The sequence below is a fragment of the Rhinopithecus roxellana genome, chromosome 2, assembly GCF_007565055.1.
Source record: "Rhinopithecus roxellana isolate Shanxi Qingling chromosome 2, ASM756505v1, whole genome shotgun sequence".
Taxonomy (NCBI): domain Eukaryota; kingdom Metazoa; phylum Chordata; class Mammalia; order Primates; family Cercopithecidae; genus Rhinopithecus; species Rhinopithecus roxellana.
The window spans coordinates 34,063,320-34,135,408 of record NC_044550.1 but is presented as its reverse complement, the minus strand read 5'-3'; the positions used below and the strand labels follow the sequence as shown (position 1 = coordinate 34,135,408).

Here is a 72,089-nt window from a genome sequence, read left to right as displayed (position 1 = left end):
GGCTTGCTGCCTGTCAGGATGTTGATAAGATGTTCCCATGATGAGATGGTTCTGGCCCTTGTTCCATCGGAATGTGGTGTTCCTTGCACTTTCTCCCAGCGGAATATGATAGGGATGTTTCTTTAGTTGGGCCTTTGCCTTTAGCTGGGCCTTTGCCTGCCTTGTGGTCAGGGCATTAGGCAAGCTGTTTCTCATGGCCTGAACCCCCATGAAATGTTTCACTTTGACCAAGATCTGCAAAAAATCAGGGAGCTTACATAATGATGCAGTTTGGACTGACTAATGGTAACATCCCCTTGTCACTTCTAATCATGTTTATTTGGATCATTTTTTCTTTCTTAGTCCAGCTAGCAGTCTATCAAGCTTATTTATTCTTTAACATAACCAAGTTTTGGTTTTGTTGATTTTTTTTTTTTTTTTTTTTTTTTGACACAGGGTCTCACTTTGTCACCTAGGCTGGAGTTCAGTGACATGATCTCAGTTCACCACAACCTCTGTCTCCTGGGCTCAAGAAGTCCTCCCACCTCAGTGTCACTAATAGGTGGGACTACAAGTGGATCCTACCACAACTGACTAATTTTTTTGCATTTTTTTTAGAGACGGGGTTTTACCATGTTGCCTAGGCTGGTCTTGAACTCCGAGCCCAAACAATCCACCCACCTCGGCCTTCCGAAGTGCTGGGATTATAAGTGTGAGTCACTGCACCGAGCTCATTGATCTTTTACATCGTTTTTTACATCTCAATTTCATTCCATGCAGCTCTGATTTGGGTTATTTATTTTCTTCTGCTAGCTTTGGGTTTGGTTTACTCTTGTTTTTTCTAGTTCTTCTGGGTGTGATGTCAGGTTGTCAAATGGAGATGTTTCTAACTTTTCGATGTGGCCATTTAGCCCTATAAACTTCCATGTTAACACTGCTTTAGCAGTTTCCCAGAGATTCTAGTATATTGTATCTTTGTTTTCATTAGTTTCAAAGAATTTCTTCCTTTTTCTTTAATTTCTTTGTTTACCCAAAATCGATTCAGGAGCAGGCTGTTTAATTTCCATGTAATTTTGTGGTTATGAGATCATCTTTCTATTGACTTCTTCACCCAGGAGTGGGATTGCTGGGTCAAATGGTAATTCTACTTTTAGTTCTCTAAGGAATCTCCACTGTTTTCCACAGTGGTTGTACTAGTTTACATTCCTACCAGCAGTGTAAAAGTGTTACCTTTTCAATTCATCCACACCAACATCTATTATTTTTGGATTTTTTGATTATGACCATTCTTGCAGGAGTGAGGTGGTGTCATGCCGTGGTTTTGATTTGCACTTCCCTAATCATTAATGATGTTGAGCATTTTTTCATGAGTTTGTTGGCCATTTGAATATCTTATTTTGAGAATTGTCTGTTCATGTTCTTAGCCCACTTTTTAATGGGATTATGTGTTTTTTCTTATTGCTGATTAGTTTGAGTTTCTTGTAGATTCTGGATATTAGTCTTTTGCCAGTTATATAGATTGCAAAGATTTTCTCCCACTCTGTGGTTTGTCTGTTTACTCTGATGATTGTTTCTTTTGCTGTGCAGAAGCTTTTTAGTTTAATTCTCATATATTTATCTTTGTTTTGGTGGCATTTGCTTTTGGATTCTTGGTCATGAAGTCTTTGCTTAAGCCAATGTCTAGAGGGTTTTTTTCTGATGTTATCTTCTAGAATTTTTATGGTTTCAGGTCTTATATTTAAGTCTTTGATTTATCTTGAGTTGATTTTTGTGTAAGGTGAGAGATGAGGATCCAGTTTCATTCTTCTACATGTGGCTGGTTAGTTATCCCAGCACCATTTGTTGAATAAAGTGTCCTTTCCCCACTTTATGTTTTTGTTTGCTTTGTTGAAAATCAGTTGGCTGTAAATATTTGACTTTATTTGTGAGTTTTCTACGTGCCTGTTTTTATACCAGTGTCCCACTGGTCTACATGCCTATTTTTATACCCTTACCATGCTCTTTTGGTAACTATAGCCTTGTAGTATAGTCTGAAGGCAGGTAATGTGATGCCTCCAGATTTATTCTTTTTGCTTAGCCTTTCTTTGTCTATGTGGGCTCTTTTTTGGTTCCGTATGAATTTTAGGGTTGTTTTTTCTAATTCTGTGAAGAATGGTGGTGGTATTTTTATGGGAATTGCATTGAATTTGTAGATTGCTTTTGATGGTATAATCATTTTCACAATATTGAGTCTACCCATCCATGAGCATGGGATGTGTTTCATTTGTTTGCATCATCTCCAGTTTCTTGCAGCAGTGTTTTGTAATTTTCCTTGTAGAGGTCTTTCAACTCATTCGTTAGACATATTTCTTTTTTTTTAATTTTTTTTTTATTTTATTTTTTCTTTTTCTTGTTTTTTTTTTTTTTTTTTTTTATTATACTTTAAGTTCTAGGGTACATGTGCATAACGTGCAGGTTTGTTACATATGTATACTTATGCCATGTTGGTGTGCTGCACCCATCAACTCGTCAGCACCCATCAATTCATCATTTATATCATGTATAACTCCCCAATGCAATCCCTCCCTCCTCCTCCCTCCCCATGATACGCCCCAGTGCGTGATGTTCCCCTTCCCGAGTCCAAGTGATCTCATTGTTCAGTTCCCACCTATGAGTGAGAACATGCGGTGTTTGGTTTTCTGTTCTTGTGATAGTTTGCTAAGAATGATGGTTTCCAGCTGCATCCATGTCCCTACAATGGACGCAAACTCATCCTTTTTTATGGCTGCATAGTATTCCATGGTGTATATGTGCCACATTTTCTTAATCCAGTCTGTCACAGATGGACATTTGGGTTGATTCCAAGTCTTTGCTATTGTGAATAGTGCCGCAATAAACATATGTGTACATGTGTCTTTCTAGTAGAATAATTTATAATCCTTTGGGTATATACCCAGTAGTGGGATGGCTGGGTCATATGGTACATCTAGTTCTAGATCCTTGAGGAATTGCCATACTGTTTTCCATAATGGTTGAACTAGTTTACAATCCCACCAACAGTGTAAAAGTGTTCCTATTTCTCCACATCCTCTCCAACACCTGTTGTTTCCTGACTTCTTAATGATTGCCATTCTAACTGGTGTGAGATGGTATCTCATTGTGGTTTTGATTTGCATTTCTCTGATGGCCAGTGATGATGAGCATTTTTTCATGTGTCTGTTGGCTGTATGAATATCTTCTTTTGAGAAATGTCTGTTCATATCCTTTCCCCACTTTTTGATGGGGTTGTTTGTTTTTTTCTCGTATATTTGTTTGAGTTCTTTGTAGATTCTGGATATTAGCCCTTTGTCAGATGAGTAGGTTGCAAAAATTTTCTCCCATTCTGTAGGTTGCCTGTTCACTCTGATGGTAGTTTCTTTTGCTGTGCAAAAGCTCTTTAGTTTAATTAGATCCCATTTGTCAATTTTTGCTTTTGCTGCCGTTGCTTTTGGTGTTTTAGACATGAAGTCCTTGCCCATGCCTATGTCCTGAATGGTACTACCTAGATTTTCTTCTAGGGTTTTTATGGTATTAGGTCTAACATTTAAGTCTCTAATCCATCTTGAATTAATCTTCGTATAAGGGGTAAGGAAAGGATCCAGTTTCAGCTTTCTACTTGTGGCTAGCCAATTTTCCCAGCACCATTTATTAAATAGGGAATCCTTTCCCCATTTCTTGTTTCTCTCAGGTTTGTCAAAGATCAGATGGCTGTAGATGTGCGGTATTATTTCTGAGGACTCTGTTCTGTTCCATTGGTCTATATCTCTGTTTTGGTACCAGTACCATGCTGTTTTGGTTACTGTAGCCTTGTAGTATAGTTTGAAGTCAGGTAGCGTGACGCCTCCAGCTTTGTCCTTTTGACTTAGGATTGTCTTGGCAATGGCTCTTTTTTGGTTCCATATGAACTTTAAAGCAGTTTTTTCCAATTCTGTGAAGAAACTCATTGGTAGCTTGATGGGGATGGCATTGAATCTATAAATAACCTTGGGGAGTATGGCCATTTTCACGATATTGATTCTTCCTATCCATGAGCATGGTATGTTCTTCCATTTGTTTGTGTCCTCTTTTATTTCACTGAGCAGTGGTTTGTAGTTCTCCTTGAAGAGGTCCTTTACATCCCTTGTAAGCTGGATTCCTAGGTATTTTATTCTCTTTGAAGCAATTGTGAATGGAAGTTCATTCCTGATTTGGCTCTCTGTTTGTCTGTTACTGGTGTATAAGAATGCTTGTGATTTTTGCACATTAATTTTGTATCCTGAGACTTTGCTGAAGTTGCTTATCAGCTTAAGGAGATTTTGGGCTGAGACGATGGGGTTTTCTAAATATACAATCATGAGTTAGACATATTTCTAAGTATTTTATTTTATTATTTTTTTGGCAGCTATCGTAAAGGGGGTTGAGTTCTTAATTTGATTCTCAGCTTGGTCGCTGTTGGTGTATAGCAGAGCTACTGATTGGTGTACATTAATTTTGTATCCTGAAACTTTGCTGAATTCATGTATCAGATCTAGGAGCTTTTTGGAGGAATTTTTAGGGGTTTCTAGGTATATGAACAAATTATCAGCAAACTGCAACACTTTGACTTCCTCTTTACCAGTTCGGATGCCCTTTATTTTTTTTCTCTTGTGTGATTGCTCTAGCTAGGACTTCCAGTAGTATGTTGAATAGAAGTGGTGAGAGTGGGCATCCTTGTCTTGTTCCAGTTCTCAGGGGGAATTCCTTCAACTTTTCTCTGTTCAGTATAATGTTGGTTGTGGGTTTGTTATAAATGGCTTTTATTACCTAAAGGTGTGTCCCTTAACTGCTGATTTTGCTGAGGGTTTTAATTATAAAGTGATGCTAGATCTTGTCAAATCCTTTTTCTGTGTCCTTTGAGATGGTCATGTGGTTTTTGTTTTAAATTCTGTTTATGTGATATATCACATTTATTGACTTGCAGATGTTAAATCATCCCTGCATCCTTGGTATGAAACCTACTTGATCATTGTGTATTATCTTTTTGATATCCTGTTGGATTCAGTTAGCTAGTATTTTGTTAAGGATTTTTGCATCTATATTCATCAGGGGTATTTCTCTGTAGTTTTCTTTTTGCTTTTTTTTTGTTATATCCTTTCTTGTTTTTGGTATTAAAGTGATACTGGCTTTATAGAATGAATTAGGGAAGATTCCTCCTTGCTCTATCTTGTGGAATAGTGTCAATAGGATTGATACTAATTCTTTGAATGTCCGATAGAATTCAGCTGCGAATCCATCTGGTCCTGGACCTTTTTTTGTTGGTAACTTTTAAAATACCATTTCAATCTTTCTGCTTGTTATTGGTCTATTCTGAGTTTTGATTTCTTCCTATTTTAATTTAGGAGGGTTGAATATTTCCAGGAATTTATCCATCTCTTCTAGGTTTTCTAGTTTATGTGTAAAGGTGTTCATAGTAGCCTTGAATGATCTTTTGTATTTCTGTGGTATCTGTTGTAATATCTCCTGTTTCTTTTCTAATTGAGCTTATTTGGACCTTCTCTCTTCTTTTCTTGATTAATCCTACTAATGGTCTACCAATTTTATTTATTTTTTTTTCAAAGAACCAGCTTTTTGTTTAATTTATCTTTTGTACTTTTTTTTGTTTGTTTCAATTTCATTCAGTTCTGCTCTGATCTTCGTTATTTCTTTTCTTTTGCTGGGTTTGGGTGTGGTTTATTCTTGTTTCTCTAGTTCTTGAGGTGTGTACTTAGATTGTCTATTTGTGCTCTTCTAGACTTTTTGATGTAGGCATTTAATGTTATGAACTTTCCTCTTAGCATTGCCTTTGCTGTATCCCAGAGATTTTGATATGTTGTGTAACTATTGTTCAGTTCAAATAATTTTTAAATTCCCATCTTGATTTCATTGTTGACCCAGTGATTATTCAGGAACAGGTGTTTAATTTCCATGTGTTTGCCTGGTTTTGAGGGTTCTTTTTGGAGTTGATTTCCAATTTCATTCCACTGTGGTCTGAGTGAGTACTTGCTATAATTTCAATGTTCTTAAATTTGTTGAGACTTACTTTGTGGCCTTGGAAAATATTCTATGTGCTGATAACTAGGATGTATATTCTGCAGCTTTTGGGTATAATCTTCTATAAATATCTGTTGAGTCCATTTGTTCCATGGCATAGTTTAAATCCATTGTTTCTTTGTTGACTTTCTGTCTTGATTATCTATCTAGTGCTGTCTGTGGAGTATTGAGGTCTCACTATTATTCTGTTGCTATCTATATCATTTCTTAGGTCTAGTAGTAATTGTCTTAAAAACTTTGGAGGTCCAGTGTTAGGTGCAAATATATTTAGGATTTTGATATTTTCCAGTTGGACAAGTACTTTTTATCATTATATAATGTATCTCTTTATTAACTGCTGTTCTTTCAAATTTAATTTTGTCTGATATAATAATAGCTACTCCTACTCGCTTTTGGTGTCCATTTGCATGGAATATCTTTTTCCACCTCTTTACTTTAAATTTGTATGAGTCAAATACCTAGGAATACAGCTAACTGGTGAGGTGAAAGATGTCTACAAAGATAATTTTAAAACACTGCTCAAAGAAATCAGACAATACACAAACAAATGGAAAAACATCCCATGCTGTTAGATAAGAAGAATCAGTATCATTAAAATGGCCATACTGCCTAAAGCAATTGACAGATTCAATGCTGTTCCTTCCAAAGACATTCTTCATAGAACTATAAAAATTTATTTTAAAATTTATATGAAACCAAAAAAGAGCCGGAACAGCCAAGGCAATCCTAAGCAAAAAGAACAAATCTGGAGGAATCATATTACCTGACTTCAAACTATACTACAAGGCTGCAGTGACCGAAACAGCATGGTACTTACTGGTATAAAAACTGGCACATAGACCAACGGAACAGAATAGAGAGCCCAGAAATAAGGATGCATGTCTACAACCATCTGATCTTTGACAGAGCTGACAAAAACAAGCAGTTGGAGAAAAGACTCCCTATTTGATAAATGGTGCTGGGAGAACTGGTTAACCATATGCAGAAGACTGAAGCTAGACCTCTTCCTTGCAGCATATATAAAAATCCACTCAGGATGGATTAAAGACTTAAATGTAAAATATAAAAACCCTGAAAGACAACCTAGGTAATGCCATCCTGGACATAGGAACAGGCAGAGATTTCATGACGAAGACAACAAAAGCAATTGCAACAAAAGCAAAAATTGATAACTGGGAGCTAATTAACTTAAAGGCATCTCTACAGCAAAAGAAACTATCAACAGAGTAGACAACCTACAGAATGAGAGAAAGTATTTGCAAACTGTGTGTCTGAGAAAGGTCTAATCTAGCATCTATAAGAAATGTAAGCACGTTTACAAGAGAAAAACAAACAAGTCTACTAAAAATTGGGCAAAGTACATGAACAGATACTTCTTAAAAGAAGACATACATGCAGCCTACAAGGATATGAAAAAAGCTCAATATCACTGATCATTAGAAAAATGCAAATCAAAACCAAAATGAGATATCAAATCACACCAGTCAGACTGGTTACTAAAATGTCAAAAATAGCAGATGATGGCGAGGTTATGGAGAAAAGGGAACTCTTATACACTGTTGGTGGAGTGTAAATTAGTTAAACCATTGTGGAAAGCAGTATGACAATTTCTTGAAGAGCTAAAAGCAGAACTACCATTTGACCCAGCAATCCCATTACAGGGTATATACCCAGAGGAATATAAAGCATTCTACCATAAAGACACATGCACACAAATGTTCATTAAAGCACTGTTCACAATAGTAGAGATATGGAATCAACCTAAATGCCCATCAGTGACAAAGTGGATAAGGAAAACATGGTACATGTACACGATGGAATATTATGCAGCCATAAAAAAGAACGAGATCATGTCTTTTGTGGAAACATGGATGGAGCTGGAGGCTCTCATCCTTAGCAAACTAATGAAGGAAGAGAAAATCAAATATCACATGTTCTTACTTATAAGTGGGAGCAAAATAACATAAACAGAAAGAGGGAAACAACAGACACTGGGGTCAACTTGAGGCTGGAGGGCTGGAGGAGGGAGAGGAAGAGAAAAGATAACTACTGGGTACTGAGCTTAATACATAGGTGATGGAATAATATGTATAACAAACCACTGTGACATGTGTTTATCTATGTAGCAAACCTTCACATGTACCCCCAAACCTAAAATAAAAATTAAAAAAAAGAGTTTTTGTTATAGAAAGCCTGCAGTTGGGTCTTGTCCTTTCTAATCTACTAATTTCTGCCTTTGTGGTATTTAGGCCATTTACATTGTGTGTGTGTGTGTGTGTGTGTGTGTGTGTTTAAACTTTTATTTTAGATTCAGTGGTACACGTGCAGGTTATATAGGTAAACTGCATGTCGGAGAGGCTTGATGTATGGACTATTTAGTCAGCCAGGTAATAAGCAAACCGTGTATCTGAGTTTTTCGATCGTCACCCTCCTCCTACCTTCCACCCTCACGTAGGCCGTGGTGTCTGTTTTTTACTTCTTTGCATCCATATGTAGTCAGTGTTTATCTCCTACTTATAAGTGAGCACATGTGGTATTTGGTTTTCTGTTCCTGTGTCAGTTTGCTTGGGATAATGGCTTCCAGCTCCATCCACGTCATTGCAAAGGACATGATCTCATTCTTTTTATATCTATGTAGAATTCCATGCTGTATATGTACAACATTTTCTTTATCCAGTCTACCATTGATGGGCATTTAGGTTTAATCCATGACTTTCCTATTTATTTACATTGATTTGATTGGGTATAATTAGAGCATCTTTCCTGTTTGTTCCCTCTATTATTTCCTCCCCTTTCTCTCTTGTGCTTTCTTTTGCATTAATAGAGATGTTTTAATGATTCAATTGTATCTTTTTTGTTTTATTATTACTTATAACTACTTGTTTTGTAATTTTAGTAGTTGCATTGGAATTTAAAGTATATGTCATTAATGTATCACAGTCTATCTTCAAGAGATATCATATAGATATTATATACTTTATGTATATTACATGTAGTATGTTATGTATATTACTACTTTTGGATACCTTTTTTTTTGGCTGTCTTTTGGCTTACTAATCTTTTCTTGTGCAATCTCTATTAGTTACATTTATGGTATGTTTTGTTTCATATGTTTTCAACTCTAGAAATTCAATTTGAGTCCTTTTTATGAATATATCTTTCATGTCTCAATATGTTTATTTTTTCTCTAGCTTATTGAGCACATTGAATATAGCTATAGTAACTTTTTATTATATGTGTATATTCTATAATCTGTGTCATATTTATTTTAGATTCAACTTACTTTTTTTTCTTCATTATGATCTTTTTTTGCACACCTTTTGATTTTTAATTTGATGTCAAATATTGTGAATTTTAGCTTGATGTGTTCTTGGTATGTTGCATTCCAATAAATATTCTTGAATATTTATTCATTTGGGTTGTGATTAAGTTTCTTAAAAATAGCTTGATTCTTATAGTTCTTGATGTTAAATTTTTGGTCATGACTATATGTTATTTTGGCTATTTTTTTCCTGAAACCTGAGAGAATGCTCTTCTGAATACGTAAGTATCTCATGAAGAATAAGGTTGTACACTCTGCCTGGTGAAAACAGGAATTAATTCTGGCTCTGTGTAGGCCCCAAGGATTGTTCCTTCTAATGCTTTGTGGTGTTTGTTTGTTTGTTTGTTTGTTTCTCCAGTATTTGCTGGATCATTGTCATAAATTCTGAATACTCAGGGTGCACCTTCTTCAGATCTCTGGAGTTTTCTGTTTTTGCAGTTCTTCTTTATTTATTTATTTTTAAATTACTCTACCCTACAAATTGTAGTTGCCTCGGACTCCTCAAACTTCCAAATTTTTCTTCAACCCATGGAGTCTTCTGCATTTTCTTTGATTCCCCCTCCATGCACATGTCCTAGAATTTTTCACCAGGTGGTATATTAAAGCTATTGCAGGGCTCATCTTGTTAGATTAGCTAATCTCTCATTGCCTGATTTCTGAATTCTTGAAGACCATTGTTTCAGAAATTGGTTCAGAATTTTTAGTTGTTCAGACATGACAAAATAATCTTTCCTCTGTAACTTTATCTTGGCCAGAAGTATAAGTTTTGTTGAACGTCTGTTCATGTCCTTATTGGCCATTCATATATTTACTTTATGGAATATCTTGTCAATTTTTTTGCCCATTTAAGAATTGGGTTGTCTTTTTATTATGTTGTGAGAATTATTTTTATATTTTGGAAAACTTTTGATGCCAAAAATTGTAATATCGATGAAATCCAATTTATCAAGTTTTTCTTTAAAGGCACTTTTGTATCCTATCTAAGAAATTCCTGACATAAAGGTTATGAAGATTTTATAACCTTTTATAATCTCTTAGAAGTTACGCCCCTGATGTCTATTGTTCCTTTCTTTGTGTCCATGTGTACTCAATGTTTAGCTCCCAATTAGAAGTTTTTTAAATAACAGCCACTCTAACAAGAGTGAGGTTATATCTCTGTAGTTTTGATTAGCATTTCTCTAATGATTAGTAATATTGATCATCTTTCTGTATACCTGTTAGCTAGTTGTAGGTTTTCTTCAGATAAACATCTGTTTAGGTCTCTTGCCCATTTTAAAATCACATTGTTTGTTTTTTTGTTATTGAGTTGTATGAGTTCCTTATATATTTGAATATTAACCCCTTATTAGATATATAGTCTACAAATATTTTCTCCCATGCTGTAGTTGACTTTTAATTTTGTTCATTGTTTCTTTTGCTATGCAGAAGCTTTTTTTTCCCCCCATGGAATTTTTCTCCTATGCATTTTTCTAGTAGTTTTATGGTTTCAGGTCTTGTGTTTAAGTCTTTAATCCATTTTGAATTGATTTTTGTGTATGGTGTAAGAGAATGATTTAAAGTGGCCTTTTATTTTTTTTTTTTTTGAATTCAAATTTCAGTTTTATTTTATACTGCTTACAGGATTTATAGTAACTTACTAATCTGTTGAAAATTTTTTTATCTTTCAAATGAAATACAAATATTCTAGTTGTATGGATTCAACAAGATGTTACATGTAACGTGTTTACAACATCAAAGCCAGTTAAAAGCTAGTTATCCTCTTTCACTTTCCTTCACCTTTTCACTTTTACACAGAGAAGAGTGATATTTCATGGCAAAGCTAAAGTTGCCAAAACTCCCCTTGGATTGTGAAGTTCATTGTTTTGTAGCTCACGGACATTACTGTGAGTCACAGTGTGCTCACAGCTTCATGATAGAACCAGCAGTGTGTTTCATGAAATAAAGAAGATGTTAGACTATTTCTAGTGAATGCCGAAGTTTACTCAAGACTGGGTCCTGTCTTTGTTGCTATCAATCATAGAATCATTTTATGTACTGCCCAAACTAAACTCTTGTTAAATTTCTTTTATAGTGTCACATGATTTGAGAGAATGAAGCAAAAAAAATGATTAGGAGGTAGTTAAAATCAGAATTAAATCCTTATTCTACCTCTCTGAACCCTACCATCACCATGGGGCTGCCAAACTTTCATAGTTCTAAGAATAAGCTATTATCCCCATGGTTATTGGAAAACAGTTCTTAGCAGAAAGCAAATGGATAGAATGCAGAATATGTCTAAACAATTTAAAAATAAGTCTTTAAAAATTTCTTTTTTGAGGGAGTTAAATACAGACTGTAACTTAGTAGGTAAGGGAGTTGATATTCAACGGGAGGTGGAAAAGAATTCAACTATGGTGATAAATGAAATTGCCAAGAGCAAGAGAGAAGGATGGCTGATTCAGTCAGTGGGGGCACACATAACAACTACTTCTATCCAGAGGCCCTAATGATTCAAGGTTATCTGAAGTGACAACTCTTTGGGGATTTGGAGATTGAGTTCCCTGCCATTGGACAATTAAGAAAAATCCCCTCTTCCCATCCACTTAGTCCTCTATCTTAAAACTAAGTAATCCCTGGCAGCTCACTTCCAATGGCAAGATTCAGTCATGAGGTGTTGTACTGAGATTTTTTTTTTTTTCTTTCTGTTCTTTCTTTTTCTTTCTTTTTTTTTTTTTTAATTATACTTTAAGTTCTAGGGTACATGTGCATAACGTGCAGGTTTGTTACATATGTATACTTGTGCCATGTTGGTGTGCTGCACCCCTCAACTCGTCAGCACCCATCAAGTCATCATTTATATCATGTATAACTCCCCAATGCAATTCCTCCCCCCTCCCCCCTCCCCATGATAGGCCCCATTGTGTGATGTTCCCCTTCCTGAGTCCAAGTTTCCTCATTGTTCAGTTCCCACCTATGAGTGAGAACATGCGGTGTTTGGTTTTCTCTTCTTGTGATAGTTTGCTAAGAATGATGGTTTCCAGTTGCATCCATGTCCCTACAAAGGACGCAAACTCATCCTTTTTTATGGCTGCATAGTATTCCATGGTGTATATGTGTAAAGTGGCCTTTTAGAATGAGTTCGGAAGTGTTTCCTTTTCTATTTTCTCAGATACTTTCTGTAGCATTAGAATAATTTCTTTCTCAATCTTTCACTAGATTTTAGCCAGTAAAATTATTTAATCTTGTAGTTTTCTTTGTGGGAAAGTTTTTGTTGAAAACTTCAATCTCTGTTTTAGATATAGTGCTGACCAGTGTTGATAATTTCTGTCCTTCGGGAATTTGTTCTTTCATATAAGTTATTGAGTTTAACTGTGTATTCTTTCCTTTTTTCTTTATCAGTCTGGCTGAAGGTTTTAAGATTTATTTTTCAGAAAACTAGTTTTAGTTTTTGTTGCTTTATTCTTTTTTTTTCCTGCGATGGAGTCTCGCTCTGTCACGCAGGCTAGAATTTAGTGGCACATTTTAGACTCACTGCAACCTCCACTTCCCAGGTTCAAGCAATTCTCCAACCTCAGCCTCCCAAGTAGCTGGGACTACAGGTGTGCACACCACGTCTGGCTAATTTTTTTGAATTTTTAGTAGAGATGGGGTTTCACCATATTGGCCAGGCTGGTCTCGAACTCCTGACCTCAGGTGATCCACCTGCCTTGCCCTCTCAAAGTGCTGTGATTACAGGTGTCAGCCACGGTGCCTGGTAGCTTTCTTCATTGTTTTAAAGTTATCTTGATATACTCATGAGATATATACTTATTAGATTTATCATCTCATAAATATTTCATTTTTTTCTGCTTTTTATAGTCAATATGCCTAAAAGGGAACTTCAGATCATTTAGTCTAGACTCTTCTTTTTCAACATAAGTATTTAAGCCAATAAATTTCCTTTAAGCACTGTGAGTCACTGGCAAAACTCAAACAACTTTTTCTCTGTTCTCACATCACAACAATCAGCACAGAATACTTCTGTGAGCGAGTCTATGAGATTGTTTTCCTTGCACACCAAGCAAGCAATCAGTTCTGCAGTGAACACCAGCTAGATGTACTCCAATTTAATTCTGACACTATTTACCTGAAAATAACATTAATCATAAGCCCTCAGCCCCTGCAACTCCTGATCAACCAGCTTCAAGTTGTCATTTCCGCTTTGGGTTAAATGCCTTTGCTTGGAAAGCTCACAGAACTCAAGGAAACTTATGTTTGCTGGTTTATTATAAAAGATATTCCAAACGATACAGATGAAGAGATGCATAGGGTGAGGCATGTGGGAAGAGGCATAGAGTTTCCATGCCCTTTCTGGGTACACCATCTTCCAGGAACCTCCATGTGTTCAGCATTCCAGACACTCTCCCAACCCTGTCTTCTTGGGCCTTTTTACAGAGACTTCTTTAGATAGGCTTGATTGACAACCATGTAGAAATGTGATTAGACAAAAACGGTATAATCTTATGGTAATAAACTGAGTGGGGAAACCCAGCAAGGTTTGCATGTTCAGATTTTTCTTGGCCTCTCTGTGCAACATTCCTTCCTCCAGGGTATGGGGCAGAATTTGTTCTGAAATGTGAAACTTAGGACCTACAATCAGAAAGACAGGGGAAGATTAGTGTCCTGCCTTGGGCTGGTGAAAGGAGGCCAGGGGAAGGTCAGAGAGAGGGAGAGATTTTGTCTTCTGAGGTCTGCTTTTTAGGCCTAAAGTGCACCATTATAAAAAGACTGTAACAAGGGCTATAGAGGCTATGAGCCAGGGATTGTGGACAAAACCATATATATAAAATATCACACATTGCTTTAGTTGCATACCACAAATTTTGATGTCTGTGTTTACATTTCTATTAAAGCCAAATTTTTTTACTAGTATTTTTAAAAAAAATTAATTGATTATTATTTGAGCATTTTAAAAAACTTTTATTATAGGTTCAGGGGTACATGTGCAGGTTTGTTATATAGGTAAACTTGTGTCACAGGGGTTTGTTGTATAGATTATTTCATCACTCAAGTACTAGGCCTACTACCCAATAGTTATTTCTTTTCTGATCCTCTCCCTCTTCCCACGCTCCACCCTTGGGTAGGTCCCCGTGTCTGTTGTTCCCCTCTTTGTGTCCATGTGTTCTCATCATTTAGCTCCCACTTGTAAGTGAGAACATGCAGTATTTGGTTTTCTGTTTCTGTATTAGTTTGCTAAGGATAATGGCCATTAGCTCAATTCATGTTCCTGAAAATGACATGATCTTATTGTTTTTTATGAATGCCAAATATTTTATAATTTTCCTTTTTAACTTCTCATTTCATCCACAAGTTATTCGGAAGAGTGTTGTTTAATTTGCAAATATTATGGCATTTTCAGATTGCTATCATTAATTTCTAATTCAATTACATTATAGTCAGAGTACACTGTATAATTTTAATACTTTTAAGTTTATTTAGGCTTGCTTTGTTGAGTTGAGTATTCTACAATGTCAGTCATGTCAAGATGGTTGATTGTGTTGTTTAAGGCTTGTATACTCATTATTTTGTGTCTACTTAAGCTATTAATTTATTAAAATGAAATGTTGAAATCTGCAACTATAATTGTGGATTTGTGTCCTTATGGTTTTTTTCAGCTTTGCTTTATGTGTTTTGAATCCCTGTTATTCAGAGCATATATAATTAGGATTACTCTGTCTTAATTAATTGTCACATTTGACATCTTGAAATATTTATTTTAAATTCTGTAATATCCCTTTTTCTGAAGGGTATCTTTCCCGATATAAATATAGCTACTTCAGTTTCCTTTTGACTAGTATATGAATTTTTTTCTAATTTTTAAAATCTTTTATTTTTAATCTGAATCTTTGTATTTTAAGTGAATTTCTTGTGAACAGTATATGGTTTAGTCATGTTTTTATTCAGTTAAAAAATGTTTGCTTTTTATTGGAAACGTTAGATAATTTACATGTAATATGATTATTAGTATGGTTCAAGCTAGGTTTACCATTTTCTTATTTGTTTTATTTTTGGCCTATATTTTCTCTTCTTCTCTTTACTCTTTTTCTGCTTCTATTTGAGTTAGTTTGAATATTTTACAATTTTTGTCTTTAGCAATACTTCTGAATTTTTAACAAAATTTCTGTCTTATTTCATTCAGTGTATGTGTTTACCTTATTATAATATACATTCTTATAAATTACATACTTCCATTTCCCTCTTCTAATCTTTTGTTCTATTGTTAGCACACACTTTTTCTTACATGTTATAAACCTTGAAATACTATCACTTATCTTTTTAAAGAAAATTTTAAAATGACAAAAATATCTGTTATGTTTACCACATATTTACCATTTTGACACTCTTAAATTTCTTTGTGTGCATTGAAATTTCCAGATGGGTTTATTTTCCTTCAGCCAGAATAATTACTTTTAATATTTCTTTAATGGAAGTCTGATGCCAAAAAGTTGAAGGTTTAATAAAAAAAAAAAAATACTTCCTTTGCCTTCATTTTTGAAGATTATTTTTCCAGATGTAAAAGTTTAGTTTTATCATTTTTTTCTTTCATTACTTTAAAGAGGTCATTGCATTGTCTTTCCAAGTGCATGGCTGTTGGTGTTTGGGGTTATTCTTATCTTTGTTTCCCTGTTGTATGTAACTTGTTTTTTTCCACCACTGGCTGGTTTTTCAAGTTTCTCTGTATTACTAGTTTGAGCAATCAGATTATGATGCTCCTTAGTATAGTTTCATTTGTGTTTGTACTGTTTTTATTTAAAATCTTAACATTGAAAGTATATAATTTTCATCAAATTTTGAAAAATTTTGACAATTATGTTTTTAAATATTTTGTTTCCTCTATTCTGATAGTTGCTACCTGAGATAGAAAGTGATAGACACAAAGAAATATATATAATATGCTGTGATATACTATTTGTTTTCAGAAATAAAAATAGTAAAAAAGCAATAATTTTGATACTGCAGTATGATTCTTGCAATTTTTTTTTACCTATGTTTAATATATTACTTAAAGAAATTGTAAAAATAAGTCCATTTACTCTATTAGTTCATAATCTAATTGAGGGTGATTGACACAAAAGAAATAGCAATAATATGTTGTGATAAATTCTTCAATGGAGGTTTTCATTGTGCACCATGTAGCAAAAACGAAACTAAAGGTCGTGTATTGGGGTGGCTGGTCAGAGAAGGGTGGTGACATTTCAGCTGGGTATTAAAGTGTGAAAGTAAGTGTACTAGTTAGAGAAATGGGGAAGAGAGATATGTCATATGGAGAGAAGAGCATTTTTCTAATGCTCAGAGGTTTAAACAAGCCTTATTTTTTTGAGGAAATGATGAGCCATTTACTGTTGCAGAAGCTGAAAAGCAAGAGTTTGTGAAGAAAGAAGTGTTAATTAAGTAGGTTTGCTCCAGATTGTGAAGGTCCTTGAGTGCTATGTTAACAAATTTGGATTTTGAAATAAAAGTAGTATATTTTGGTTCCTTTATATGGTGATTTATTTTATATGATATTAGCAGAATGGTGACTCAAGCTAAGTAGCAAGTAATAGTGGCATTTTTAGCAACTTTGATACTGAAGTAGTTACAGGGGTACTCTCTTGTTTCCAATTTTCCAAATCTGTCTTAATTTTATACAAGCAAATACGTGTGCAGTAGGCTTTCATTTACATACTTTTATGGTCGCCTAAGTAAGGAACTGTGACAGATAAGCTCAGAGAACTGCCTTAGTCTTACTCACATGGGACAGAATTCTGTCTTGGCCTTTTGAGTTTGAGATGTTTGGAATGTTGGTGATGTTTTTTAGTTCAATGATTTAATTTACTGAGCTAGGAAGGAAATATCTGAAACTGGTGTGAATTCTTGCCAGAAGATTACCTAGGGAAATATTAGATTTCCTGAATCCAGTCTCTATCCCTTTAAAACAGATAATTTAGAGGAGAATAAAAAATGTTGAAAATTAATGGCAATTTTGAAATAGAATATTTTGTCAAAATCAAATTCATTTCATTAAATGCTTGAGAAGAATACAATGAGTAAATGAGGTATGAATAACTGTAAGATGGGACAATTATCACCTCAGAAACAATATATTTGTAAAGTTAATTCCTCTCGAACATGAACAATCCCCTTACACTTGACCCCTTTCTATTGCCTCTTCCATGCTTGAACTCTCCTTGAACTTTGAAGATCCATCTTGAGAGTATGATACGGCCATCTCTTTTGCATCTGGTTATTTTAGCTGCAATTTGCAGCCCTAAAATGGCAATTATGGTGATATATTGCTCAAGTCACCCGACATGGATTAGTATCGGGATCAGCACATTTACGCACAGGAGTAGTGAATGGAGACTGCAGCTATGATTTTAAATGACTTGATTAATTCTGAAACAACATTTCAGAGTCCATTAGGTCTAGCAGGTGTTGGGGTGCAGACTATGCTTTTCCCCTAAGCAGCATATTTGATTAAAGTGTAAAGTATTTTGGATTCATACATTATCTTTCCCAGAATAGTTTCCTTTCACTCTGTTAAATTTCCTTAACACCCACCACTCCTCCTGAAAGAGATCCTCTTTCTGTTTTGTCTCTACTCAAGTTCCCTTGTGTCAGTTACTGACTGCCAGCTCTGTTTGAGCAACCTGAACAATGTGTTCTGTTCTTGTTCAAGAGGGCATTTACATGACAGAACACCAAATACCCCACCGCTAAAAGCTCCTGCTGACCCAGGTCAAAATAAGGCCAATTGTGCTGTTTATCCTAAGGGCCATTTTATCAGCAAATTGTGTCAAGGTTAGAAATGTGTCTGGTTAATGCCTTGGCTTAATACTTTCTTTAACTACTAAATATACATGTATATGACATTGGCATCTCCCCTCCTCCCTCCATCCCATCTGGGTGTCCCTGCTCTAATAAAATGTGTAGGGCTGGGTTTTTTATTTAAGTTCTTTAGGGTTTTAAATTCCTAGATTCTTTGTTGATTTCAATGTATTCTAAAGTGACTTCTTTAAAAAATTCTTACAATGAGCCATGCATGCTTCATTACGCTCTGTTCTTTTCTTTACAACATAAAGAACATAACAATGGGGCTACAGCACAACATTTATAGAGAGATCTTAAAATGTGGTATACCATGAATTGTTCTGTCATCTGTTCCCCTGATATAATGTACCTGTCTCTATTATAGTACAAATCAGCATGTATTCTAGATATTTGTGTGTCACTATGTTTGTCCTCCTTAGGAGTCACATCTTAATTCTTCTATCTTTATGCATATTGTATATTTATTCATCTATCCCTTCATCCATCCATCCACCATTCTATCCACTCACCTACTTATCTATTCATCTATTTAACATATTTAAAGCCTCCTGTTATTATTATTACTGTTATTATTATTTAGATACTCAATCAATATTTTAAATTACATTGAATTAGTATGCTCTTGGAAGCCAAAGAACAATAAAATATTTTGTCCCTTCTGTCCTGATAGTTGTAGACAGAAAATGATAGATATAAAGAAATATCTATAATATGCTGCAGATAATACTGCCTTTAGTCACATGCAAGTAATGCTGCCATTATAAATATATAATGTAATGAGAATATACAAAGTATATAAAAATTTTGCAGAAATAGGAGGCACGGCTAGGCATGGTGGCTCATGCCTGTAATCCCAGCACTTTGGGAGGAGGAGGTAGGTGGATCACTTGAGCTCAGGAGTTAGAGACCAGTCTAGGAAACATGGCAAAACCCTTTCTCTACAAAAATTAGATATTTATGGTGGCATGTCTCTCTAGGAGTGTAGTTCCAGCTGCTCTAGAGGCTGGGGTGGAGGGATGACTGGAGCCCAGGAGGCAGAGGTTGCATGCAGTGATCCAAGTTCATGTCACTGCACTGCAGCCTGTGTGGGAGGGAGGTAGGGAGGAAGGGAGAAGGAAGGAAGGAAGGAAGGAAGGAAGGAAGGAAGGAAGGAAGGAAGGAAGGAAGGAGGGAGGGAGGGAGGGAGGGAGGGAGGGAGGGAGGGAGGGAGGGAGGGAGGGAGGGAGGGAAAGAAAAAGGAAAAGGAAAGAGAGAAAGAAAGGAAAAGAAATAGGAGGCTGGACACTTGGGCACTATTATCACTACTGACTGAGTAACTTGAGGAGTCACATAATTTCTCTTTGTGAGCTTTTTCATCATTAAAACATAGATGAAACTACTTATTCCATCTAATTGCTGGGGATGTTTAAAGACTGAATAAAAGAATATAAATGAAAATATTTTGAAAACCATACAATGATATGTATTGAGATGATGGTGAAGATGATAGTTCAAAGTATATGGTTATGTTTCAGATGTGGTGTGCCTGGGAATAATGTCACCAGTAGCATGAGAATTAATGTCTATTATGATGCTGAAATAAATAAACTGTTAAAACTACTCTGCTGTCTAAATCCCCAAGTAACAAATTTACATGTACATTTAATATACTAACTGATACCAATTTCCTTTGCAAGAAATAGTATCAAGTTTAGCAGTAACAGCTCAAGTTTTTCTGCTTTTTGTTTTTTTTTTTCTTTGACAGAGTCTTGTTCTGTCACCCAGGCTGAAGTACAATGGTGCAATCTCGGCTCACTGCAACCTCTGCCTCCTGGGTTCAAGCTATTCTCCTGCCTCAGCCTCCCAAGTAGTTGGGATTATAGGCACCCATCACAACGCCTGGCTAATTTTGGTATTTTTAGTAGAAATGGGGCTTCACCATGTTGGTCCGGCTGGTCTCGAACTCCTGACCTCAGGTGTTCCACCCACCTCGGCCTCCCAAAATGCTGGGATTACAGTTGTGAGCCACTGTTCCTGGCCCAAATTTTTCCGCTTTAATAAATGGAGTATATTATAAAAATAGAATACAGATTATTTTAATGTTGAATGAACCTAAGTTACCTAATGATTTTTGATATTGGTTTAAAAATTGATATAATTTTATAGAACTGCTCATATTACAGTTATTTAATATACAAGCTTAGAAATGGAAAATTTCTCTATTCCTTTCATCTCTTTCTCCTTGCAAATTTTGAAACAACTGAGATAGGATACAGGGATCAGACAAATAGAAATCCTTATTACTCACAACAGCTTGAATTAGTGAATATTGCTTTAAATTTATGGCCAGAGAGGGCTTGCTAATATATCACTTAACATGAGCCTTTCCTATCTCCCAGAGCTGCAGCCTTCTTGAAGGAATAGGAGTAGACCTGCTAAACTATCACATGAGAGAAGAGCCCCCAAAGCTTGCATACTACAGTCAAGCTGACCCTTAAATAGATGGACCTAGAAGATGCTGAGCCAATGTACTCAATTACTTCTCCCAAATTCATCAATTACATAAGACACTCTTCCCATGAAAGGAGGTAACTGGGGGAGAGTCTGAAGTAATCCTTCCATGCTTTGTTTCCTAGGGAACAGAGGGGAAATTTCCTGCTCAAGGTGGAAAATTGTGTAGTAATAAATGTCCTCAATACATCATTATCATCTATTACCCAGTGGGCAAGTTCCACCACTGCAGAGACCCAGACTGCAGTACTAGAGGTAGCCAATGTCTGCTCAACTCTCTGAGGAAGACAAAAGGGCCTTGCTCTTCTATATTTCTCCTGTAACCCCTATGGTACTCATAGCAGACCGGAAAGAGTGCCAATGTAAGAAAATCGTGAAGTTGCTTAAAAATCAATCATACTCTTTTGGTCAGGCTTTTTTCTTCTTTCTTCTTACATTCTGAAAAACCAAGATTATTGATTTTAAATGACAGATGATCAGGTACTTTCAATGTGTTAATAGATATCAGTAGTAAATTGATCAATCACTGTTGAAACAGATGAAGAATAACAAAAATTTTAGTACATGATATTTTGTAAATGTCATCATTTTGGCCTTGTGTTACTTTTCTAGGTAACACTTGAGTTGAAAAAATGGCTTATTGAATTTTATAAACCTTGGTTTAACATCTGTTGTGTTCAAGCCATTATGACAAGTGCTGTGAAAAATGCAAAAAGACTAAGACATACATAGTTCCTACATATCATATATGAGCAATTTCATCCATAGGCATTTATATTCTGGTAGAAATATACTGAAGAAAATTCCAGTACTGGGAAAGCAAAGATATAATACAAAGCCCAAAGTAAAACAGAACAAATCCTGAACTGCCTAGATTAAAAATAATGGAAAGGAGACCGTAGTGCTAAAGACATGTATTCCAGCTGGTGGGAGGTATATCTGAACAGATTGAACCACAGAATCCACCAAAGTATTATACAGCTGAACAATAGCACAAAGCCCTAAGAGCCAGAGAGGGAGCTTTGAATAGCTTAGCCCGTCTTTCACTTTGAATGGATAGCATTGAGCAGAAGCTTCTTGGGCCTTGGCAGAGTGTGGGAGGGAAGAGGATATATTATTAATATCTTATCCCTGAACTTTAAAATGGGAACAATGCGCTGTTTATTCAAACTGAGTTGAGATGACTAACCTGTTCCAAATAGGCAAGAAACTCTTAACTTTAAACCTAACCATGTTAATGCCACAGTTTCCACAAATGGAATTACTTTGCAGAATAGCACACTGTCATTTCTTAATTTTTAAAGAAGTTTCTTTAAACAAAACTAAAGCTCATGTCATTGCTCAGTTTAGAAGAGAGACTTATGTCCTAGTGAAATTGCCAAACAGGACTCAAGCCTCCCTTGAAGATGACAATAGAGAAATAAATATGTGCTAATTAAATTTCTTATTTGTGCACTTTGCAAAGCGTCTTAGCTCCTATCTCATCATAGAATTATTTAATTTTTAAAGTTAGAAATGTTTTTTCAAATCATCTAAGAATAATCTGCCCCTTATTTCGGTAATGTCTTCTCCTAAGGCATCCCTCATAGTCATAGGAAGCACATTTACCTCCTGAGGAAGCCACAGTTTAGCACTTTTTATGATTACAAAGTTCTTTTTTTAATGGTGAGACAAAATCTACTACCTTACAACTTCTATCACTAATCCTGCTCCTGACCTTTAGACAAAGTCAGACCAAATCTACATTTATTCTTCACATGACATATTTTTCAGGAGGATATCTTAGAAATAATGTTTCTCTGTGTTTTATTTAATTACCAGTGATATCCCATCCTAGTCCCACACACTCTTTTGAATCTTTTCCACATCTCCCTTCCCATACAACATTGCTGCAAGGTGACTAGGGGGTATAAACAAGTGTTGGGCATTGCATGAACAGATGGATACATAGAGTTTTAAGGTCTGAGAGATGTTCAGAGGAAAAGCTATTTGTGGCAAATTGGGATGCACTGCAGACCACTACTGTATGCAATTTGCCCGCTAAACAATTTCTGAGTGGGCAAGAAAACCTGGGAGCCCATTTTCTTAGCATTGAATGGTGAATTGCCACAAAACAACTGGTCTATCAGCTTTTATGTGGTTATATGTGTGTATCTTGGGCCTTATCTTTATAGATTGAAGCAGGAAAAACATATTTCTCTGTAGAAAGGTGTTTTATTCCGGGGTTAATTTAACTAAATTTTGTGTGTTTATTCATTGTGCAGGGTAATTTCTCATTTGTCCATTGTTCTTATTTTTCTTGAATTGGTATTGCCTAAGGCACTATCAATTGTTGAGGTGCAAATACCAATTATTACTCAGAAATGACCACCTAGTTATCTTCAAGAAACCTAAGCTTTGACTTGAATTATTTTATCATTTGAAACTCTATTTCCCTATGTGTTTTAAGTGGTAGCAGGGTTATTCAGGCAAAAAAATTAAGGATTTCCTTAACGTCTAATTTTAAGAAAGAGAATTATAAAAGAAAGTGAATGGTTGTTCTAATTAGTTAGGAAAACTTATGCATTGTAGGTTAATATAGGAGTGATACCAGGGATATGGAGTGAAGTGCTGCATCTATGTGAGGACCCTAAGCAGGTGGTGCATGGGGCACTGTGTTTTAAGTGGACTATCCTTCATTAGATCTTCTGCAACTCCCATTTTCCTCAAACACCAATGACTTGTTAACATGTTTTGCCTGAGAAAATGAGTAACCAAATATTCACACCCTTTAAAGACTGGAGACTAGGCAGACTTCATGCCTCGATGCACCACAGAGGGACCCTATTTTCAAGTTTGCATAGAACTCTTCTGGTGCCTCCGCCACCATTCTTTCCAACCTCCAGCCCTTTGAGACACCAGCCTGACACTAGTTGTGTCTATAATGAATGAGGAGGAGTGGCAACACTCCATTCCCTGTCACAGACTTGAAAAATTCCATTGAAATATTTTCTCTGAAGCAGAATCTGACCTCAGGCATACAATATCCTTTGTTCACATTTCTCACTCTTTTCACCACTGAAATGGTGAATTTTAACACAAGAAGCTCACGAAAGATGTGCAAAATAGGGCACAAGGATATACAAATCCTTATTTTATTAACACTGTAAATTCCACTTCCTCAGAATTTCCAATTTTTCCCTGCCTAGCAGCATAAAGACAGTTAAAGGGACTTTTGGTGACATTCCCCTTGTTTAATGAAGCTTGGAGTTATGGGCAAGTGCCTTGAACTGCTGTTATTATCTGCATGAGTGAATAAGGGCTGAGGGTCCAGATCTGTGCAAAGAGTTTTATTGCAAATAGGCACATTGATCATTCATAATCAGACCTACTAGGTCAGCAGTGCTGCAGTGCCAGCAGGCTCTGAAAAAGCTGACCAAGGGAGCAGTAGTGCTCATAGGTTAATGTAATATTCAGGCAGAATAAGATCTTTCTTATATACTCATATCTTTGCTTTTTTTCTGGCATAGTGGGAGTGAGAGCTAGAACACACTCGAACTATATCTCACATAACCAATCGCAGAGCCATCCTCTGTTCATCTGAGGGTTCTACCTGTTTCCAGAGCCTTACTTCTTTTAGAAGTGCATTTCTTCTGTGCAAAGGTTTGTGCTTTAGATCTCCCATTGCCATATTATTTAGGGTATTATGAAACTGCTTTGTTGTAAATATATTATATTCTGATTCCCAATGTTATCTCACATGAAAGGTCACATTTAGAAGACAGCAGTTATAAGACATCACTATTTGAAGCTTCAGAGAGAATGCCATACTAAATGTTTGTTTCTTCATTATTCCCTGGGCTAATAAGTTTTAAAATATTTATTTGAATACATCAACATCTTATTTAAAAATTTAGCTTTGTGTAAATTACTATATGAATAAAAACCTGATGATAATATTACTATCGTGATCCATTAGAGTGGTATTCACTTCACATCAGCATCTTCGTGTGTATCGTATTGTTGATGCAATCACTTGGGGACAATTGAAAAGGTGAGTGCCTTCTTCTAGGTGTACAAATTTTGCAGAACTAGAAATATATATGTTTTAGGTTTTCTGCTTCCCAATTCTTCTCAAAAGAGTCACAAAAGTAAGGAGATATTAATCACCGAAGGGCACAGTGATACTTGTAGGGATGTAAAATTTTAGCAGAGTCTCAAATCTAAGAGGAGGATTTTGAGATTAATAGCATATGCTGAGAGCACCAGAAACCTAATTTGATATCCTGTGTTCGTACAGCAAAATGGTGTTGCTAGCCCATTGTGAATTGGATGTGCTTTGTGAATTATTTTCCTATTGGTGATGAATTTGCAGTGATATATCCGCATACAATCATTCAATTGACCTTGTTACCAATGACAAGCATATGTCAGATGGTTGGCAAGGGTGGGAGTTTACTGTCGTTTGAATGATGACTCCATGAGCTTGTTAGTATGATCTTCTAATCAGCTATGCTAAGTGAGCACAGGGTACATCAAAGGGTTAAGAAGAAAAATGTGACCAGTTCGTTAATCACTTCTTCAGAGACCTGATTCAGGAAATCGTTGGAATTCAACTGAGAAATGAGACAGATTCTTTGCCACGTTGTCAAATAAACTTTACGATCATCCTAAAATCATCAAATCCCAACAGCCTTTGATTATTGATTTGTAATAGCTAAATACTTAGTCAATATTTAAGGTCATGGTAATTTGATTTAAACTATTACTTGGGAAAATTTGAATCCTGGAGTTTTATAAATTAAAGGGACTTAATGATTTAATAACTCAATAGCTAAGTTATCTTGAGGTTCAGGAAAGTTAAATGACAGTCCTGAGGCCATTCTGCTGGAGATCTGAGATTTAAGCCTTGGGACTCCTAGTTTTTAGCTCAGTGTTCCTCACTTTATGCTCTGTAATAATTTGCATCCTTCAGTTTTGCACACATGAATATGTGTTTCTGATGCCAAAAAATCTGAAGAATAAAAACCATTCTGGTAACCATGGTAATTTTACTTGAAACTTCTATTCTTTTTTATTGTCTCTTCATTTGTTTGGCTAGTAAGCTTTTAAAAAACATTTTCCAATACATTCAACACAAACTGCACTTTTAAAAATATTGTATTTGAGAATGATTTTATACTTATAGAAAAGTTACAAGAATAACACAACTAATTCCCACATACTCTTTACCCAGCTTCTCCAATATTAATGTTTTATCATATTTGCTTCATTCTTTCTCTATTGTATGAATATACTCTTATTTACTTTTTAAACCATTTGAAATTATTGCAGATACTGAAGCTTAATATTTCAGTGTGTATTTCCTTAAAACAAGGACATTGTCCTATATAACAACAGTACAACCATCAAAATCCAGGTATTAGCACTGATAGATCCACCATGAAATCCACAGTCTCCATTCAAATTCTACCTTTTATTCCAATTATATCTTTTAAAGGTCCAGGATTCAACAGAGAATCATTTGCTGTATTAAATGTCATGTCTCTTAAATGTCCTTCAGTCTGGAAAATTTCTCAGTCTTCTCTCGTCTTTCATGATCTTGATAATTTTGAAGAATATGAGCCAGTGGCTTTGTGGAATGTCCCTCAGTTGGGGATGGTCTGAGGTTTCCACATAACTAAATTTAGGTTATGCATATTTGGCAGGAATGCAACAGAAATAATGTTGTATCATTTTCTGTGTGTAACAATAGGTACCCTCTGACAAATTTTCCCCTGTTTGGTAGCTACACTTGGATCACTTGATTAAAGTGTTGTCTGCCAGGCTTCTCCACTGTTCAAGTATTTCGTACTTATTAAAAAATAATTATTAAGTATTTATGGGGAGAGTTTTGAAACTATGTTAGTATTTTATTTCTCATTAGACTGTCACCTGTTAGTGTTAACATCCATTGATGATGCTTTTCTGATACAATTTTTTTCATAGTTGCCAAATAGTTATTTTCTTATACTGTTGTTCCTTCTACATTTATTTGTTGATAATTGACTGTAAGGAAGGCCTTTCCTATCTCTCCCATTTATTTATTTAATAATTATCTATTTATATCAATATGAACTCAAGGATATTGATTTTATTCACTGACTTATATTTTATGATTATTATTTATTTTGATGCTCTAATTGTCTCATGTTTTGACCAGTGGAAGTTTCTTCAAAGATACTCCCATGTCTTCTTGACATGACCTCTTCCTCTTTCTAGCACTTCTTTATTTTCTGAGAAGCCGACATGTTCCAGGATCATCTTAGACATTTTCTGCCCAAGCCTTGAGTCAACCAATTCTTCAAGGAGCCTAGTTCTTTTTATTGGGGAGCAGTATTCATAAACCACGATCTGTGCACTGGGTGTGTTCATTGTTGTGGTGCATTACTGCATTATTACTTTTAGGCTCTCTCAGAAAATTAACCCAGGAAATATATGTCTATTTATCTTACATACATACATGCATGCATACAAACATCTATCTGTCATCTATGTATGTCTATCATACGTCTGTTTTTTTAAAAAACAACTTGAGTTTGAACTAATACTTCCAATTCCAATCTAACATAACATATTTAGCCTTTTCTCTTTTCATACTTATAAATCCCTTCTCCAACAGTGAGAAATCTGGCTCTTATCCATCATAATATATTTACTTATTTGCTTAATCTCCTGTATGTAACCAGTCTGGAAACATGTAAGCCCTGACACACACTATGGGCCTCAGCCACATGGGATTCCTCCTTAGCTCTAGCCCCAGATAATACACTACACTGGTAAAGTTCCTAACTAAATATGCCAGGAAAATCCCCAGCTGGGGTGTCATATCCTACCCCTCCCTGATGAGTCTCTGTAAAATGCTTTGGAAGTTCATGGCCAAGACCTCTCTGTCCCAGACCCTGGTTCAATGCAGTGTATAAAACCGATGAATTCTTGTCCAAAAGTTTAATTCTGACTTTATCCCTGTCACTATAAACATGAAAGAGAATCCCTGGCCTGGCTCCACCACACCGTGCCTCAATCCCAGCCCTGGTGAACATACCTACCAAAGTTTTGGCTCCGATTAAGGAAGGGGAATAGAAAACTCATTCTATACCCTTTGATTTCCTTTTTTCTATTATTGTTTAACAGGAAATAGACCTAGATCTTTGCTAGATGGACTGACTCAACCATTGAATCTAAGTCTTCACATGTGACCACATTTTGGTCTTCGATATTTAATTTAATTTATTTAGCCTGTTATTAACTTTTGTTGCATTTGAAAAATTGTGAATTCTGGGAGCAAGATGGCCGAATAGGAACAGCTCCAGGCTCCAACTCCCAGTGCGAGCGACACAGAAGACTGGTGATTTCTGCATTTTCAACTGAGGTACTGGGGTCATCTCACTAGGGAGTGCCGGACAAACAGTGCTGGTCAGCTGCTGCAGCCTGACCAGTGAGAGCTGAAGCAGGGCGAGGCATCGCCTCACCTGGGAAGCGCAAGGGGGAAGGGAATCCCTTTTCCTAGCCAGGGGAACTGAGACACACAACACCTGGAAAATCGAGTAACTCCCACCCCAATACTGCGCTTTAAGCAACGGGCACACCAGGAGAATATATCCCACACCTGGCCGGGAGGGTCCCACAGCCACGGAGCCTCCCTCATTGCTAACACAGCAGTCTGCGGTGATATAACTGCAAGGCAGCAGCGAGGCTGGGGGAGGGGCGCCCTCCATTGCTGAGGCTTAAGTAGGTAAACAAAGCCGCTGGGAAGCTCGAACTGGGTGGAGCTCACAGCAGCTCAAGGAAACCTGCCTGTCTCTGTAGACTCCACCTCTGGGGACAGGGCACAGCTAAACAAAAACAGGGGAAGCAGCAGAGGCCTGTGCAGACGCGAACGACTCTGACAGCTTTGAAGAGAGCAGTGGATCTCCCAACACGGAGGTTGAGATCTGAGAACGGACAGACTGCCTGCTCAGGTGGGTCCCTGACCCCTGAGTAGCCTAGCTGGGAGACATCCCCCACTAGGGGCAGTCTGACACCCCACACCTCACAGGGTGGAGTACACCCCGAGAGGAAGCTTCCAAAGTAAGAATCAGACAGGTACGCTCACTGTTCAGCAATATTCTATCTTCGGCAACCTCTGCTGTTGATACCCAGGCAAACAGGGTCTGGAGTGGACCTCAAGCAATCTCCAACAGACCTATACCTGAGGGTCCTGACTGTTAGAAGGAAAACTATCAAACAGGAAGGACACCTATACCAATACCCCATCAGTACGTCACCATCATCAAAGACCAGAGGCAGATAAAACCACAAAGATGGGAAAAAAGCAGGGCAGAAAAGCTGGAAATTCAAAAAATAAGAGCGCATCTCCCCCTGCAAAGGAGTGCAGCCCATTGCCAGCAACGGATCAAAGCTGGTCAGAGAATGACTTTGATGAGATGAGAGAAGAAGGCTTCAGTCCATCAAACTTCTCAGAGCTAAAGGAGGAATTACATACCTAGTGCAAAGAAACTAAAAATCTTGAAAAAAGAGTGGAAGAATTGACAGCTAGACTAATTAATGCAGAGAAGGTCATAAACGAACTGACAGAGATGGAAACCATGACACAAGAAATACGTGACAAATGCACAAGCTTCAGTAACCAACTCGATCAACTGGAAGAAAGAGTATCAGCGATTGAGGATCAAATGAATGAAATGAAGCGAGAAGAGAAACCAAAAGAAAAAAGAAGAAAAAGAAATGAACAAAGCCTGCAAGAAGTATGGGATTATGTAAAAAGACCAAATCTACGTCTGATTAGGGTGCCTGAAAGTGAGGGGGAAAATGGAACCAAGTTGGAAAACACTCTTCAGGATATCATCCAGGAGAACTTCCCCAACCTAGTAGGGCAGGCCAACATTCAAATTCAGGAAATACAGAGAACGCCACAAAGATACTCCTCGAGAAGAGCAACTCCAAGACACAGAATTGCCAGATTCACCAAAGTTGAAGTGAAGGAAAAAATCTTAAGGGCAGCCAGAGAGAAAGGTCGGGTTACCCACAAAGGGAAGCCCATCAGACTAACAGCAGATCTCTCGGCAGAAACTCTATAAGCCAGAAGAGAGTGGGGACCAATATTCAACATTCTCAAAGAAAAGAATTTTAAACCCAGAATTTCATATCCAGCCAAACTAAGTTTCATAAGTGAAGGAGAAATAAAATCCTTTACAGATGAGAAATGCTTAGAGATGTTGTCACCACCAGGCCTGCCTTACAAGAGACCCTGAAGGAAGCCCTAAACATGGAAAGGAACAACCGGTACCAGCCATTGCAAAAACATGCCAAAATGTAAAGACCATTGAGGCTAGGAAGAAACTGCATCAACTAACGAGCAAAATAACCAGTTAATATCATAATGGCAGGATCAAGTTCACACATAACAATATTAACCTTAAATGTAAATGGACTAAATGCTCCAATTAAAAGACACAGACTGGCAAACTGGATAAAGAGTCAAGACCCATCAGTCTGCTGTATTCAGGAGACCCATCTCACATGCAGAGACATACATAGGCTCAAAACAAAGGGATGGAGGAAGATCTACCAAGCAAATGGAGAACAAAAAAAAGCAGGGGTTGCAATCCTAGTCTCTGATAAAACAGACTTTAAACCATCAAAGATCAAAAGAGACAAAGAAGGCCATTACATAATGGTAAAGGGATCAATTCAACAGGAAGAGCTAACTATCCTAAATATATATGCACCCAATACAGGAGCACCCAGAATCATAAAGCAAGTCCTTAGAGACTTACAAAGAGACTTAGACTCCCATACAATAATAACGGTAGACTTCAACACTCCACTGTCAACATTAGACAGATCAACGAGACAGAAAGTTAACAAGGATATCCAGGAATTGAACTCATCTCTGCACCAAGCAGACCTAATAGACATCTATAGAACTCTCCACCCCAAATCAACAGAATATACAGTCTTCTCAGCACCACATCGCCATTATTCCAAAATTGACCACATAATTGGAAGTAAAGCACTCCTCAGCAAATGTAAAAGAATAGAAATTATAACAAACTGTCTCACAGACCACAGTGCAATCAAACTAGAACTCAGGACTAAGAAACTCAATCAAAACCACTCAACTACATGGAAACTGAACAACCTGCTCCTGAATGACTACTGGGTACATAACGAAATGAAAGCAGAAATAAAGATGCTCTTTGAAACCAATGAGAACAAAGATACAACATACCAGAATCTCTGGGACACATTTAAAGCAGTGTGTAGAGGGAAATTCATAGCACTGAATGCCCACAAGAGAAAGCAGGAAAGATCTAAAATTGACACTCTAACATCACAATTAAAAGAACTAGAGAGGCCAGAGCAAACACATTCAAAAGCTAGCAGAAGGCAAGAAATAACTAAGATCAGAGCAGAACTGAAGGAGATAGAGACACAAAAAACCCTCCAAAAAATCAATGAATCCAGGAGTTGGTTTTTTGAAAAGATCAACAAAATTGACAGACCGCTAGCAAGACTAATAAAGAAGAAAAGAGAGAGGAATCAAATAGACGCAATAAAAAATGATAAAGGGGATACCACCACCGACCCCACAGAAATACAAACTACCATCAGAGAATACTATAAACATCTGTACGCAAATCAACTAGAAAATCTAGAAGAAATGGATAGTTTCCTGGACACTTACACTCTTCCAAGACTAAACCAGGAAGAAGTCGAATCCCTGAATAGACCAATAGCAGGTGCTGAAATTGAGGCAATAATTAATCGCCTACCCACCAAAAAAAGTCCAGGACCAGATGGATTCACAGCTGAATTCTACCAGAGGTACAAGGAGGAGCTGGTACCATTCCTTCTGAAACTATTTCAATCAATAGACAAAGAGGGAATCCTCCCTAACTCATTTTATGAGGCCAACATCATCCTGATACCAAAGCCTGGCAGAGACACAACAAAAAAAGAGAATTTTAGACCAATATCCCTGATGAGCATCGATGCAAAAATCCTCAATAAAATACTGGCAAACTGGATTCAGCAGCACATCCAAAAGCTTATCCACCATGATCAAGTGGGCTTCATCCCCGGGATGCAAGGCTGGTTCAACATTCGCAAATCAATCAACGTAATCCAGCATATAAACAGAACCAAAGACAAGAACCACATGATTATCTCAATAGATGCAGAAAAGGCTTTTGACAAAATTCAACAGCCCTTCATGCTAAAAACGCTCAATAAATTCGGTATTCATGGAACGTACCTCAAAATGATAAGAGCTATTTATGACAAACCCACAGCCAATATCATACTGAATGGGCAAAAACTGGAAAAATTCCCTTTGAAAACTGGCACAAGACAGGGATGCCCTCTCTCACCACTCCTATTCAACATAGTGTTGGAAGTTCTGGCTAGGGCAATCAGGCAAGAGAAAGAAATCAAGGGTATTCAGTTAGGAAAAGAAGAAGTCAAATTGTCCCTGTTTGCAGATGACATGATTGTATATTTAGAAAACCCCATTGTCTCAGCCCAAAATCTCCTTAAGCTGATAAGCAACTTCAGCAAAGTCTCAGGATACAAAATTAATGTGCAAAAATCACAAGCATTCTTATACACCAGTAACAGACAAGCAGAGAGCCAAATCAGGAATGAACTTCCATTCACAATTGCTTCAAAGAGAATAAAATACCTAGGAATCCAACTTACAAGGGATGTAAAGGACCTCTTCAAGGAGAACTACAAACCACTGCTCAGTGAAATCAAAGAGGACACTAACAAATGGAAGAACATACCATACTCATGGATAGGAAGAATCAATATCATGAAAATGGCCATACTGCCCAAGGTTATTTATAGATTCAATGCCATCCCCATCAAGCTACCAATGAGTTTCTTCACAGAATTGGAAAAAACTGCTTTAAAGTTCATATGGAACCAAAAAAGAGCCTGCATTGCCAAGACAATCCTAAGTCAAAAGGACAAAGCTGGAGGTGTCACGCTACCTGACTTCAAACTATACTACAAGGCTACAGTAACCAAAACAGCATGGTACTGGTACCAAAACAGAGATATAGACCAATGGAACAGAACAGAGTCCTCAGAAATAATACCACACATCTACAGCCATCTGATCTTTGACAAACCTGAGAGAAACAAGAAATGGGGAAAGGATTCCCTATTTAATAAATGGTGCTGGGAATATTGGCTAGCCATAAGTAGAAAGCTGAAACTGGATCCTTTCCTTACTCCTTATACGAAGATTAATTCAAGATGGATTAGAGACTTTAATGTTAGACCTAATACCATAAAAACCCTAGAAGAAAACCTAGGTAGTACCATTCAGGACATAGGCGTGGGCAAGGACTTCATGTCTAAAACACCAAAAGCAACGGCAGCAAAAGCCAAAATTGACAAATGGGATCTAATTAAACTAAAGAGCTTCTGCACAGCAAAAGAAACTACCATCAGAGTGAACAGGCAACCTACAGAATGGGAGAACATTTTTGCAATCTACTCATCTGACAAAGGGCTAATATCCAGAATCTACAAAGAACTCAAACAAATATACAAGAAAAAAACAAACAACCCCATCAAAAAGTGGGCAAAGGATATGAACAGACATTTCTCAAAAGAAGACATTCATACAGCCAGCAGACACATGAAAAAATGCTCAGCATCACTGGCCATCAGAGAAATGCAAATCAAACCACAATGAGATACCATCTCACACCAGTTAGAATGGCAATCATTAAAAAGTCAGGAAACAACAGGTGTTGGAGAGGATGTGGAGAAATAGGAACACTTTTACACTGTTGGTGGGAATGTAAACTAGTTCAACCATTATGGAAAACAGTACGGCAATTCCGCAAGGATCTAGAACTAGATGTACCATATGACCCAGCCATCCCACTACTGGGTATATACCCAAAGGATTATAAATCATGCTGCTATAAAGACACATGCACACATATGTTTATTGTGGCACTATTCACAATAGCAAAGACTTGGAATCAACCCAAATGTCCATCTGTGACAGACTGGATTAAGGAAGTGTGGCACATGTACACCATGGAATACTATGCAGCCATAAAAAAGGATGAGTTTGTGTCCTTTGTAGGGACATGGATGCAGCTGGAAACCATCATTCTTAGCAAACTATCACAAGAACAGAAAACCAAACACTGCATGTTCTCACTCATAGGTGGGAACTGAACAATGAGATCACTTGGTCTCAGAAAGGGGAACATCACACACCGGGGCCTATCATGGGGGGGTGGAGGGATTGCACTGGGAGTTATACCTGATATAAATGATGAATTGATGGGTGCTGATGAGTTGATGGGTGCAGCACACCAACATGGCACAAGTATACATATGTAACAAACCTGCACGTTATGCACATATACCCTAGAACTTAAAGTATAATTAAAAAAAAAAAAAAGAAAAAATGTGAATTCTCCCTTTCCTTTTTATATCTGCCATTTTTTCTATTAGAGTTTTATTTGTACACAGTGAAATTTGCCAATTCAAAAAGTACAATTTAACTAGTTTTGATAAATTCGTACAGTTATGTAACCTCCACCACAATCATAATAGGCTAGTTTTACCACCCTTAGTTTTAACACTCTGTTTCTTTGCAGTCAGTGACCTCTCCCCACATCCTGCCCCTGGCAACCACCTATATGCTTTATGTCACTGCAGATTTGCTTTTTCTAGAAATTCATGTGAATGGAATTATATAGTATGGAGTCTTTGTGCCTGCCTTTTTTTTTTCACTTAGCTTAATACTTTGGAGACATATTCATGTTGTTGTGTATACCAGTACTTGATTCCTTTCTATTTTATTTCATTTTGTTGTGGTTAGAATACTTAATATGGGCTCTACCATCTTAACAAGTTTTTAAGTGTCTAATACATTATTGTTGACTATGGGTGCAATATGTTACAGCAGATCTCTAGAGCTTATTCATCTTGCTTGACTAACTATGTTCATTAGTAACTTTTGATTTCCACCCTGGAAACTACCGTTCTGCTCTTTGATTTTATGAATTTGACTATTCTGCATATCTCATATCACTGCAATCATTCAGTATTGTTCTATGACTGGCTTATTTCACTTAGCATAATGTCCTCAAGATTCATCCATGCTGTCACATATTACAGAATTTCCTTCCTTTTTTTTTTTTTTTCACAGCAGACAAGTGAACATTTATTTGTATGCCTTTCTTCCTATGTGTTTTTCAAGTCTTTTTCAAAACAAGGCCCTAGGACTCTCCAGATTCAATTATGTCCTTGGGCTTGGTCAACTGCTGCAGAAGTCTTAGGGAGCCTTGTACAAATGCTAGAGTGACTCATTTACCGACATTAAACCCTAAGATAGATGCAACAAAGCAGGACTCCTTCCTCCACGGAATGTGCTGATTTCAGACGATGCAGTACTCAATGTAGAAAACACTGGAATTTTTCTTTGGAACTGGAGTGTGATGAGAGATGCTTGCCATGAACATAAGCTATTGTCTTTTCTTTTCTTTGAGACGGAGTTTCGCTTGTTGCCCAGGCTAGAGTGCAAGGGCGTGATCTCGGCTCACTGTAACCTCCGCCTGGCAAGTCTCCTGCCTCAGCCTCCCGAGTAGCTGAGATTACAGGAATATGCCACTATGCCTGGCTAATTTTTGTATTTTTACTAGAGACAGCATTTCTCCGTGTTGGTCAGGCTGGTCTCGAACCCTCAGCCTCAGGTGATCCACCTGCCTCAGCCTCCCAAAGTGTTGGGATTACAGGCGTGAGCCATCACGCCCGGCCAGCTACTGTCTTTTCTTTGATCCTTCCTTTCCAGTTTTTGAAGATAAAGCAGGAAATAATCTTCTCTGAAGATACTTGATAAAAATTCCCAAAACAATCAAACACATGCTTCCACTTCATTGATAAAAATTTACCACAGTTTGACACCTGGGTCTAGTTCAGCTGGCGGATAAGCTGATTGATGCGTTCACCCCGATAGCCAGGTGTGCCCATCTCCTTGAGGAAGCCCACTCTATTTTTGGTAGCATGTCGGGCCACTGAGAGGTGGAAAGGGCGCAAGAACCATGAGATCTCTTGGAAATGCTTCCCTGGGAAGGCAATTTCATGAATGAGGTCTTCCAAGCAAATGACGCCAAACTTCCCCAGGTGCTCCTCAATCACTGTGTTGTCTGTCAGAGGGATGGTCTTATTCTTGACCTTGGCTTGTCCACGTTTCAAAATGAGTTCTCGGACAGACTTCAGATTTGGAAATCCCCAGGTCACATAAGGTTCCACTATACACAGCATTTTTAGGTTCTGGGGGTGACTTTTACAAAGACACCACTAAAAATTTTCTTTAGGCGAAGTCTTGCAATGGTTCTCTGCACCAGTAAACTCACGCCATCAATCCTTTCGATGCGTACAACAAAGGCCAAGGAATGTTTGTCTGGCAATTCCAAGGCATGAGGTTTCACTTCTAGTCGTCTGAGACGCACCTTGTCACGTTTCTGCCGCCAGGAATCATGTAGGAATGATTCTAGTCGCTTAAACCTGAGCCCTTTTCCTTTCCTCTGCTCCTTCTTTGCCAAAAGTGCCCGCTTTGCCTGGGTGGCTTTGAGGGCTTGATAAGCCTTCCTCCTTTTCAGCAGATTTTCTGGAACCAAAGAGATTTTTCTTTGCTCTTGCTCCGCCATCTTTCTAGTGGTGCAGCCTCCTTCCTTTTTTTTTAAAGTTGACTAGTATTCTATAACAAGTTTGTTTCTACATCTTAGCTATTGTAAATGGTGCTACAATAAACATAGGTGTGTGAATATCTTTGTGAGATCCTGATTTCATCTCTTTTGGATAAATACCCAGAAGTGAGATTGCTAGATCATGTGGTAGTTCTATTTTTTATTTTTTCATAATATCCAAAATATTTTTCATAAAGCCTGTACCAACTTTTATTCCAGCCAACAAGGTATAGGGTTTCCTTTTATCCACATCCTTGCCAACACTTGTTATCTTTTGACTTTTTGATCAGTTATCCTAACAGGTGTGAAGTGGTGATCTATTGTGATTTTGATTTGCATTTTCCTGATAATTAGTGATGTTGAACATTTTTTTAAATGTACTTTTTGGCCATTTGTATGTCTTCTTTGGTATTTGTCCTAATGCTGTCCCTCCCCTTTCCCTCCACCTGCCAACAAGCTGTAGTGTGTAATGTTTCCCTCCCTGTGTCTGTGTGTTTTCATTGTTCACCTCCCACTTATGAGTGAGAATATGAGGTGTTTGGTTTTCTGTTTCTGTGTTAGTTTGCTGAGGATGATGGTTTCCAGCTTTATCCATGTCCCTGCAAAGGACATGAACTCATTCTTTTTTATGGCTGCATAGTATTCCATGGTGTGTATGTGCCACATTTTCTTTATCCAGTCTATCATTGATGAGCATTTGGGTTGGTTTCAAGTTTTTGCTATTGTAAATGGTGCTGCAATAAACATACATGTGCATGTATCTTTATAGTAGAGTGATTTATAATCCTTTGGGTATATATCCAGTAATGGGATTGCTGAGTCAAATGATATTTCTGGCTCCAGATCCTTGAGGAATTGCCACACTGTCTTCCACAATGGTTGAACTAATTTACACTCCCATCAACAGTGTGAAAGCATTCCTATTTCTCCACATCCTTGTCAATATCTGTTATTTCCAGACTTTTTAATGATCACCATTCTAACTGGTATGAGATGATATCTCATTGTGGTTTTGATTTGCATTTCTCTAATGACCAGTGATGATGAGCTTTTTTTCACATGTTTGTTGGCTGCATAAATGTCTTCTTTTGAGAATTGTCTGTTCAGATCCTCTGCCCACTTTTTGATGGGGTTGTTTGTGTTTTCCTTGTAAATTTGTTTGAGTTCCTTGTAGATTCTGGATATTAGCCCTTTCTCAGATGGATATATTGCAAAAATTTTCTCTTATTCTGTAGATTGCCTATTCACTCTTCTTTACTTTTTAAAAAATTTTTGTCTGATTGAGTTATTTTGTAGAGCAGGTTTTCATGCTCTGAGATTCTTTGCTTAGCTTAGCCTATTCTGCTATTAATACTTGTGAATACATTGTGAAATTCTTGTATTGTGCTTTTCAGCTTTATCAGATCACTTTGGTTCCTTCTATAATGGACATTTCATCAGCTCCTGTATCATTTTATAATAACCTTTAGATTCCTTGAATTGGGTTTTGACTTTCTGCTGAATGTCAGTAATCTTCATTCCTATCCATATTCCAAATTCTATTTCTGTCATTTCAGCCTGGTTAAGAACCATTGCTGAGGAACTAGTGCTTTCATTTGGAGGTAAGAAGACACTCTGGCTTTTTGAGTTGCCAGAGTTCTTGCATTCATTCTTTTTCATCTTCATGGGCTAATGTTCTTTCAATATTTGAAGTTGCTGTCTTTTGGATTAATTTCTTTTCTTTAATCTTCTTAGTGTCCTTGGGGGTTTGATTATGCTATAAAGGTGGGTTTAGTCAACTGGCTTCATTTCTGGAAGATTTCAGGGAGCCAAGGCTCATCTCAGGACTACTGCACTGTGTGCCCTAACTCTGAGAGGCTAATATCAGACCCCTTGCTTTGTTCTCTGGCCCCTCAAGTTTAGGAATCTGATGCACTGGAGGGGCTGAGGTGTTTTTAGACCTCTGGTTACAACACTCAATGGGTGGTGCCAACCAAAGTGTTTCATTGGGTGGTAGGAGCCTGCCAGCATCCATGCGCATATTTGTGCTGGTGATGGTCAGCTTGGGGGTTGTTGGCAGCCTGGAGCTGGCACTCTCCATTTACTCATTCATGTGGGCAGTAGCAGCTGTGCAGGATGAGGGGTGAGGCTGCTGGTCTCTGTGCATAGGTTTTGACTGGAGGTTGTGTCAACATGGGGGTGAGGTACTCAGGGGTGTGATGCTGGTGGTCTCCATGTGCATATAAATACACAAGTGGCAGTAACAGCACAGAGTAGTAGGGAGGGGCTACTAGTCTCCTTGTGCTCCTCCATGTTGGACAGGGTGTATGGGGTATGCTCATGTTGGGTAGCAGTGTCATGATGGGGTGCACATGCACATGTGCACTGGCAGGGTAGAGGAGGTGAAGTCTTCCTGCATACACTCACTGGCAAAGTGATGTGGTGGGAAGCCATGGACAAGTGCACACAGGCAAACCAGCATGGCGGAGGCTGTGGTGGTGGGACGGAGCAGTTAATTTGGTGCATGGTAGTGGGGGCTGCTCTATTGGAGCTCCCTGATGCTCAGGCATGATTTATCAGTGTAGGAGCTGTGATGTAGGCACCTGGGAGTTACCTCAGCTGAGCATCCAAGGCTGCACTACAAGCAGGTGCATCTAGGCTGGGATCCTGGGAGAGACTGGTAGACAGTGGGGCACTCAGGTCAGACTGGCGTCATCTCATGGACAAGATTGCCCTTCACTGTTCGGGTCCAACAGTTTCCCTAGGGCTAGAGTCTCCTAGGAGAGCAAGGTGAGCCTAGGGGGATGGACATCCCTTGTTGGGCTTCACTACAGACACTCCCACACCAAGGCCTCTGGGCTCTGCACTGGCTGGAATTCTGTCTCTGCCATCTCTCTAAGCAGCTCTCCCTGCCAGCTCAGGTGTCCATGGGGGTTATGGGATCTCCTGCTGCCAGAATTCCAGAGGTGCCTGGTGGGTTGCTCCTTGCCTGCCCAACTCACCACTTCCCCAGGGGTTGTCAGGGGCCAGAAGCAAGTCCCAGTACATGGTAGCCCCATGCAGGGTTCCCAGTTTCCTCCACCTTCAGCCCAGCTTATGTAGTCTTTCCTCTGTCCACTGACAGTGCTTAGAGTGTGCCAGTCTTCCTAATGTCCTGGACCCTTGGTGGCAGATGTTCCTCCTGGATGCATCTAGTTGGCCTTCTTGAGAGCAGTCTTATCTCTGTTATTTTTGAGAAAAATTAAGCACTATCCTTTGAAACCTTTCCCTTGCCTAAAAAACATTTTAACCCATAGTCTTTTATATTCAATATATACAGATCCTGCTATTTTATTATAATTCTGCAGAATTTAAAGAAAATTTTCAAACAGGGTTTGTAAGATTGCAAGATTTCATGAAATAAATTTAAGTATTTGTTTACTGCATGTAGTCATGGTATGTCCCATTGCTTTTAAGTCTAATCATTCAAGTAAGTAAATAATTTATTGCCACTAACAGCTATAAAGATGACACAGTGAGGAGCCCTAAAAAATTTGAGATTAGTTGGTTGAACACTTTGCATTATATGTGAATTATAATCTTAACAGAAATAGATAAGAGATATATACCAGCAATTACTACCCTGTGCAGTATTTATTTATGAAACAGTAAAGAATATGGCTATATATTTGTAATTAAGTTACTGATTGAATGCTGTGTAAATAGTAATATATTAGCTGAAGGTTTTCTAAATGATAAGTATTTGAAAGAATTATATAGAAATAATCCTACCTCATCTTTGTTTAGAAAATTATTTGATATATTTTATTCTTCCATATCATTGACTATCATTATGCTTTAGACAGGGCTGTAGGGACATATCAATAATTTTAAAAGATCTTGAGATTACATTTTTTGTTCATTGTTTTCAACTTGTGATTTGGTCTGACAACTTGAGTTAATAACTTGAGAATCTTACACTGGGTGTGCATGCCTTTTTTGAGGAATACAATATTGTTTTTGCCATTTCACCTCTTTTCTATTCATATTATTTGTAAATATTGCATTAGCAAAATTATAGTAATAAGAAAAAGAAGGAAATAATTATTTAATTCTGTCGGTTTTCAAATGCCATTAGTGTAGGTCACCAGATATTTCTGGCTCTCCCCCTGTGTGCATAGTAAGATTGCACTTACCTGTCTCCATTGATATTAGGCATGATTATGTTTGCTCTAGCCAAGTGATTTGTGTCAGTTCCTTGTGAAAAACCTAAAAACTTATACATGACTTTCCATGTTACTTTCTCCTTTTTGCAGGAATTTAAAAAGTATATGTTAATATTAAATCTCTATCATTCCAAGTCCTTGGGAGACTGATGAACACAGCCATTGCAGACTCACTTTGGACATGAAATGTATGTTTATGTGATAAGCCATGAGATTTTTGTTTGTTACTGTAGTGTATCCTAGCCTATTCTGACAGATACAAAAATTGATATTCAAAGGGAAATGTCACACTATGTGACACAGGTTTAGTTTTCTGGTGGGAGGGAGTGAAAAGACTATTTTGAATGCTGAATCGTAATCAATGCTAATCAGTTGCAAAATATTTGGTAAAATTATTTTTGATAAAGATGTGAAAATAAGATAATTTACCTAATAAACCTGTTGTTTTCAGAAAAGTGGTTAAAATAGCATTAGTAGTGTATGTTAGTTGATGTTGGCTGCATTTGATAGGGAATTATATGAAGTAAGATCAGAAAAGAATTAGCTTACAAATAGGAATCAATGGAAATAGAGTACATGAATTCCATGTCTTTCAATATCAAAGAGGAAAGTTTTTCTCAACTCCAACTTATAAAACTGAGAAGAATTTTAAGTCATAAGAGCTGATTAAATCTCAGTCTCATGGCAACAATCAAATTAAGGTACATAGCTTTTCAAATTGTTTAGAACCTCTGAATGGATTAAGATGTCTTAGAGTAAAATTTCCAACTGAGGGAGTGACACCCTTTAATCATTTCAAATGGACAAAATAATAATGGTGTGTCTTTTCTATCAAAGCTTCTTTACAGACCCAAGATGCCAGTAATTAAGTTGAAAACTATGATAAAGCAAAGAAATGTAGCAATTTTAAGAAATAAGATTAAAAAGAACTGTGATCATGGCTATTGGCACTTGATACTGACTGAAATATAATAGATAAAAAGCTTACTAAGTTTTTCTACCAGTTTTAATAGAAATGTAAAACTGTAGCTTGCCCCTATCGAAGTCTTGTGGATTCAGATAACCTAGTGGACTAATCTGATTTATTAGTGATTTGTGCAATTCAACATCATCTTGAACTTGCAAGAAAATTCATGATACAATCCTTTATCGTTAATGATTTTCTACTGACAATGTTACTGTGTTGCATTTGTAGGTATTTTGTAAGGGAGCTGAAATAATGCCCGGGATCTTTTTGTTACATTGCCAAATTTATAAATAACTTACCAATTGAATCAAAGACTCTCTTTTAAAAGTAGGTAAAATCTATATGTGGGACATTTTCTCTGTACATGTCAATAATAATGACCACAGCACTTTAAAAACATTCAATTAATATTCTCTACTAATAATGACTCATATAAGTTCCAATCAGTGTAAATATTATATTCAATATGAGGCTTGATTTCCAGATATTATTTATGTGTTTCTTTACTCTGTCTTAATAGTAAAAGAAAGAACTCAACCCTCTAACCTCGTTTTATGTTTATTTCAAGGGTCACACAGCTGCTAATTGTTCTGTGCAGGAAATGCATGAGGGAAGAAGAAAAGACACACATACAATACCTTTAAGGGTGAACAACCTTTATCCCATGTAAATGGCAATGCAGATATAATAAGCAAATGATATGATAAGCAAATTGATATAATAGGCAGATTGATATAATAAGCAAATTGCAATGGAAAGGGGAGAAGGAAAAGATGTATATATATGTATATATTTACACTCAGCAGACTATGGAGGATTCACCACCAGACTGGGAAGCAACAGCCTGGGCTCCCAAGTTGGACACCACACTCACCAGATTGTGGAGGATTCACCACCAGACTGGGAAACAACAGTCTGGGCTCAAGAGTCGGAAGTAACAACACCCTGGCCTCCAGAGTTGGACACTCATTCACCATACTATGGAAGGGATTCACTACCAGACTGGAAAGCAACAGCCTGGGCTCCAGAGTTGGACACTACATTCACCATACTATGGAAGGGGTTCACTACCAGACTGGGAAGCAACAGCCTGGGCTCCAGAGTTGGCTACCCAGCCATGCACAGATGAGGAGAGGTCTCGTGAAGCTGTGGCATGGTCTGGGACCCTAACTTTTTTTGTAACAAGTTGTTTGGCATGAGGCCCAGTCACAAGGGCCCTTCACTGTGTCGTAAACACTTTACATGTAATTATTTGTGTGTTTATGGTTCTAGTTATAATTAGAGCAAATTTTCTACTTTATAACACAACAATTTATGCATTTCACTAATAGGCATACATATTGTATCTGTTTTTTCACTAGTGTAACTAATGCTACACCAAACATCTGTGTGCATAAATCTTTGTTTAGATATGATTATTTTCTTCTTATTAGAAATAAATTGGTGATGAGAAGATAAAGGTATTTCTAAGACTCTTGAAGCAAGTTGTCAAACTGTTTCCTCCCACAAATTTTTCCATTTTATTCTGAACAGAATATCTTTTTCATTTTATACTCTGTATTATACTTTTAAATCTTTGCTAACTTTACAGTTAAATGAATGATATCTCAATAATATTTGCATTTTATAAAGAAATTAACTTTTCTTCTTCTGATAGTTTCTAATCCATTGGTAGTTTAAACTATTCATTGATATTCTTCTTTTTTTTTTTGCATTTCTATGCTTCATTATTTATAGAAAATTTTTACCCTTTTATATTTCTTCAGTTTTATGTTACTCTTGATTTTCCATATTATGTTTTTCCATATGCATATCTTTTATTGTTATGTAGTTAACCAAGTTGCATCTTCCTTTATTTTTCTTTTACTCTTTTAAGCTTGGAATTATTTCTCATGGAGAGATAAATATTAGTCTATATATTTTTTATACAAGTATTTTGATTTTTTGAATTAGCAGTTTAATTCATTGAAAATTTAATTTTGTCTAATATATGAAGTGAATATCTAAAGTTTTTTCCACCTAGCTTATATTTGGTTGCAAAATCATTGTTTATGTTTCTCCATTGGTTTGTATTGTTCGTCTCCCACATGAACACTTCTGAACCATTGTTTGTTTCATTTACTTATTTGTCTTTTCCTCTCTCAGAGAACCACACTAACTTGTTATTATGACTTTATACCGTTTTGTAATACTCGATAACATTATTAATTCCTCATCAATCTGACTTTTCAATAGTTTTAAAATTGAATCTTAAACATCACTAAATCTTAAAAAACAACCCATAAATCCCATTGGCATTTTGACCAAGAATATATTAATTGCACAGATTGCTTTGGGTGAAATTAACCACTTTGTAGGCTCAGTCCTCCTATTTGGGAAATGTTAATTATCTCCATCTATTTATGTTATCATCTGTACTTCCCTTTCTTCCTACATTTTACACATGTCCTGATAATGTTACTCCAAAGTATTTGTGATTTTTTCCCTAGTGCACCACACTGCATGTTTACTAATATAAACATTATAATAAAATTTCTTAATTTTAAAATAACTTCTATTTACAAAATAAAAATACAAATAATTTTTACTAAATTGATGCATATCAATTACTGATACTAACAGAACTGTTGAAGAATAAGTTATTTAGAATAGGATTTATTTAGGAGTTTTAACTATTGTCAGTCATTGTTTTATATAACATGTAACTCATCCTAAAATGGTTCTTGGGGAAAAAAGCTATTGGCGCTGATTTCTGCGTTCAATACTTTGGGTCCTCACAGCTTCTTGGTGCCCCACCCTTCTCAGCAGCTGCCACTGTCCATCTTTTCTTAGTAGACCTGGTTTCTCGGTATTCCTCCTCAGAGGAAAAGCCTCAACACATCTTTTTCTACAGTAACACAAATGGCTTACTCTAGTCATAGGGATATCCTAGGGAAGACACAAGTCAGAACTCTCTACTACTTTCATTTTAGTTCACTGATTAAGCAATAAACCAAGCCCGATTGTATCTTTTTAAAACAGCTTGTTAAACATGAAACTCACCCATTGAAACATGAAAGCATTTTATCTTCTTGCATCATGCTGATGAATCTTGCATCTTAAAAATCCTTTTAAATATAAGTAATCCCTGTTGACAAAAGACACATGGTCAGGAGAATCATCATGTGAGACAGTAAAGAACCCATGTACTCTTTCCTCCATTAAAGCCATAGTCTATTTGTATGTGTGTGCTTTTTAAACATCCAGAATTCTAATCCAACTATCTCTACTATCCCAGAGGAGACCAGGCCTAAAAAAGCCATCTGTTTCAAACATAATGTCCAATGGTATGTAGGTATGATTTCCATGTGCTGCTTATGGAATCACTTAATTTATTTATAATCATATATCATTTATGTTGACTGTCATTGTATAAAAATGCAGAACTTCACTAGGGAGAAAGGACGTAATAGGTTGGAGAAGAAAGGTGAAGAAAACCTGAAAGGTTTCAACTATTAATCTAAGAAGTTTAAAATAAGAACTGAGGGAACAAGTTTTAATATTTTCCTCTAAGGCTACTTCACACAATTCATTTGTGTATCCACTTTATATTTTATGACACAGGCTTAACTATATTTTTGATGTTTGGTGTATTCAAAAACTGGTATTTTTTAAATAATATAAAGAATTATCAATACAGATTTTTTAAAAAAACTTCTTTTTAAGTGGTTAGTGGTTTACAGATCTTAGGTTCAAATGGAAGACCAAGAAATTGCAGTTTTCCACTATTACTCAAATCCCTAAAAATGATAGAAAAGTTATAAACAAAAATAAATAAAACAATATAGTATTTGATTTTGACTGGCATCACCAATGTTATAGCAAAATTTTATTAACATATTTACAAAATGTTTTCCCTAAAGTTTATCTTATCTGACTCATGGAGTTTAGATTTTTTTTTTCTGTTTACTGAGCTGGAGAGTATAATTTATTGAAATACAAAGTATCATTGAACAAGATTTTCTTATACAACATTTAAACAACTGCCCATACAATGTATTTTTGAAGGAGCTTTGATTTTTTAAAATATTTCAGCAGTCATATATAAACATTACTGATGACCAGTTCACTAATGCAAGTCACAGCTCTTAGAACTTTCTCTCTCTCTTCCTTATTCCCCCGTTACCACATTGTTTTCCTTAGCATAATCACCATTCCCAAATGCAAATGGTAAATTTAAAACTAGAATTTTTCAAAGTCTGCTTCAATTCTAACTACAAATATTCACAGAAAATGGATCTTTGTTGGCTATCCAGTTAGGTTAGTTATAACTTCTTTTGTAATCTAATTTTAGAGTGGTTTTATCTTTTATTTTTTTCTAGATATTTTAAATTAATTTAGTCTGGCAAATGAACGCAACTATACTAATGGGAACACAATACCATGAACTTGAGGTAGAGGTGATTGAGAGTAAATATGGAGACCATTGGTTAAGTGATCATAAGTAAGACAGGGAAATTTAAGCAGTGGTACATTGTATTTTCACGATAATTACATGTGTGTCTATAATAAATAATAGCAAACTCAGGTCAGTAGTTTCAGTGATGCTTTCTGCTTCCTTCTTTCCAGTATTAGAATGAATTTGAAATCACTAGCCATGTAGCTATGGATGTCATAGTCTGAAGTAGAAGTTAAGAAGTTTTTGTTGCTAAGAATTAGTCTGACTGACACGAACCATTTGTTTGTCCATGTTCCTTCTCAGTTCTTTTCCCTGTGTGTTAATACAACCTCTTCCCTTTTCTCTCCCTCATTTTTGTCTTCCCATTTTTATATCAATGCCGGAAGGCCCTTCTGCCTGCCAGGGAAGCAAACTGGCCTCCAGCCTTGCTGCTGGGAGCACTCACTCAGCTCCTGAGGGCCTGGCGTGCTGCACCATCTCTTACCTCACTCATGCACTCCCTCTGGTACCTTTTGTTTCCATGAGAACTTTGGATACTTCTGCTGCATTGTGTTGGGTTTTTAAAGTATTGTTCCCAAAAAGCATCTACCAAGGAAATGAAGTTGAGAAAGGCCTTTATTGTATGTTACAAATTAATGTGCCAATTTTCTGTTCTTGGCAATAATACTTTAAATTGCAGATGGTTTCTACTGAAGTATCATCATCATATTACTGAGATTAATTATACTGGAGAAAATTTTTTGTTGACCCAAGAAGTTAATATGTTTAAGATGTTAGAATCATAGATTTGCCAAAAGAATAAAAAGAAACATGCACTTTGAAGGCAAAGTTTCTGACAGTAGAAGAAGAGAGAAGAACAAAAACAAGCAAGTCTATAGTTTAAAATATTTGAGAGAAATGTAACTCATAAGTATTTGGGCAGGACAGTATGATTATATTTTTCATGTTGATGAAAAAATATGTTTTTGGCTAATATTACAGAATATCTGAAATGGTTTCATAATTTTTGTCTGATTTTAGCTACATAAATAGTAGCTTTAAAAAAGTGATGAATTTTAAATTTTTTAATAGTTACAGGGGTGCTAACCTGCCCAGCATCTCTCTCCTCAATAGCAAATATACAATGTTTGTGATGAGGAATATCGATTTTCTTTCACCTATCATATACTTAGTGCTCCTGAAGTATCTATTACAGAGTGAGGTAGAATTAGAAACAGCTCTGTTTGGCAATATTACCCCCAATTCTAGATAATTTAAAACCACAGCACTGGGGCCAAATGTACAATATTGTACAAGTACATAATTTAAAAAAATATATAGTACATTAAAATATTTATTGTGGGGAAATGAGAATATTCATCATAATTTAAAATCTTATTATATTGTACTATAGCTAAGCACTTTGACCTAGTACCTTTTAATGTTAAAAATCCTGGGAAAATATCTCATAGGATAATTTGGAAGAGTAAATGAATCACCATGGAGATTTTTACTTTTGTTGAAATAGCATTATGAGGCATAAGACTTGAGTACACTGCCTCCAATAACTCAGTTTTTATTTGTTGTTCTACTCCATGTTTAATTATATACAAGGAAATAAATGGAGCATTTTGCTCTCCTAAAAAAGCCAATAAAGAAAACCAACCTACTGTAGAGTTCAGGGGTGATTTTAGACATAGAATTCCACTTTCCAGATAGATATTCTGATCTGTATAATTAGAAAGTTTAGAGGATCTGCTGAAGCTCAACTGTCTGCTATATTATATAACTGCTGGGTGCCAGCAATTATATAATATACAATGATGATAATAGTGACACCTCTCATGTTTCTCAAAGGGTTCTCTTTACTTGTCAAGTGGAGAATCCTATTTCCTGCCAATTATGGGAGCATGAATGACCAAATAGCAAAGATGACTCTCTTGCACTTACCCATAGTGTAAGGTCATAATTACATTTGGTTATAAGTTTGTAGATGGCAAAATAATCCATTTGAAAATCCATTAACTTTTAATCTAAGCTTTGAAAGTAGACAGGTGGCATTTCTCCAAGACCTAATCCCTAAAACTTTGTATAATTTACTTTTAACATGTCTTGCATTTCTGGGTTACACACCCCACATTTATTTATCTTTCGGATATAAAGGGTAAATAAAAGGGGTACCTTCTACAATTACATCATATGTTGTATGTCAGTGAGGACTTAGTAAAAATACTAATTCTTTACAAATAATTTGTTGATATGAAGAAGCAATTTCCTTTTTAAAGTGTTTATTTTGAATTATGAAATATTTAAGGATAAAGTTCCCAAAGTTATGTAACATATGTCTGTAAGCACACAACCTTGATGAAAAAGATGTCAACATTTTTGCTATAGCTGCTTCAAATTTCTATTTCAAAAACCATGAAATGGTACAGATAAAGTTAATGCCCTCCCTCATCTATTTATCTTTCTCTTACTGGTATAACATCACTCACATGGTGTTGGTGTGAATCATTGCTATTAAGCTTTATGTTTTCACTACATAATTCATGTAACCCAAAAGAGTATATATGATTTGCTTTAGCTATTATGAAAATTTGCATAAGTGACATTCTTTTGTATACGTCCTTTTGCAAATTACTTTTTTTCATTCAACATTGTATTTTTAAGATTTATTCATGTTTGTAAACATAGCTCTAATATCTGTTTTAACTGTTTTGCAATATTTTATTGAATGAGTAAACAATTTCCCAACTGGGGACCATTTGAATTGTTTCACTTTTTCTTTTTTTATAAACAGTGCTACATTAAACATCCTTATATATGCCTCATTTCTTGCATGCTTCAGAGTTTCTCAAGGTTAGAAACATAGAAGAGAATTTGCTGGATCCTGAGTATGTACCTCTTTTGTTGTGGGAAGTCAGGGACCCCAAATGGACGGACCAGCTGTAGCCATGGCAGAGGAACATAAATTGTGAAGATTTCATTTTAATATGCACATTTATCAGTTCCCAAATAATACTTTTATAATTTTGTATGCCTGTCTTTACTTTGATCTCTTAATCCTGTTATTTTCGTAAGCTGAGGATGTACGTCACCTCAGGACCACTGTGATAATTGTGTTAACTGTACAAATTGATTGTCAAACGTGTGTATTTCAACAATATGAAATCAGTGCACCTTAAAAAAGAACAGAGTAACAGTGATTTTTAGGGAACAAGGGAAGACAACCATAAGGTCTGACTGCCTGTGGGGTCGGGCAAAAAGAGCCATATTTTCCTTCTTGCAGAGAGCCTATAAACGGACGTGCAAGTAGGAGAGATATCACTAAATTCTTTTCCTAGCAAGAAATATTAATATTAATACACTGGGAAAGGAATGTGTTCCTGGGGGAGGTCTATAAATGGCTGCTCTTGGAGTGTCTGTCTTATGTGGTTGAGATAAGGACTGAGATATGTCCTGGTCTCCAGCAGTACCCTCAGGCTTATTAGTATGGGGAAAAACTCTGCCCTGGTAAATTTTGGTTAGACTGGTTCTCTGCTCTCAAACCCTGTTTTCTGTTGTTTAAGTTATCAAGGAAATACGTGCACAGCTGAACATAGACCCTTATCAGTAGTTCTGTTTTGCCTTTTGTCCTGTTCCCTCAGAAGCACGTGATCTTTGTTCTGCTTTTTGCCCTTTGAAGCATGTGATCTTTGTACCTACTCCCTGTTCTTATACTCCCTCCCCTTTTAAAACCCTTAATAAAAACTTGCTGGTCTGAGACTCAGGTGGGCATCACCATCCTACCGATATGTGATGTGACCCCTGGCATCCCAGCTGTAAAATTCCTCTCTTTGTACTCTTTCTCTTTATTTCTCAGCCAGCTGACATGTATGGAAAATAGAAAGAACCTACATTGAAATATTGGGGGCGGGTTCCCCCAATAATCTTCCACTTCAGCATTGAGTGGGTGTAATAGGAGATGCTCAAGGGGATCCATTGCATGGATCCAAACAATGGATCCAAACACACTCCTCCCTGCCCCATTTTAGAGCTGCAACTCTATTTTCCCTTTTAAAGACCAGTCATTCCAGACCTAGAGTTATATGGACCACATAGGACCAAAGTGGGTGACCTTCTGTGTCAGTCTGAGGGATACCAGGATCAACTAGTCACAGCCAAATATTCTGGTCGTTCAAATCCTCCTGATTACCATGCTGGCCCAACTGCCTTGTGTACATATGTCTGCCTATATGTCTGCCTTACCTCTGGTAATTAAGTGCCACCTCTCCCATCTTTATTCTCAGAGTGCGGTCACTACTCTAGGGCTTCTCAAGAACACTAATGTTCCCCTGGCCAATGTAACTTTCAATGTTTTGGTGAAGAGAGTGTTCTCCGAACCCTTTCAGGGTACCTAATTAGACATGGGTAAACTGGTTGCACATGGTAAATCCACTCCAACATTCATATCTTTTAAATTCCCTCTTCTACATAATACCCCAAATCCTGCCATCTCAACTTCATTCAGCATAGGCCATTGTTGAACCCAGGTGTTAGTAATTCAACTGAAGTGGCAGCCCTAGAGCTGTGCTGCTCAGAATTTCCTTCAAGAATTTGCTGAGGATTCTACTTCTAGAATGGTGGCAAAAGTAGCTCCATGAACCCACTCCCCAGAAAAACAACCTAAAGTGAAGAAAATTATATAATTACGTATGACCTAATGTCTTCTAAAATTGTCCTAAGGGCATACAGCAAATGAAGTAATATTTATTCATTGAAATCTACTAAATCTCCATAAAGACAGATAGTTCAGCAGAAAGAACAGCATAAGAAACAACTAACAGGAGCTCTTCTAGAATCAGAACAAATCTCAAAGACTAGCTTTAAAAAGTGCCCATGCAAAGGGACCAAATTTAATTGAAAGAGATTGTAGAGCAATGAGTGTCCCAGAGAATTTGTCCAAAACAGTAGAGCAACCAACAAAATTAATGACATCTGGTAGCTGGTTTTGGCATCAATGGGAGCAAACATTCTAACAGAAGTCAGAGAAGAGGTAGTAATAGAGAATCCTGCCAAAACTACAATCACCTCAGGGTGACTAGAGAGCTACAATAGCAGATTTAAGTCAGCAAAAGAAAGAATCGGTGAACTCAAAGATACATCAATTGAGGTTATGCAGTATGAGAAACAGAAAGAAAAAAAGAATGAAGAAAAATAAGCAAAGCCTAGAGTAATGTAGAGCACCATTAAACACACCAAAAAACTAATAATGGGAGTAACAGAAGGTGAGGAGATGAGGGTGTGGAATACATTCAAAGAAATCATGGCTGAATTCCCTTTGAAAACCAGCACAAGATAAGGATGCCCTCTCTCACCACTCCTATTCAACATAGTATTGGAAGTTCTGGCCAGGGCAATCAGGCAAGAGAAAGAAATACATGACATTCAATTAGGAAAAGAGGAAGTCAAGTTGTCTCTGTTTGCAGATGACATGATTGTATATTTAGAAAACGCCATCATCTCAGCCCAAACTCCGTAAGCCGATAAGCAACTTCAGCAAAGTTTCAGGATACAAAATCAATGTGCAAAAATTGCAAGCATTCCTATACACCAATAGCAGACAAACAGAGAGCCAAATCATGAGTGAACTCCCATTCACAATTGCTACAAAGAGAATAAAATACCTAGGAATCCAACTTACAAGGGATGTGAAGAACCTCTTCAAGGAAAATTACAAACCACTGCTCAAGAAAATAAAAGAGGACACAAACAAATGGAAGAACATTCCATGCTCATGGATAGGAAGAATCAATATCGTGAAAATGGTCATACTGCCCAAATTCAATGCTATCTCCATCAAGCTACCTCTGACTTTCTTCACAGAATTGGAAAAAACTACTTTAAATTTCATATGAAACCAAAACAGGAGCCCACATAGCCAAGACAATGTTAAGCCAAAAGAACAAAGCTGGAGGCATCACGCTACCTGACTTCAAACTATACTACAAGGCTACAGTCACCAAAACAGCATGGTACTGGTACCAAAACAGATATATAGACCACAGGAACAGAACAGAGGCCTTAGAAATAATACCACATATCCACAACCATCTGATCTTTGACAAACCTGACAAGAAAAAGCAATGGGGAAAGGATTCCTTATTTAATAAAAGGTGCTGGGAAAACTGGCTAGCCATATACAGAAAGCTAAAACTGGATCCCTTCCTTACACCTTATCCAAAAATTAACTTTAGATGGATTAAAGACTTAAATGTAAGACCCAAAACCATAAAAACCCTAGAAGAAAACCTAGGCAATACCATTCAGGACATGGGGATGGGCAAAGACTTCATGACTAAAACACCCAAAGCCATGGCAACAAAAGCCAAAATAGACAGATGGGATTTAATTAAACTAAAGAGTTTCTCCACAGCAAAAGAAACTATTAGCAGAATGAACAGGCAGTCTACAGAATGGGAGACAAATTTTGCAATCTATCCATCTGACAAAGGGCTAATATCCAGAATCTACAAAGAACTTAAATGAATTTACAAGAAACAAACAAAAAACCCCACCAAAAAATGAGTGAAGGATATGAACAGACACTTTTCAAAAAAAGACATTTATGTATCCAACAGATTTATGAAAAAATGCTCATCATCACTGGTCATTAGAGAAATGCAAGTCAAAACCACAATGAGAGGCCATGTCATGCCAGTTAGAATGATGGTCATTAAAAAGTCAGGAAACAACAGATGCTGGAGAGGATGTGGAGAAATAGGAACGTGTTTACCCTGTTGATGGGAGCGTAAATTAGTTCAACCATTGTGGAAGACAGTGTGGCAATTTCTCAAGGATCTAGAACTAGAAATACCATTTGACCCAGCAATCCCATTACTGGGTATATACCCAAAGGATTATAAATCATTCTGCTATAAAGACACATGCACATGTTCTGTTCACAGTGGCAAAGTCTTGGAACCAGTCCAAATGTCCATCAATGATAGAGTAGATAAAGAAAATGTGGCACATATGCACCATGGAATACTATGCAGCCATAAAAAAGGATGTGTTCATGTCCTTTGCAGGGACACAGATGAAACTGGAAACCATCATTCTCAGCAAAGTAATGCAGGAGGATAAAACAAAACACCATATGTTCTCACTCATGGGTGGGAGTTGAACATTGAGAACACATGGACACAGGGAGGGGAATATCATACACTGGGGCCTGTCTGGGAGTGGAGGGTCTGGGGGAGGGATAGCATTATCAGAAATACCTAATGTAAATGATGAGTTGATGGGTGCAGCAGACCAAATGGCACTATGTAACAAACCTGCACATTGTGCACATGTACCCCAGAACTTGAAGTATACTACTACTACTAATAATAAAAGAAATCATTGCTGAAAACTTTTCAAATTTGACAAAAAAATTAATCTGCACACATCCAGGGAGCTCAACAAACTCTAAGCAGTATAAACACAAAGAGGTCCACAATCAGACATACCATAGTAAAAATGTCAAAAAACAGAAAAAGTCTTGAAAACCGCAAGAGAAAATGGACTCTTCATGTACAAGGGAGTCCCAATAAGCTTAACAGGTGATTTATTATCAGAAACAGTGGAGGCCAGAGAGAATGGGATAACTAATGGAAAGTGCTGACAGACCAAACAAATACAAACCCACAAAAACCGGGAATCTTATATCCAGCAAAGCTACCTCTGAAAACTGACAGTAACATTCACGAATTTAAAAAAGCAGTGAAAAAATTAATTGCTACCAGGACTGAAGTTCTTCATGCTGAAAGCAAGCAACAGATACCAATTTAATTTCCTTCAGATATACACCCAGTAGTGAGATTGCTGTATCATATGGTAGCTTAATTTTTAATTTTTCAAGAAGCCTCCATATTGTCTGTCATAATGGCTATAGCAATTAACATTCCCACCAATAGTGTATGAGGGTTCCCTTTTCTCCACATCCTGGTCAACACTTAACCTTTTGTCATTTTGTTAATAGTCATTCTAACAGGTATGAAGTGATGTCTCCTTGTGATTTTTATTTGCATTGCCCTGCTGGCTTCTTTTGGGAAATGTCTATCAAGTTTTTTGCCCATTGCTATGGTTTGAATGTTGGTGTCCCCTCCAAAACTCAGGTCAAAACTTAATCTCCAATGGAACAATATTAAAAGTGGGGCCTTTAGGAGGTGATTAAGTCATGAGGGCAGAACCTTCCTTAATGGAATTGGTAACCTCATAAAAGGGGTGGGGGGACTAGCTCACCCACTTTGCCCCTTTTATAAAACCTTTCTGCCATGTGAGGACACAGCATTTGTCCCTTTTTGAGGATGCAGTGACAAGGGGTTTCTTGGGAGCTGAGAGCAGCACTTACCAGACACTGAATATCAGCACCTTAAGCTTAGACTTCCAAGCATCCAGAAGTGTAAGAAATTAATTTCTATTGTGTATAAACTACCTAGTATCAAGTATTATGTCACAGGATCACAAAAAAATCTAAGAAACCAATTTTTTAATTGGTTCATTTGTTTCCCTGCTATTTAGTCTTTTGAGTTCCTTTTTCTGATTAAAAAAATTGTTTTAGGTTTAAAAGTGCATGTGCAGGTTTGTTATATAGGTAAACTAATGCCATAGTGGTTTGATACCAAGATTATTTCTTCACCCAGGTACTAAGCCTAGTACCAAATAGTTATATTTTCTGCTCCTCTCCCCAGTCCCACCCTCCAACCTCAGTGTGTGTTGTTCCCCTCTATGTGTCCATGTGTTCTCATCATTTAGCTCCCACTTCTAAGTGAGAACATGTGACATTTGTTTTTCTATTCCTGTGTTACTTTGCTAAGGACAATAACCTCCAGCTCCATTCATGTTCTTGCAAAGAACTTAATCTTGTTCTTTTTACGGCTGCATAGTATTCCATGGTGTATATGTACCACATTTTTGTTATCCAGTCTACCATTGATGGACATTTACGTTGATTCCATGTCTTTGCTATTGTGAATAGTGCTGCAATGAACTTTTTTTTTTTTAAAAAAAATAGAAGGATTTATATCCCTTTGGGTATATACCCAGTAATGGGATTGCTGGTTGATTGGTAGTTCTGTTTTCAGGTCTTTGAGGAATTTGCCATAATGGTTGAACTAATTTACACTCTCACCAATAGTATATAAACATTCCTTTTTCTCCATAATCTTGCCAGCACCTGTTATTTTTTGACTTCTCCTAATAGCCATTCTGACTGGTAAGATATGATATCTCATTGTGATTTTGATTTGCATTTCTCTAGTGATCAATAATATTGAGCTTTTTTTCATATGCTTGCTTGCCACATGTACGTCTGCTTTTAAAAAATGTCTGTGTCCTCTGCCAATTTTTTAATGGGTTGTTTTTTTCTTTGGTAAATTTGTTTAAGTTCCTTATAGATGCTGGATATTAGACCTTTCTCAAATATATAATTTGCAGATATTTTCTCCCATTCTATATATTGTCTGTTCACTCTTTTTCACTAGTTTTTTTTGCTTTGCAGAAACTCTTAGGTTTAATTAGATCTCCTTAGTCAATTTTTGCTTTTGTTGCAATTGCTTTTGGTGTCTTTGTCATGAAATATATCAAGTTCCTATGTCCAGAATGATACTACCTATGTTGTCTGCCAGGGTTTTCATAATTTGAGGTTTTAAATTTAAGTCTTTAATCCATCTTGAGTTGATTTTTGTATATGGTATAAGGAAGGGGTCCAGTTTCAATCTTCTGCATATGACTAGCCAATTATCCCAGCACCATTTATTGAACTGGGAGTCCTTTCTCCATTGATTGTTTTTGTCAATCTTGTCAAAGATCAGATGATGGTAGTATCTGGCTTTATTTATGGGTTCTGTAACCCATTCCATTGGTCTACATGTCTATTTTTGTACAGTACCATGCTGTTTTGGTTACTGTAGCCTTGTAGTGTAGTTCAAAGTCAGGTGGTATGATGCTCTTGGCTTGTTCTTTTTCCTTAGTGTTGCCTTGGCTATTTGGGATCTCTTTTGTTTCCATATGTATTCTGGAATAGTTTTTTTTTTTTTTTTTTTTTCTAATTCTGTGAAAAATGTAATTGGTAGTTTGGTAGGAGTAACACTGAATCTGTCAATTTCTTGGGGCAGTGTCCATTTTAACAATATTGATTTTCCCTATCCTTGAACATGGGATGTTTTTCCATTTGTTTATGTCATCTCTGATTTCTTTTAGCAGTGTTTTGTAATTTTCTTTGTAGACATCTTTCTCCTCCTGGTTAGCTGTATTCCTAGGTATTTTATTCTTTTTGTGGCAACTGTCAATTGGATTGTGTTCGTTATTTGGCTCTCAGCTTGGTTGTTATTTGTATATAGAAATGTTAGTGAATTTTGTATGTTGATCTTGTAGTCAGAAATTTTACCGAGATTAAGGAACATTTGGGCTGAGACTATAGGGTTTTCTAGATAGAGAATCATGTTGTCTGCCAACAGGGATAGTTTGACTTTCAGTCTTCCTATTTGAATGCCTTTTATTTTTTTTCTCTTGCCTGATTGCTCTTGCCAGGACTTTTCAATACTATGCTGAATGGGAGTAGTGAAAGGGGCCGTTCTTGTCTTGTTCTGATTTTCAAGGGAATGCATCCAGCTTTTGACCATTTAATATGGTGTTGGTTGTGGGTTTGTCATAGATGACTCTTATTATTTTGAGGTATATTCCTTCAATACCTAGTTTGTTCAGAGTTTTTAACATGAAAGAATGTTGAATTTTATCAGAAGCCTTTTCTGCATCTACCGAGATGATCATGTGGTTTTTTGTCTTCAGTTCTGTTTATGTGATGAATCACATTTTTTGGTTTGTGTATGTTGAACCAAACTTGCATCCCAGAAACAAAGCCTACTTGATCAGGGTGGATTAGCTTTTCAATGTGTTGCTGAATTCAGTTTTCTAGTACTTTAATGAGAAATTTTGCAACAATGTTCATCAAGGATATTGGCCTGACATTTTCTTTTTTTTTTTTTTTTTTTTTTTTTTTTTTTTTTTTTTTTTTTATTATACTTTAAGTTCTAGGGTACATGTGCATAACGTGCAGGTTTGTTACATATGTAAACTTATGCCATGTTGGTGTGCTGCACCCATCAACTCGTCAGCACCCATCAATTCATCATTTATATCATGTATAACTCCCCAATGCAATCCCTCCCTCCTCCCCCCTCCCCCCTCCCCATGATAGACCCCAGTGCGTGATGTTCCCCTTCCCGAGTCCAAGTGATCTCATTGTTCAGTTCCCACCTATGAGTGAGAACATGCGGTGTTTGGTTTTCTCTTCTTGTGATAGTTTGCTAAGAATGATGGTTTCCAGCTGCATCCATGTCCCTACAAAGGACGCAAACTCATCCATTTTTATGGCTGCATAGTATTCCATGGTGTATATGTGCCACATTTTCTTAATCCAGTCTGTCACAGATGGACATTTGGGTTGATTCCAAGTCTTTGCTATTGTGAATAGTGCCGCAATAAACATACGTGTACATGTGTCTTTGTAGTAGACTAATTTATAATCCTTTGGGTATATACCCAGTAGTGGGATGGCTGGGTCATATGGTACATCTAGTTCTAGATCCTTGAGGAATTGCCATACTGTTTTCCATAATGGTTGAACTAGTTTACAATCCCACCAACAGTGTAAAAGTGTTCCTATTTCTCCACATCCTCTCCAACACCTGTTGTTTCCTGACTTCTTAATGATTGCCATTCTAACTGGTGTGAGATGGTATCTCATTGTGGTTTTGATTTGCATTTCTCTGATGGCGAGTGATGATGAGCATTTTTTCATGTGTCTGTTGGCTGTATGAATATCTTCTTTTGAGAAATGTCTGTTCATATCCTTTCCCCACTTTTTGATGGGGTTGTTTGTTTTTTTCTCGTATATTTGTTTGAGTTCTTTGTAGATTCTGGATATTAGCCCTTTGTCAGATGAGTAGGTTGCAAAAATTTTCTCCCATTCTGTAGGTTGCCTGTTCACTCTGATGGTAGTTTCTTTTGCTGTGCAAAAGCTCTTTAGTTTAATTAGATCCCATTTGTCAATTTTTGCTTTTGCTGCCGTTGCTTTTGGTGTTTTAGACATGAAGTCCTTGCCCATGCCTATGTCCTGAATGGTACTACCTAGATTTTCTTCTAGGGTTTTTATGGTATTAGGTCTAACATTTAAGTCTCTAATCCATCTTGAATTAATCTTCGTATAAGGGGTAAGGAAAGGATCCAGTTTCAGCTTTCTACTTATGGCTAGCCAATTTTCCCAGCACCATTTATTAAATAGGGAATCCTTTCCCCATTTCTTGTTTCTCTCAGGTTTGTCAAAGATCAGATGGCTGTAGATGTGCGGTATTATTTCTGAGGACTCTGTTCTGTTCCATTGGTCTATATCTCTGTTTTGGTACCAGTACCATGCTGTTTTGGTTACTGTAGCCTTGTAGTATAGTTTGAAGTCAGGTAGCGTGATGCCTCCAGCTTTGTCCTTTTGACTTAGGATTGTCTTGGCAATGCGGGCTCTTTTTTGGTTCCATATGAACTTTAAAGCAGTTTTTTCCAATTCTGTGAAGAAACTCATTGGTAGCTTGATGGGGATGGCATTGAATCTATAAATAACCTTGGGGAGTATGGCCATTTTCACGATATTGATTCTTCCTATCCATGAGCATGGTATGTTCTTCCATTTGTTTGTGTCCTCTTTGATTTCACTGAGCAGTGGTTTGTAGTTCTCCTTGAAGAGGTCCTTTACATCCCTTGTAAGCTGGATTCCTAGGTATTTTATTCTCTTTGAAGCAATTGGGAATGGAAGTTCATTCCTGATTTGGCTCTCTGCTTGTCTGTTGCTGGTGTATAAGAATGCTTGTGATTTTTGCACATTAATTTTGTATCCTGAGACTTTGCTGAAGTTGCTTATCAGCTTAAGGAGATTTTGGGCTGAGACGATGGGGTTTTCTAAATATACAATCATGTCATCTGCAAACAGGGACAATTTGACTTCTTCTTTTCCTAACTGGATACCCTTGATTTCTTTCTCTTGCCTGATTGCCCTAGCCAGAACTTCCAACACTATGTTGAATAGGAGTGGTGAGAGAGGGCATCCCTGTCTTGTGCCAGTTTTCAAAGGGAATTTTTCCAGTTTTTGCCCATTCAGTATGATATTAGCTGTGGGTTTGTCATAAATAGCTCTTATTATTTTGAGGTACATTCCATCAATACCGAATTTATTGAGCGTTTTTAGCATGAAGGGCTGTTGAATTTTGTCAAAAGCCTTTTCTGCATCTATTGAGACAATCATGTGGTTCTTGTCTTTGGTTCTGTTTATATGCTGGATTACGTTTATTGATTTGCGAATGTTGAACCAGCCTTGCATCCCAGGGATGAAGCCCACTTGATCATGGTGGATAAGCTTTTTGATGTGCTGCTGAATCCGGTTTGCCAGTATTTTATTGAGGATTTTTGCATCAATGTTCATCAGGGATATTGGTCTAAAATTCTCTTTTTTTGTTGTGTCTCTGCCAGGCTTTGGTATCAGGATGATGTTGGCCTCATAAAATGAGTTAGGGAGGATTCCCTCTTTTTCTATTGATTGGAATAGTTTCAGAAGGAATGGTACCAGCTCCTCCTTGTACCTCTGGTAGAATTCAGCTGTGAATCCATCTGGTCCTGGACTTTTTTTGGTGGGTAGGCTATTAATTGTTGCCTCAATTTCAGAGCCTGCTATTGGTCTATTCAGGGATTCAACTTCTTCCTGGTTTAGCCTTGGGAGAGTGTAAGTGTCCAGGAAATTATCCATTTCTTCTAGATTTTCTAGTTGATTTGCGTAGAGGCGTTTATAGTATTCTCTGATGGTAGTTTGTATTTCTGTGGGGTCAGTGGTGATATCCCCTTTATCATTTTTTATTGCATCTATTTGATTCCTCTCTCTTTTTTTCTTTATTAGCCTTGCTAGCGGTCTGTCAATTTTGTTGATCTTTTCAAAAAACCAACTCCTGGATTCATTGATTTTTTGGAGGGTTTTTTGTGTCTCTATCTCCTTCAGTTCTGCTCTGATCTTAGTTATTTCTTGCCTTCTGCTAGCTTTTGAATGTATTTGCTCTTGCCTCTCTAGTTCTTTCAATTGTGATGTTAGAGTGTCAATTTTAGATCTTTCCTGCTTTCTCTTGTGGGCATTTAGTGCTATAAATTTCCCTCTACACACTGCTTTAAATGTGTCCCAGAGATTCTGGTATGTTGTATCTTTGTTCTCATTGGTTTCAAAGAACATCTTTATTTCCGCTTTCATTTCGTTATGTACCCAGTAGTCATTCAGGAGCAGGTTGTTCAGTTTCCATGTAGTTGAGCGGTTTTGATTGAGTTTCTTAGTCCTGAGTTCTAGTTTGATTGCACTGTGGTCTGAGAGACAGTTTGTTATAATTTCTGTTCTTTTACATTTGCTGAGGAGTACTTTACTTCCAATTATGTGGTCAATTTTGGAATAAGTGCGATGTGGTGCTGAGAAGAATGTATATTCTGTTGATTTGGGGTGGAGAGTTCTATAGATGTCTATTAGGTCCGCTTGGTGCAGAGATGAGTTCAATTCCTGGATATCCTTGTTAACTTTCTGTCTCGTTGATCTGTCTAATGTTGACAGCGGAGTGTTGAAGTCTCCCATTATTATTGTATGGGAGTCTAAGTCTCTTTGTAAGTCTCTAAGGACTTGCTTTATGAATCTGGGTGCTCCTGTATTGGGTGCATATATATTTAGGAGAGTTAGCTCTTCCTGTTGAATTGATCCCTTTACCATTATGTAATGGCCTTCTTTGTCTCTTTTGATCTTTGATGGTTTAAAGTCTGTTTTATCAGAGACTAGGATTGCAACCCCTGCTTTTTTTTGTTCTCCATTTGCTTGGTAGATCTTCCTCCATCCCTTTATTTTGAGCCTATGTATGTCTCTGCATGTGAGATGGGTCTCCTGAATACAGCAGACTGATGGGTCTTGACTCTTTATCCAGTTTGCCAGTCTGTGTCTTTTAATTGGAGCATTTAGTCCATTAACATTTAAGGTTAATATTGTTATGTGTGAACTTGATCCTGCCATTATGATATTAACTGGTTATTTTGCTCGTTAGTTGATGCAGTTTCTTCCTAGCCTCGATGGTCTTTACATTTTGCCAAGTTTTTGCGATGGCTGGTACCGGTTGTTCCTTTCCATGTTTAGGGCTTCCTTCAGGGTCTCTTGTAAGGCAGGCCTGGTGGTGACAAAATCTCTAAGCATTTGCTTATCTGTAAAGGATTTTATTTCTCCTTCACTGATGAAACTTAGTTTGGCTGGATATGAAATTCTGGGTTTAAAATTCTTTTCTTTAAGAACGTTGAATATTGGCCCCCACTCTCTTCTGGCTTGTAGAGTTTCTGCCGAGAGATCTGCTGTTAGTCTGATGGGCTTCCCTTTGTGGGTAACCCGACCTTTCTCTCTGGCTGCCCTTAAGATTTTTTCCTTCATTTCAACTTTGGTGAATCTGGCAATTATGTGTCTTGGAGTTGCTCTTCTGGAGGAGTATCTTTGTGGCGTTCTCTGTATTTCCTGAATTTGAATGTTGGCCTGCCCTACTAGGTTGGGGAAGTTCTCCTGGATGATATCCTGAAGAGTGTTTTCCAACTTGGTTCCATTTTCCCCCTCACTTTCAGGCACCCCAATCAGACGTAGATTTGGTCTTTTTACGTAATCCCATACTTCTTGCAGGCTTTGCTCATTTCTTTTTCTTCTTTTTTCTTTTGGTTTCTCTTCTCGCTTCATTTCATTCATTTGATCTTCAATCGCTGATACTCTTTCTTCCAGTTGATCGAGTCGGTTACTGAAGCTTGTGCATTTGTCACGTATTTCTCGTGTCATGGTTTTCATCTCTGTCATTTCGTTTATGATCTTCTCTGCATTAATGAGTCTAGCTGTCAATTCTTCCACTCTTTTTTCAAGATTTTTAGTTTCTTTGCGCTGGGTACGTAATTCCTCCTTTAGCTCTGATAAGTTTGATGGACTGAAGCCTTCTTCTCTCCTCTCGTCCAAGTCATTCTCTGACCAGCTTTGATCCGTTGCTGGTGATGGGCTGCGCTCCTTTGCAGGGGGAGATGCGCTCTTATTTTTTGAATTTCCAGCTTTTCTGCCCTGCTTCTTCCCCATCTTTGTGGTTTTATCTGTCTCTGGTCTTTGATGGTGGTGACGAACTGATGGGGTTTTGGTATAGGTGTCCTTCCTGTTTGATAGTTTTCCTTCTGACAGTCAGAAGGACTCTCTGTTGGTCTGTTGGAGATTGCTTGAGGTCCACTCCAGACCCTGTTTGCCTGGGTATCAGCAGCAGAGGTTGCCGAAGATAGAATATTGCTGAACAGCGAGTGTACCTGTCTGATTCTTCCTTTGGAAGTGTCCTCTCAGGGGTGTACTCCACCCTGTGAGGTGTGGGGTGTCAGACTGCCCCTAGTGGGGGATTTCTCCCAGCTAGGCTACTCAGGGGTCAGGGACACACCTGAGCAGGCAGTCTGTCCGTTCTCAGATCTCAACCTCCGCGTTGGGAGATCCGCGGCTCTCCCCAAAGCTGTCAGACAGAGTCGTTCGCGTCTGCACCGGCTCCCGCTACTTCCCCTGTTGGTCTTCAGCTGTGCGCTGTCCCCAGAGGTGGAGACTACAGAGACAGGCAGGCTTCCTTGAGCTGCTGTGAGCTCCACCCAGTTCGAGCTTCCCAGCGGCTTTGTTTACCTACTTAAGCCTCAGCAATGGCGGGCGCCCCTCCCCCAGCCTCGCTGCTGCCTTGCGGATAGATCACGGCAGACTGCTGTGTTAGCAGTGAGGGAGGCTTCGTGGGCGTGGGACCCTCCCGGCCAGGTGTGGGATATATTCTCCTGGAATGCCTGTATGCTTACAGCGCAGTATTGGGGTGGGAGTTACCCGATTTTCCAGGTGTTGTGTGTCTCAGTTCCCCTGGCTAGGAAAACGGATCCCCTTCCCCCTTGCGCTTCCAGGTGAGGCGATGCCTCGCCCTGCTTCAGCTCTCGCTGGTCAGGCTGCAGCAGCTGACCAGCACCGATTGTCCGGCACTCCCTAGTGAGATGACCCCAGTACCTCAGTTGAAAATGCAGAAATCACCGGTCTTCTGTGTCGCTCGCGCTGGGAGTTGGAGACTGGAGTTGTTCCTATTCGGCCATCTTCCAGGACAATATTTCTAATGAATATTGATGCAAAGGTCTTCAACAAAATACTGTAATCCCAGCTATTCAGGAGGCGGAGGCAGGAGAATCCCTTGAACCAGGGAGTTGGAGGTTTCAGTGAGACAAGATCATGCTGCACAATACTCTAGCCTGGTGACAGAGTGAGACTCTGGAGCTGAGTCAAGTTAGAGAGACGAGCAAAATACAGCGGTAGAGGAAGCAGCAGAAAGGTTCTCTGGCCTGACATTTTCTTATGTTGTCTCTCTGCCAGGCGTTGGTATCAGGATAACACTGGTCTCATAGAATGAGTTAGGGAGAAGTTCTTCCTTTTCAATTTTTTAGAATAGCTTCAGTAGTAATGGTACCAGCTCTTCTTTGTACACCTGGTAGAAAGTCCACCTGGTCCAGAGCTTTTTTCAGTTGTAGATTATTTATTACTGATTCAATTTTGGAGTTCAGTATTGGTCTGTTCAGAGATTCAGTTTCTTCCTTGGTTCAGTCTGGGGAGGGTGTATGTATCCAGGAATTTATCCATATCTTCTAGATTTTCTAGTTTGTGTGCATAGACGTGTTCATAATAGTCTCTGATGGTTATTTGTTTTTCTTTGGGACATCCTTTTTGTTCCTTTTATTATATTTATTTGAATATTCTCTCTTTCTTATTAGTCTAGCTAGTGGTCTATCTATTTTATTAACTTCTTCAAAAAACAAGCTCCTGGCTTCATTGATCCTTTGAATGGTTTTTTTTTGTGTGTCTCAATCCCCTTCAGTTCAGCTCTGATTTTGATCACTTCTTGTTCTCTGCTAGCTTTGGGGTTGGTCTGCTGTTGATTCTCTAGTTTGTTAATTTGACATCTTTCTAGCTTCTTGATGTGGACATTTAGGGCTATAAATTTCCCTCTTAATCTTGCCTTAGCTGTGTTCCAGGGATTCTGGCCTGTTGTATCTTTATTCTCATTAGTTTCAAAGAACTTTTTTATTTCTGCCTTAATTTCATTATTTGCCTAGAAGTCACTCAGAAGATGGTTGTTTAATTTCCATGTAAATGTATGGTTTTGAGCAATTTTCTTCATATTGAATTCTATTTTTATTGTGTTGTGGTCCAATTGTGTTGATGTTATTTTTGTTTTATTGAATTTGCTAAGAATTGTTTTATGTCTAATTATGTGACTAATTTTAGAGTATGCACCATGTGCAGATGAGAAGCATGTATATTCTTTTGTTTTTGGATGGATAGTTCTGTAGATGTGTATCAAATCCATTTGGTACTGTGTCGAGTTCAGGTCCTAAATATCTTTGTAAATTTTCTGCTTGGATGATCTGACTAGTACTTACAGTTGGGTGTTGACGACTCCCACTATTATTGTGTGGGAGTCTAAGTCTCTTTGAAGGTCTGAAAGAACTTGCTTTATGAATCTGGATGCTCCTGTGTTCAGTGCATATATATTTAGGAGAGTCAGGTCCTTTTTATTGAACTGAGCCCCTTACACTTATGTAATGCCCTTCTGTGGTGTGTGTGTGTGTGTGTGTGTGTGTGTTTTAATCTTTGTTGGTTTAAAGTCTGTTTTGTCTGAAATTATGATTGTAACTTCTGCTTTTTTCTTGTTTTCCACTTGCTTGGTAGATTTTTCTTCATCCCTTTATTTTGAGCCTGTGGATGTCACTGCATATGAGATGGGTCTCTCAAAGACAGCATACCATTGGACATTCGGTCTTGCTTTTTTATCCAGCTTGCCACTCTGTGCCTTTTAATTGAGACATTTAGCCCGCCTGTATTCTAGGTTAGTATTGATGTGTGTGGATTTGATTCTGTTGTCATATCATTAGCTGTTTATTATGCTGACTTGTTTGCGTGGTTGCTTTGTAGTGTCACTAGTCTGTGTACTTAATGTGTTCTTTTGTGGTGGCTGGTAATGGTGTTTTCTTTCCATATTTAGTGCTTCTTTTGGGTGCGCTTGTAAGGCAGATCTGGTTGTAATGAATTCCCTCAGCATTTCTTGTCTGAAAAGGATCTTATTTCTCCTTCACTTAGGAAACTTAGTTTAGTTGGATCTGAAATTCTTGGTTGGAATTTCGTTTAAGAATGTTGAATATAGGCCCTCAATCTCTTCTGGCTTATAGGGTTTCTGTTGAGAGGTCCACTCTTAGTCTGTTGAGCTTTCCTTTGCAGGGATCTGTACTTTCTTTAACATTTTTTATTTCATTTCAACCTTGGAAAATCTTATGATTATGTGTGTCTTTGGGATGATCTTCTTGTGAATTAATTTGCAGGGTTTCTCTGCATTTCCTGAATTTAAATGTTGGCCTCTCTAGCTAGGTTGGGGAAGTTCTCACGGATGATATCCGGAAATATGTTTTCCCAGTTGTTTCCATTCTCCCCATGTCTTTCAGGGACACCAATGAGTCATAGGTTCAGTCTATTTATATAATCCCATATTCTTTGCAGTTGCTGTTTGTTCTTTTCATTCTTTTAAAATTTGTTATTGTCTGATGCCTTATTTCAGAATGCCAGTCCTCAAGCTTGAGATTCCTTCCTCAGGTGATCTATTCTGATGTTAATACTTGTGACTTCATTAGGAAAATGTTCAGCTTCTTTTATGTTGGTTACATGCTCTTCTATACTAACTGTTTTGTTTGACAGTTCCTATATTGTTTTATTGTGATTCTTAGCTTCTGATATGGTTTGCCTGTGTCCCCACCAAAATCTCATCTTTAATTTTAGCTCCCATAATCCACCCATGTCAATGGGAGGAACCCAGAGGGAGGTAACTGAATCATGGTGGTGGGTTTTCCCCATGCTGTTCTCACGATAGTGAATAAGTCTCATGAGATCTGATGGTTCATAAAGGGCAGTTCCCCTGCACACACTCTCTTGCCTGCCACCATATAAGATGTGATGTGCCTTTGCTTCTCCTTCACCTTCTGCCATGATTGTGAGGCCTTCCCAGCCATGTAAAACTGTGAGTTCATTAAACCTCTTTTTCTTTACAAATTACCCAGTCTCAGGTATGTCTTTATTAGCAGCATGAAAACAGACACATACAACTTTTTGGATTGGGTTTCATTGTACACCTGAATCTTGATGATCTTCCTGTCTATTCATATTCTGAATTCTATTTCTGTAATTTCAACCATCTCAGCCCAGTTAAGACCCTTGCTGGAGGACTAGTGTGATAATTTGGAGAAAAGAAGACATTCTGGCTTTTTTAGTTGTCAGAGTTTTTGCACTGGTTCTTTCTCATCTTTGTGTGGTGAGTTCCTTCAATCGTTAAAGTTGCTCTTTTGGATTTTTTTTTCTTTTATCCTATTGGATAATGTTGAGTGTTTGATATATAAAGTGGGTTCAGTTGATTGGCTTCATTACTGAAAGATTTTGGGTACCAAGACTCAGCTCAGGACTCCTCAACTGCATGTTCTAATATCAAAGATGATCTCTGGGTCCTCAAGGTTAGGAATCTGCTGTGCTAGAGGGGCTGAGGTACTCCTGGACTGCTGGCCATAGCACCCCAGTGGGTGGTGACAGCCAAAGCACTTCATAGGGCAGTGACAGCGGGATCCATCCTCATTCACATGTGCCAGTGGCAGTGGCAGTGACCATGCAGAAAGCTGCATGCTCATCAGCTGAAGCAGGGTGCTAGCAGGTGCGAGGGTGCTGGCCTTCATGTGGTTGTTCACAGCAGCAGTGGTGACAGTATGGCACAAGGGATTGGGGGTTCTCACTGATGATTGTGTGTACAGTCACACTGGTGATGATGTTAGCATGGGGACAGGGTGCTGGTGGGCACAGGACTGTGTGTGCCCTTTGTGCATGTTCACACTGATGACAGTTCTGAGTTCTTTGCATGTTTTAGATATTAACCCCTTATGAGATATATGTTTTATAAATATTTTCTTCTTTCCCATAGGTTGCGTTGTTGCTTTGTTAATTGTTTCCTTTGAGTGCACACATTTTTTATTTTAATGTTATGTTGTTTGCATTTTTTTGTTTTGTTTTTATTGCCTGTGCTTTGGGTCATATCAAACAGATCATTGCCCAGACCAACGTCATTAAGCTTTCATCCTAGGTTTTCTTCTAGTAGTTTTATGTGGTTTTATATTTTACATTTAAATCTTTAATCCATTTTGAGTTTATTTTTGTAGAAGGTGTGAGATAAGGGTCCAACTTTATTATTTTGCATGTGGATATCCAATTTTTCCCAGCACCGTGTGGTAAATAGACTATTCTTTCTCATTGTGCATTCCTGGCAATATTATTGAAGATGAATTGATCATAAATGTGTGGGTTTATTTCTGGAGTCTCTGTTCTATTGGTCTATTTGTCTGTTTTCATGCTGGTACTATGCTGTTTTATTTACTGTAGTTTTGTAATATATTTTGAAATCAGAAGGTGGGATGCCTCCAGCTTTGTTCTTTTTTCTCAAAATAAAAGGTTCTTTTGAATTCAGAGTCCTTTGTTTATTTTATATTTGTAAAAAATGCCAGTGGAATTTTGTTAGGGATTTCACTGAATCTTTAGGTCACTTTAGGTAGTTATAGACATTTAAACAATGTTAAGACTTCAAATTTATGAACATAGGATATGTTTTTATTTGTATCTTCTTTAGTTTCTTTAATATTTTATGTTTCAAGGTTTATGTGTTTCACCTCCTTAAATTTATTTCTATGTATTTGATTCTTTTTGATGCTGTTGTAAATGTGCATTTTCTTAACTTTGTTTTTAAGTATTTTATTATTAGGATACAGAACACAAATAATTTTTGCTTTTGTATATTGAGTCATCCTTCTATCCCAGGGATAAATCCCACTTGATCATGGTGAATGGTGCTTTTAAAGTGCTGTTGAATTGGTTTTCTCATATTTCATTGAAGATTTTTACATCTGTGTTCATCAGGGATATTAGCCTGTAGTTTGCTTTCCTTCTAGTGTCATTGTCTGTCTTTAGTTGGTATCAGAGTAATGCTGTCTTCATAAAATAAATTTGGAAGTGTTCTCTCCACTTCAAGCTTTTATAGTTGTTTGAGAATAATTAATGGTAGTTTCTTTTGAGATAATTTATGCAATTTACCATTGAAGCCATCTATTTCTGAGCTTTTCTTTGTTGTTTTTTGATGACTTATTCAATCTCCTTACTGATAAATTATAGGTCTGTTCAGATTTTCTATATCTTCATGGTTCTTAGTAGGTAATATGTTTCTAAAAATGTATATTCATTTCCTCTAGGTTAACTTGTTACCAGATTAAAAATCGGCCATTATAAGTATAAAATATTTTATGTAAGTCCCATGGCAGCAACAAAGAAAATACTTATAGAACATACACAAAATATTGGAAAGGAATAAAAGTATATTAATGCAAAAAATTAACAGAAACACAAAGGAAGACAGCAAGAAAGAGAAAGAGGGACAAAATAACTATAAGACAGACAAAGCAATGAACAAATTGGCAATCAAATACATAAAGTGGCTGAATGGATTAAAAAAGACATTTTATAATAATAATAAGATCAATTCACCAGGAAGATGTAACAATTATATGTATAGATGCACCCAACATCATTGCATCTAAATATATAAAGCAAACGTTGATTGGTAGAACTGAAAGGAGATATAGACAGCAGTACAATAATAGTAGGAGACTTCAATATCTCACTTTCAAGGATAGATAGACTATCTAGACAGAAAATCAATAAGGAGTCATTGGAATTGAATAATACTATAGACTAAATGGACTTAGTAGTCATATATCAAACATTCCACTTCACAGCAGCAGAATACACATTTTTCTAGGTGCACATGGAACATTCTCTGGAATAGATCACATATTAGGTCACAAAACAAGTCCTTAATAAGTTTAAGAAGACTGAAGTCAGACCATGTATTTTTTTCTGACTACAATAGAATGAAACTGGAAACCAATAGTGGAAGAAAAAGTAGAAAATTGAAATATTTTAAATTCCACATATTTCCACAAATATAATTCCACAAATATACTCTTGCATATCCGATGAGTCAAAGAAAAAATTAAAAGAGAAATTAGATCATATCTTGAGAAAAATAAAAACATAAACACAACATATCAAAACTTATTGGATGCAACAAAAGTAGTACTAAGATGGAATTTTATAGCAATAAACATCTACATTAATAAATAAGATCTCAACCTAACTTTATACTTCAAGGAACTATAAAAAGAAAAATAATCTAAGCCCAAAATTAGCAGAAGGAGGAAATAATAAAGATTAGAGCAGAAATAAACAAAATAGAGAATAGAAAAACATTAAACTATAATTTGTTTTTTGAAAATATAAGTCAGTTGACAAACCTTTTACAGAATGAAGAAAAAGAAATTTCAAATAAATAAAATCAGAATTGAACGAGCAGACATTACAACTGATGTCACAGAAATATAAAGGATCACAAAAAAACTACTATGAACAATCGTTTAATGTTTTAATCTTAACTAATTCCTTTGTTTCAATTTCCTTAGGTTTATTTTGCAGTTCTCTTTCTTTTTTAGTGTATTTTAGGGTGTATACATTTTTTTTTCTGGCCTTTCAAAGGTGGAGATCAGATACTGGACAGTGTTGACTCAAATAAAATATTTTCTCCTTTCCCTTCAAGTAAATAGCCAGCTAGCTAACATCATTTGTAAAGCAGCAATGGTTTTCTTCCAAGACAAATGTTAAAATGAAGATATGTTATTTAGGTGGTACACCATTACACCAATAGTCACAGTAGCCCAAATAAATGCCTTTCTTTATTATATTAGCTTTCGAGATGAATATATTGAAGGAACAGATTACTTGGCAATTACATTGTGACAGAGGAGCAGTAAAAAGCAGTGGTAAAGTCTAGGCTCTGTTTTCAGGTTACCCGGTACTAATTTTGGCTCTCGCATTTATTTTTCTGTGCAACTCTGTGCGAGTTAATTGACTTCACTAAGCCTCAGTTTTCTCATTTGTAAAATGTTTTTAGTATTGAATGAAGTAAGTCATTAAAGCACTTTGAACAGGGTGTGGCACAAAGTAAATATTTAATTAATCTATTATTACAATATCCCAAAGAAACGAAAATTTGCAGACAATCTGGAGAGGACTCGCCAGCATTCAGAACTAGCTGGGAGATACTTGGGGAGAATGTGCCACAGGTAAAGACATTCTCTGACCCTTCTTCTCCTGGCTCAATGATAGGTTAGGCTTCTTTCTTATATGTGGTCTTGATACTCCCATTTGTCCTCTTAATATTCCTCACATTTTAAACTAATTAATCCTCTCTCTTCTTGGCTACATTTTAAATTATATGAGGCCAAAGGTCATATGTATCATACTGACCTCTCTATCCCAAGCATCTATAATAGTATGGATAATCAATAAATATTTCTGAAATATTCAATGAATGAATGGGTGAATAAACCTTGAATTCTTCAACCACTTCACATTTTTAATTAAACTACTTATTTTGAGGTAATTATCGATTTACATACAGTTGTAAGAAATTACAGAGAAATTCTCTTATACCTTTTACTCAGAGTCCTCAATGATATTATCGTACAAAACTGTAGCACAATATCAGAACTGAGATATTCAGCTTTGAAATCTTGAAGTACAGTGCTGGCTAGGCATATTAGAATCAAAATGTCTCTTTTACCTCTAGCAAATTCTGAGCAGTGTTTTTCAGGTTTGCACACCTGAAGTTTCAAGGCCAGGATCCAGGTCTGTATGCTGACCTGGCTGACTACCATGCTGTTTGCATGCCCAGGGTCAAATATTGAGAGGTAGCATTGATTTCTTCTAATACATTTGAGGGCTTTCAAAGGACTTAATAGGAAAGATCTTTTTAATGTGACTGATATTTAAAAGTATGTGTTTACTTTTTTTTTTTCAGGGCTTCCCAGAGTAGTCAGATATATTGGCCTGAAGTGAAAGAAAGGGATTTGGTTTCAATGTTCTGCATATGGCAGATCAGTTATCCCAGCACCATTTATTGACTCCCAGTACAACAGGGAGTCTTTGCCCCATTGTTTGCTATTGTTAACTTTGTCAAAGATCGGGTGGTTGTAGGTATTTGGCTTTATTTCTGGGTTCTGTATTTTGTTCCATTGGTACATGTGTCTGTTTTTGTGTTAGTACCATGCTGTGTTTGTTATTTTGGTTATTGTAGCTTCATAGTACAGTTTAAAATTGGGTAGTGTGATGCCTCAAGGTTTGTTCTTTTTGCTTAGATTGCTTTGGCTATTTGGGCTCTTTTTTGATTTCATATGAATTTTAAAATAAATGTTTCTAGTTCTGTTAAAAAAATAATATTGGAAGTTTGATAGGAACAGCATTGTATCTGTCAATTGCTTTGGGCAATATGGCCATTTAAACAATATTGATTCTTCCTATCCATGAGCATGGAATGTTTTTCTATTTTTTGTGTGTCATCTTTGATTTCTTTGAGCAGTGTTTTGCAATTCTCATTGTAGAGATCTTTCACCTCCTTGGTAAGCTGGAGTCCTAGTATTTTATTCTTTGTGGCTATTTTTTGTAGGATTGTATACTTGATTTGGCTCTGACCTTGGATGTTATTGGAATATAGAAATGTAATAATTTTTGTACATTGATTTTGTATCCTGAAACTTTACTGAAGTCATTTATGAGTTCTAGAAGGCTTCTGGCAGAGTCTTCAGGATTTTCTAGGTAAAGAAGAAAGATAGTTTGACTTCCTCTTTCTATCTGGATGCTTTTTCTTTCCTTCTCTTGCAAGGTTGCTCTCGCTATTACACTGAATAAGAGTGGTGAGATTAGACATTTTTTTTTTGTTCCAGTTCTCAGGGGACTGCTTCCAGCTCTTACCCATTCAGTATGATGTTAGCTGTGGGTGTGTCATATATGCCTCTTATTATT

The 72,089-nt window shown here is 37.1% G+C and overlaps 1 pseudogene; it reads right to left on the bottom strand.

The window, feature by feature from the left end:
- Positions 1 to 35,645: 35,645 nt before the first annotated feature.
- On the bottom strand, positions 35,646 to 43,788 carry LOC104659726 (annotated as a pseudogene).
- Between the last annotated feature and the right edge of the window lie 28,301 nt (positions 43,789 to 72,089).